A 72089-nucleotide genomic window follows, 5' to 3' on the forward strand; every position below is an offset into this window, starting at 1 on the left:
TACTATTATGTGTGTTTGATACTATACATACTATTATGTGCATTTGATACTATGCACACTATTATGTGTGTTTGATACTATACATACTATTATGTGTGTTTGATACAATACAATACTATTATGTGTGTTTGATACTATACATACTATTATGTGCGTTTGATACTATACATACTATTATGTGCGTTTGATACTATACATACTATTATGTGTGTTTGATACTATACATACTATTATGTGTGTTTGATACTATACATACTATTATGTGTGTTTGATACTATGCATACTATTATGTGTGTTTGATAATAAACACACTATTATTTTGGAAAATGCTATTTATAGACAGGCAGACAGACAGATAGATGGGTGGATTGATGGCTATGAAGGTAATCAGACCGAAGGACAATATATAAATAATCATTGTAAAATATCATGTGAAAGAAACAGAGACTGACAGATGCATCAACATGTGCAGTAAAAACAAGACAGAATGCACTGACAAAAAATAATAAAAATCCATTGTATCATATCTGCAAAGTAGCTGATATGACGAAGAACCACTTACATGATGAAACAATGTATATCATCTAAAAGAACATGCCATTTGCCTTTGTATCTGTACTTCCTCAACAGTAGTTGTCACAATTTGGGACATTGCAGTTGCAGGATCAACAATAAATGTCATAACAGCAGCAAAATGTCAAAAAAATTGTTCATTTGCTGGTTTGAAATTATTAGGCAGATTACACCTGGAACTTTAGCAGACTCCAGGCGGAATCTGCCTAAAATGTTAAAAATCTGGTTAATACAAAGGCGGACATGGAAAATTTGAGAAGTCAAAATGAATCCATTTAAGAGTCCGTCTAACTCTATGATGGGCTTTTGTCAAATTCCTGCTATAAATACATCTTTAGGCATAATTTTGGACTTGGTTGATTTTCCACCCACCATCTAGGCGGAATTAGGAACTTAGACACTGGCATCTATTATATGAAAGGAGGTATCTGGACTTAGTTTATTTTCTAACCAAGATCTAGGCAGAATGAAGAACTTAGTCATTTACATCAGTTAAATAAAGGCATAATTAGGACTTGGCTTTTGTGTGTCTGTAAAGTTAAATGACCGAAAATGCAGTAATGTAGGTACACAATATAAATTAAATATACATGACACTATATAATGTAAAATAATACAAAATATTAGAGATATCAAATATATAGGTATATTATAGAATGATTTAAAAATACAAACAGATGCAGACTATGTTTTATTGCAAATTTTGTGATTGTAATACATGTATCACTGACAGTTCAATAAAAATATCAATAAGATATAATAAAATTTATTTTTTCTGGTACAATTTGAATGATTTTCAGCAGCATTTATATTTCCTGTTTCTGATAGCTGTAAATTGTTATTGTTTCTTTTGGGCACAATTTATAACTTCTTTCCACAGCTTTCCTTGTTAAATTTCTTTTTCAAATTTGTTGTTGTTGTTGTTGTTGTAGTTTTGTTTAACTTCAATTGGATTTAACTGCCCTCAAACAAGTTTTTATCTTGTTTTCCGTTTTAAAACATAATTTCGCTTTTCTCCTGACCTGAATTTCCTCGATATGGACCCATTTTTTAATATCGTCTCCGAAACTTTTTTTAAATAATGCTCTATCCGGTCCCATTCCACAACGAGCTTTCAAATACGTATTTGTTCCGTTTAGTGTTTAACAGAGGATCATTGTATAAAGCTTTCTGATTGGTCAACATTTTGTAATTGCCCAATGAATCGTCGCGTAACAGAAACTGGTGGGAAAGAGCATGTTTACTAAACATGGCGATTCGAATTTTCGAGCGGGACGAGAGATTGAATAACCATTTGAAAAATGTGCGGCAATGAGAATACCCTGAACGCAAATTTGATGGGAACATAACTGGTCATTCTGTATGAAAACTGAACGCCAGGACAAGCATTTTGCTTTTTGTGCCATAAAGAACTTTACAGTAGCGGCTAACGTGCTAAATAGGACAAGGAACTGAATCAGGATGATTTCGAAGTAATATACAACTCCAAACTGATTAACTTCAGAATTTAAGGAGGGACAACATGCAGATCACTGGTGGGGATTGTTGCCAGATATCCATGTCTAACAAAGATAGCCATATCTTTGCAGAATTTTCTTGGCCGAAAAGTAGAATCTCGTGAGGCATTATTGTGTATATATTCAAAATATTCTTGGTGTGTTAGAATTCAGTGTAAAATAAGAGTTATTATATCATGATAAACGTTTGTCACGGCTGCTTTTGGAACAAGGACTAATTCGAGAGACCACAACAGCATCATAGTTTGTGCAATCAAAATTCCAGTCCACAGTACAAGTGACATAAGGCAGGCTCCTAGCTTTTCTTCTTCTCATAATCAAATTGTCTTAAATGGATGTTTTTTCTGTAATTTTGCATTATTTTCCCGGCTGTATTTTCCAATGCAGATTAATATTTTATATTTTATATATGTTAAATGTGTTCACAGATACCTATACATATGTTCCAGGCTTGATACTTTGATTTTTAAAACCACTTAATTATTTAGTGTCAGATACTTCATATCATGTTGTATATACTGTATATGTTGTACATCACATATAGAAGGCCTCAAGGTAGATTAGTTCTGTAACTAACTGAATTACCTTCTCTAAATAAAGTCGTTATTATTATTAGTATTAGTATTAACTCCCATTTCTTTTGCCTTGGATGTCATATAATTACAACATCTGTATAATTGTTTTCATGCACACTTAAATATCACCTTGGTTAATAAATTCCTGTTTAATTCATATCCGTTATTTCTCTAAAACCTGCTGAAATCTCTGAAACACTAAAAAAAACTTCAGTAAAATACTATATAATGATCAAAATTTCAGTGAAATCTTACAAAAGTTTTAGTCAATTTTTTTGTGAAACCTCACAAATATTTCAAAGAAATTTGAGTGAGACCTTAACATGATTTCAATGAAAGTTTTGGGCAAAATATGTGTGAAATCTCACCAAGCTTTAAAGTGAAATGAAAAATACTAAGTGATGCCATGTTGGATTAGATTTTGTATGCAAGAAATAAAATGGCACTGCCCCATACGACAAGTAAAACCTAAATCTTATTTGATAATGTCTGTCAAAATAAAATGTATGATCCATTTGAAATATTACTGTGAATATTTATAATTGATTCCCAATAATATCTAAAAATCATTAGGCAGTTTAATACATAATAGAAATCTGAAGTATATTTTTTATGGTTTAGGCAGAAAATGCTTAAAAAACCTGTCTGAAATCTGCCTTGACATTTTCATTATTGGATGGGGTTTCTGCAGGTATTTCCATGTAATTAGGCAGAAACAAAGATTTCACCTAGTAACAGTAATTTCAAGCAATATTCCATCCTGACTCTGCCTAAAAGTGATAATAAGGGGAATCTAGGCTAAATAAGCAGAATAAACAGATTCTACCTAGTAGACAGAAGAAACAAATTCCACCTAGTAGGTGGAATAAACTAATTCTGCCTAGTAGGCGGAATAAACAAATTCCACCTAGTAATAGATGGACTAATTTGCACATTTCGGGCTGTATTCCACCCTGAACCCACCTAAAATTTATAATAAGTGGAATCTAGGCTTTAAGGGAAATCCGCTTTAAAATTCCACCTGGAATCTGGTTACAGTCAGGGCAGAAGTTTTCGTACAGGTAATGCAGCTTTCACAATCACTTGTGACTTTTACAAACAGTGTTACATGCCATATCACTGTCAATGTCATGTGTGACATAATTGGCATTTGAGACATTTACATATCTCCCTATTCGCTCAAAAACTTCACCCAAGTTACTGCAAGCTGGATGTGAACCTACTCACTGCATTCTAACAACACATTAGACTATTTATGGAAACTTCCGTGTGCAGGAACTCCTGCTATATCAAACATATATACATAGGAATGTTGTTGGCATGGGTTGTAACTATTATTTATTAAGACGGTTATCAAATTACAGTATACATAAAACAATGCTATGCTTGCACATGGTAAAACTTTTACAATCGATGCAACAAAACGTTGCAGTAGACATAATGTGTAGAAATTTCCCTTACATTTTAAATTCAACATGAGGAAAAAACAAGCCATCAACAGCACCCTGATGTAAAATAAAATTCATACTTTTTGTTGTATAAATGTAAAAGTGGGCAAGGTATTGCAATTGTCAAATATTAACCATGTATGATTAAAGGAATAATTTGTTACATGTACAAACCAAGTGTTGTTGTAGACAACAAATGTTAACTGACACAAACTGTTTTACACTAAATAGGGCAAAGATTAATATAAATATTTAAAAATGACAAATTATTAAATATACACGTACAATTATTGTTATTCACAAATAAAAGTACAAAAAGGCACAGTTACTCTTATGTCTAATTGATGCAAATACTCTGTTACCTTTGGATTTGATGATGGTGATTTATCTCGAGTTTTAATATAAAAAATAACTTACATACAATGTTGCACATGAATTTTAATAGAATGTAAAATGACCATTGTGTAAATTCTTAAGATAATAATTGCAACTAAAACATAACACGATTGTACAATATATATATATATATATATATATATATATATATATATATATATATATATACATACATACACATATATATATATATTAAAATCAATACTGGATAAAACAACCTTTATGAGTTAGGCCATGGGGAATGAAGCAGGTTAAGTATTGAGTCCTCAAAGCCCTATGACTATCTTCTGGAATCATCATGCTCTGTCACTGAGAAAAGCCAGACACATTTGAAACAACAATAATATGAAATACATGCCTATGACAAAATAACTTGGAAAAGAAAATAATTTTTCCGTTATTCTCAAGATTTTAAAATGTTTATATATGTATTTACATGTGCTCCAAAAAGAAAAGTAATACAATAAATGCATTTATTAGAGATTTCTATCAAACAGTAGAGACAATATTTATTTGTACAGTTTGATTCTTGGTGATACTCAAATATGAACAAAAATCAAATTGATAAATGAATACTAAATTTATATCTCCAACATAAAACACAAATGTATATGAATACCATTATTAACATAACAATAACCACAAAACGACAAAATGTAACCATATGTAAATATCAACCAGTCTGACAAAACATCTATAAACTTCATCCTCAAATTAAGATTTTTTCATCATGCATTAAGATTAAAATACATTCATAAAATCTTGCATTTTACTTGAAGGAATCTTGTCTTGTATCTAAAACGTTAAGGATTTATAAAATTTAAAGAATTCTTCAACTCTTTTAAAAAAATATAAATAGGTTTCTGTTTGTTAAATTTCAAAATTTAACATTGATTTTGCATGCTTTCTGCTATCTTTGTGACAAAAATATGGTATTGTCTGAAATATTTTAAGCACGATAATGTAAAATATCAATCTGAAAAGAAATATTGAGAATTTTTAAAACCTGGATCAAGTTAATTAGCTAAAGAGGAGTGTCATTTCATAACTTTTATTCTGTGTCATTTACTATGCTGAAATGGTACGGTGGGGGGGGGGGAGTGTGTCAAAACTAGTCTGTTAACTAATTCTGAAACTGTAGCACAGGTTTAAAAAATTTGATGAAAATAGAAAAGACAAATGGGTGTGTGTGATGGTAAAGGCCATACTTCTATATTTATGTAGCACTTTAAAATCCATCACTCTTTAGTTTCCTGCTCCAATCTGATATTGAAAACAAAATCCTCAAAAGACACCCCCAACCCGCTGTATAAGCATTAATCTGTTCATTGTTTTCTGATCTTAATCTGTTTCTTATCTGTCTAAATATTATTCTATGCTGAGAAAATCCTTCCAGAATGTCTGCTGTTTGAATATGCAATACTGTCTTTGCCAGCTTCTTATATATGGATGTTCTGTGCAATTTTCCACAACTCATGGGCATTGTCTCCTGGATATCTCATCACCAGTTTCACTTTCTTGAATCAGTACTTGGCTGACTACTATAATGCCAGATTTCTTATGTTCCAAAATACTGTAATAGTGTTTTAAGTCCATCAATGCCGTAGTCTGCTCGGTCAGACTGATGTATTGTAATCAAATAAATACATTTATCCTTACTTTTTATTTTATTTTTTTATTATTTTTTTCAATTTGTCTTAATATCCAGGTGTTCTATAATTTTTTGTAGTACAAGATCCCTCATTGCTGAAATGTTTGAGAAAAGAAATGAAAATTACACTTTACTTTTAAATTGCCTGTATTTTAAATAAGCTTGGTATTCTCCATTTCTACGTTTAATTACAAAATACTGCTGTTGATTGACATGGCATCTTTTCTTGACCATCTGGCATCTATATCAGACTCTTATTTAACATTATTTTTAGGCTCAAAATCACTCAAAGATCTTTCCAGTAACACTTTAGCAGTGCCAATAATCAGATATATCTCAAAATTTTCAAAAGCACTGTCATCATTGCTATCATCAGCCAGTATTTGCTGATTGAAATTGTCATCTGAAGATGTACCATCTTAGGAGTCAGCCATTTAAAATTTTCTAGATAGTCCATGATTTAAACAATCATTTGTAAAATGTCTTTTATGAATTCAAGGCTAAAACTATGATGAAATGCTTATTCCAGGGCCTAATGAGCCAATCAAATTGAGTTTAACCACCATACATGTCAAGCAGAAGTAATGAGATGTATAAATTGTTACCTATTTGTGTTGCAACAAGAACTTTATAAGGTAATAGTTTAAAAAATTGTATACTGTAGAGTACATTTTATATGATCCAATCTGAACTAATTTGTACAAGTTCTCACACTGCTTTCAAAGTCTGTCAATTCATACAAATTTTGTGCAATTTGTACTCTCATGCACTCTGGCAGCACCTAGGCATACAAGGTCCTGAAACAACAATAGCATTGTTTGGCAATAATAAAGATTTTTTTTTCTTTTATCTGGCCCAGAAACGAACAGGGTTTGCATGTCATTTAAAAATAAAATAATTACCTTTATTAGGTAAAAAAATTGTGATTTTTTATTGATTGTTTCAATTATAGTGTTCATAAACCTTCCAATTTGTTTGTACCGCCCTACCATTTTTAAAAACAAAGAGCATCAAGGATATAAACAATGCACAAAACATAGTCATTGCCTTCATCAATTAATAATTTCTAACCTGGTTGTTGTCAAGTGGTTCCTAGCACTCTCAACTTGATGGCATTTTGAATCAAAAGGGAGTTTCTTTATTAGCACAGTTGCCATATTTGCGTATAACAGATGTGATGTCTTTCATTATCTTTGACAATCTCAATAAATTTAGTATCTGCATAACTTTGAAAACATGAATACAAGTGTTCCTCCTTTTTATTTGTTCAATTGTTTTCAGAAATTTTAAAACCAGATATTGCAAATATTGGACACAGATGACACAGTTTTTTAATGAAATGGACATTTCTCAAACCAGAAAATGACAGTGAGCAGTTTGTCTGCTTGTTTACTTTGTGCCAAGATGTTGATGGTGTTAAGGACCCTTTTTGAAAATCAGGTTAGAAACTATATCCTTGATGCTTCTGGTTTTTAAAATTGGTAGTGGCGTACAAACAAATGAGAGGGTATGCGAATACCACAATCAGACCTTGTATTTTTTTGAAGCTCAATGATGCTGTTATTTATTGTTTACTAGTTTACTTTAAATATTTGAAAATAAACCTGAAACATTGAGTGAGGAAGGTAAAGAGAAAGAAAACTGCTGGATTATGAAACAGCCATCGGTCTATTCATCACCAGGAAAGGTTGCTAAATGTTTCATGACCAGGAGAGGGTTATGAATAACAATATTTACCATATTGATAGTGTACAGCTCAAGAATTTCTTGGCCAACAAACTTTAACTTTTTGTGGTAAAAAGAAAACTTTTGTAATTGACATTAAAGTAATTCAGTTCAAATGACACATTAAACTGACACATGCATGTTAATGAATCGAGTACAAATATTTACAAGCTACCATAAAAAGTCTTACTTTACTATAGCTATGTACTTAACACTAACCAAAAATAATCTTTTTATCATGTGCAATCATCAGCATTAATATAAAACTTTAGTTTTACTGACTGCAAGAAAAAATCTAAAAGTTTTGAATTGTTGTTTTGCATGATTGTATTCATTTTCAATTTTTTTATTCAGAAAAGAGCATAAAATTAGGGAATGTTTGATGAATGGCATTGTTTGCGACGATGATGACCACGACGATGACGGCGGCGGCGAGCAAGAGAATTATAAATTGGTGAAATCAGCACAGGAGAGGCTGCCTGACTGTAAGTTGAAGATTTTCTTGAGGAGCTTTTTGGAGAAGGATTAGAATGTCTTTCACTACATGCATCCCCCCTCCTTATATCTGGAGATGGAACAAGACTTACAATTGAATCGTTACTTTCATGACAATCATTACTGTTGTAAATGTGGGAGTCTTGTGGCAGTTCTAATGTCTGAAGTGACACTCTTGCCTTTGGTCTGGAAAGGGTGTTATTACTTTCTCCATCACTGCAGGTGTTAATTATTTGTGGAGGCTGATATGAAAGACTTCGTCGTATTCTGCGTGGAGGTATTTTTTTGTAATGGTTGCTGCTGTAAGATGTTGGTTCTATGACTCCATCTGAAGTCCTTGTTGCTGCACACCTTTTATCTATTTCTGCCATGTTAGAGCCTGTTACCGTGTTGAAGACATTTTGTTCCGAGCGCAGAGGATTGTCACTGATATCAGCTGAAATATGTAGATTTGTTAACAATTGATTTATCATTTTAATTTTTGATGACATGATATTACCTTTGAGAACTCTAAACATGTATTCCTTCAAAGAGTCCTCAATTCATAAACTTAAAAATAAGTGAGCAAACAGTTATCCTCTACTCTATTAGAACTATCCAACACCTTTTTTAGTGTTTGAAATCAAATAGTCATGAAAAATAGATCTATCAAGCTTAACTTCTGTCAGAGCAAAATCCCATATCTCCTCTTAGACCTATCTAATGCAATCAATCACCTGCACATAAAACATGGAATTCATTTCTATACTGCATTGTGTCTTGTTGATTTTGTGGCATGGATGATGTGTGCATTATTGTTTCTTCTGAATTTCAAAGAAAAATGTCTGTGTTTCATCTTTAGTACGCAACATTTATACGTTTACGTGTCAATCTTAAGTTTGACTCATTATTTTATGGTACTGTCCATCAACATGTCCATTAAAAATTGTTTGTCCCACCCATAACTTTGTAATGGTTAGAGAGATTTCCATGAAACTTCACACATAAATTTAAGACTAAACGGTGTGTCACTGCCTAAAGGTCAAGGTCACAGAAAAGGGGAAAGCAAATTTTAAAATAAATTCTGTATCTCTGAGAATACTTACCCGATTACATTAATGTTAGGGACGTAAGCCTGTTAACTCTCAAATATAACTTTAAGTTTGCTAAAAAGATGAAAATTTATCCTTTATGTGTAAATCATGTACTCAAAGGGCACTAACTCTTGCACATTACTTTCCATTGCCACCACTGTGTGTAGCTAGTTTATTTTTAAGTTGAGCGATATGCAAATAAGGATATTCACATTGGTTGGTTGGGAGGGTTTTTAAATAAAGTGATCAGATAGGTCTTCTTGGAGCAACATAAATTAATTAGAAATTTGCTTATGCCTGAAATCACACTCAAGAATTACATTAATGTAAGGAAAATATGTAATAAGGAGGAGGGAATACTGAGCATCTGACACATTTCTCAGGTATCCTTCTAGAGAATAACATGTGAACAATGACCCATCCTCCTAATCGGATAAGCAACACAGCCTAGATTCACATGATCTGTAACCCCTCTATTTGGTTAAAACATTTATGAAATTGTTATTGACAGAATTTCACAGGTTGTGTCAACTTTTAATTAGGTCTGGTGGTCATCTGTGTTACTGCCACTGGATCTAAAAGATGCAAAGTTTGTCTCTGTAAAGCTAAATCTCTGAGATAAAAACTGGAGACTCTGCATGCCATCCAACAGCATCTATTATAATAATAATAATAATAATGAGGACTTTGTATAGCGCCTAATCTTTAGAAGCTCTAAGTGCTTTACAACATTAGACAACACCTATAAGATAAAAAAAAAAATATAATAATATTATTACAAAAACAAACACCATAAAATTATAAAAACATTAAGAAATAAAAAACATGCTGAGAATATTTCAGGTAAGAAACATTATTAGGTCTTTAAGTTTGTTCTTGCAGTCAAAATAAGTGAGTTTTGAGAGCCCTCTTGAATGTGATCACTTGTGTCTTTGTGTCTAAGTTCAGTGGGCAATTCATTCCACGTTGCTGGGCCTTGGTATGCAAAAAAACATTGTCCATATGACTTTGTTTTCATAGTGGGAATAATGAGTATACAATTGTCAGAAGAGGAGCATAAGTATCTTGCTGGTGTGTACACATGGGTGAGATTGGATAGGTATGCTGGACTAGAGTCCAATAGTGAAATGTAGCACAGAGAACAAATTTTGTGCTTGATTCTGGATCAAATAGATAGCAAGTGTAGGGTACAGAGCAGCGGGGAGGTGTGCTCTGATCGTGGTACTCTAAGTATGATCCGAGCAGCTGTGTTTTGAACTTTTTGAAGTTTCTGGAGTAGATATTGAGATGAACCAGACAGATTTGAGTTACAATAGTCAAGTCTTGAAAGTACTAATGAACACACAAGTGTTTTAGTGGCATCAACTGAAAGATATTTGCAAACTGAGCTGATGCGTCTCAGCTCAAGATAAGCAGCCTTGCATATGTTCATGACATGTTGGTGCAATGTGAGAGTACTGTCCAGAGTAACACCTAGGTTTTGTACTGATTGTGTGAATTTAATGTTGGTGTTGCTGATATTTATTGTTTGAGGTAAAGGATGTGAATGAGAAAGTCTTTGTGTTGTGATCAGAATGGCCTCAGTTTTATCATCATTCATCTGCAGCTTGTTACATGTCATCCATGATTTCAAATCAGTAATGCACCTCTCTACACCTTGGATGGTAGCATCAACTTCAGTTGGGTGGCTAGATTTGTATATTTGGGTGTCATCAGTGTACAATTGGTGAGACATTGGATGATGATCTATGACACTTGAGAGCGACTGAGTGTACAGAATGAAGACAATAGGTCCAAGAACAGACCCCTGTGGAACACCACAACATAGATCAACTGGGCTGGAGTGTATTCCATTTGCAGATACAATTTGTGTCCTGTTGACCAAGTAGGACTTGAACCACAGTAAGGCTGTATCATGAATGCCAAATAGATGCTGGAGTTGGTGAAGTAATATAGCATGGTCTATTGTGTAAATGCTGCAGACAAATCAAGGAGGGTGAGGACTGTAATCTTTCCGCTATTCAACGCAGAGAGAATGTCATTAACTACTTTTAGAAGAGTAGTTTCAGTACTGTGGAAAGGACGATATGCAGATTGTACATTGCTAAAAAGACTGTTTGAATTTAGATGAGATACAAGCTGGGATAGAACAACCTTTTCTAAGATTTTTTATATGAATGGGAGATTAGAAACTGGGTGGTAGTTCTTTAAATCATTATGGTCTAGTGTTGGTTTCTTCAGCAGAGGCTTTATAATGGCAGTTTTGAAAAATGATGGGAATACCCCGGATGAGAGAGAGGTATTAATAACATCAGTTAGTGAAGGCGATACTGGATATAAGCAATCAAGCAGCAGTGTTGTTGGAATTGGATCAAGTTCACATGACTCTGGTGCACTCTTCATCAGGATTGTAGGCACGAAATCCATAGATACAGGTTCAAATGCTGCTAATGGTTGCCGCTCAAATTCTGTATCCCAACTGTATATGATGAGTCAATTGAAATTGTGGTGTCAAGCTTATCTCTAATGGCTTGTACTTTGTCACGGAAGAAATTTGCAAACATGTCCGGAAGGTCGACTGGAGAGAAGGCAGTTGGAAGTGGTGTTGATTTGTTCCTTGACACTAGCTTGTTAGTAATCTCGAAGAGCTCTTTGCAGCTGAAACTTTCCATGATTTTAGTAGTGTAGTGGGCTGATTTTGCTGCAGGGACTATATTTGTGACATTCTTCTTAGCGGCTTCATAGATCTGCTTATGAATAGTGAGTCTGGTGGAAAGCCAGAGCCTCTCAGCTTTACGGCGGTCTCTTTTAGCAGTGCGAAGCTGGTCCCTAACACTGCTATACCATGGAGAACACTTTTCAATTGATTCTCTGCACTTGGCAGCTGGGGCATGTTTGTCAAGCAATGAACGCAGACAGTTATCGAGTTGTTCTGTGGTAGGAGGTAAGCAAGTTGTTAGGTTAGCTTGGATGTCATGCATTAGTTTGGTTCTATTTATCATACAGAGGTTTCTCTTAGTGGAGTGTTAGGGACTGATACGTCAAGATGGCATATAATGCAGAGGTGATGTGATGCAAGGTCATGGGATATATCAGATCAAAACATCATGTTCGAATGCAAGGCTCGATTGTTCTAATAACATGAACTGAAATCTTCATGAGGTGACTTTGATCTTCTGAGACCTCAAGAGTATGCCAAGCATATATCCCATTTCATCCATAAAAGCAGGACTTGACAGGTGATATCCTGCTTCAAGGCTTTCATTGGGAGAGTCACAACTTGCCTCTATGCACTTCAAGTAGTGCTTGAGGATGTGAACAGAGTCTTGCATGGCTGCTGCTCTTGACATGTCAATGAAAGAGAGGGCACAAATGATGCTTTTCTGATTGCCAGTACACAGTAACCTATTTTTGGCTATAAAGCTAGACTGCATCAAGAGGACCATCTGATCTAAACTGAATACAATTCATAGTTCAGATCAATAGGAAGGGTATGTAACTAATTAGCCCTGCATGCAGAAGCTAATGCTATCAGGAAACATTTTTTAGGACAGCAGGTTCAGTGAAGAGTGGGCAAAAGGCTTCAATTTGCCTGAATTCAGCCAGATTCAGGTCATCACTTCCCGGGTGTGTTCATTGCACAATCTTTCTGCAAGTTGGACAATCACCCATGAAGCCAAATATAGCATCAAAGATGTGATGTTTCAAACCAGCTTAGAAATGGCTTGGATTACATTCTTATCCACTCTATAAAACAGTGTGAAGGACATCAGAAACACTGCTAGATTTTCATCTAGGGTCAGGAGATCAGTATCAAAGGTGTCAGAATGGGTTCAGTACCAGCAAAATGAGAACCTGGGTACTTGGCTTTCTGAAAGGAAAGCTTTTGCATATCCCTTAGATCACCGATTCTTCCCGTCAGTCAGTCATTAATTTCCCTAATTTTGTCTAACTGGGTAAGCAGACATAAGGATGAAGTCTCTTCCTCCTCATTAAGATTTACTAATGCTTTGGCTTTGTTGTCATGTATGGCAGTAGAGGGTGGAGGGCATTCTGAAGCAAAAGACATTCTGTACATTTCTTTGACTACAATCTTGAAACTGAACTCTGTTTTATGGTTGGATCTGAGTAAGGCTATCTTGTAGGAATATCATCACACTCACTGTGTTTACTGTCCCCTTCTGTTTCTGTTTGCATACTGGATAAGCCATATCTGGTGACAGATGATGCATGCCATCATCTCTGTATAAGTCACATAATATTTCCTGCAGATAAGTCATGGAAAGATGGGAAGATGGGTCTGCTGGATGAATATGCCATGAGTATGGTTAGCATGGTTGTCAGCCACAGAGAAGGCAGTTCGGCCACTCTGAAGGCATGTCTGGATGGATCGATTTTTCACCAAAATCTGCATAATAATATGGTTATGTCACCTAAGGCAATTGTAATATGGATACATCTGTCTCTAAAATCCCTGCACTTGTATGGAGACGGAGCTGTAATCATGGCTGGATGGATCTATTAATAAAGTCCTGATAATGGGCTGGCCGGACATCATGGATACCTCTGGATGGCAAACTCACATTGAAAAATGGATCCAACTGATTGGTCAAACTTCCATGTGCCCTGACTTACAGGCCTGAAGGCATGTAAGGCCATGCTTAGATATGCAGATGGACTTATGCCCAATGAGCTGCCTATAATTGTGGGGACACTCCCCAAATGAGTCAGAAAAACATGCTGAAGCAAGAGAGGGAAAAAAGGGTAAAATATGGCTTGAATTTATTAACTACGTCATTGTTTCTGATCAAGGGCTGTAGGCTGCAAAACCTGAGCATTTTATTTGTTCTCCTATTCCCTCTGATGAAACTGTAGCTGACTGTTGTAAACATCACACTTGTGGGGGCAAAGCAGCAAAGTTCACAAGAGAAGCTGACTTATAATGTATGCTTAAGATTTAAAAGTTATCTTTGTGAGATTTGTTCCTTTCTGTAAAACTACAGTCCAGATTTCCTCTGACCACAAAGTGCAGTAAAGAGAAGAAGTACATTTGGTATATACTAAACAAGACTCTGTCTCTTCCCTTGCCTTAAATTTATTGCATTAGATACATTTGGTTGACAAGTTTTAATGAAATGATGCAAGAGAAAATTTTTTTAACAAGTCGGTGTCTACAGAAGTTACTAATATAACACCTGTTACTAACAGAGTAAGCAAAAATAAGCAGTGTCGTCCTAAACTGTGAATGACAACATGCATTAAATGATAGCATACTGTATACCTGGTTTAAATTGACAAAGTCCGACAATGTGACAAATTCACTCAAAAATTGGAAACAAATTAAAAATAATATATACAACTTTTTGAGGAGAGATTAATACACACATGAAGTCGAAATTCCTGGGTGGATGACTGATTCTGCACTGACATTAGTTTGGATTGTTGGAAGGTATCACATACAAAGTTGATAGTATGGAAGCAAAGCTAAAAACTAGTGAGACCAGGTGGCAGCAAGTGGAGGTAATGGGCAAGAGTACTGTATATATATGATCAGCAGAAAAGATGAATTTTCATCTTTTTAGTAGAGCTGGATTTGGGAGGTAGCAGGCTTATAAATTTAATTTTAATGTGATTGGGGAACATATTTTAAGGAGAAAATTGTAATTATGTGATTTGTGTCCTTGTTCAAAATATAATTGTTGAATTAACATTATCAGAATGTTATAGTTTCCAAAAAATATCCCATGCTGACAGACTCAGACAACACAGCCATGCCTCCTGTTTTGAGGGTACTGTTACAGCAAGGGAAATGCAGCTCTGACAATATCCTTGTCTGGAATCAAACTTTTTAAGCCAGTGAAAATATTTTCATGAACTTTTAAACAGTTACACACCATGACTAGACAGCGCATCCCATACCATATCCATGCCCTCTGTCTTCTAGTCAAGATAAAATAAATCCATGACATGTATCCATTTACATTGAAAACACCATCCCATACCATAGCCCTGCCCTCTGTCTTCTAGTCAAGAAAATGTTGTTGTTGTTGTGAGGTTTAACGCCATTTTTCAGCACACGATAGGCTATGCATGGCGGCCAGTATTAATGGTGGAGGAAGAACCCAGGAAAACCCCAGGAAGAACCACCGACCCACGAGAAGCTACTGACAAGCTTTCTCACATATCCACATTAGCCGAATCCTAGACTCGAACCCACGCAGAAAGAGGTGAGATGGCAGTGATCCGTAACGGAGAGCGCTTTAGACCACTCGGGGCCCCCTCTAGTCAAGAAAAAATAAATCCATAACATGTATCCATTTACACTGAAAACACCATCCCATACCATATCCATGCCCTCTGTTTTCTAGTCAAGATAAAATAAATCATGACATGTATCCAGTTACATTGAAAAACCATGAATCGGTGAAGACAGTTTCATAAAAATTCATATTTCTGTACATCTTGACTTGACAGTGTTTCACTTATTCACACTTATACTTCTGCCTCAAGGCCAAGTTCACAACAAGGATAATATAAGTCAATGGCATGTTGAGGCTGTCAGTTTTAGATCCCTACAGTTGTTTTGAAGAAATTTTACCCAAGTCACTAGCTCAAATGTTAATGAGGGTCCCTGGTTGGCCATGTGGTCTAAGCCTTGCCTTTATTGATCACTGCAATATCACCTCTGTCCATGTGGGTTCGAGTCTCAGGCTTTCCAATGTGGATATGTTAGAAAGCTTGCCAGTAGCTTCCCATGGGTTGGTGGTTCTTAGTGGGGTTTCCCTGGGTTTTTCCTTCAACAGTTATACTGGCCGCCATGTATAGCCTATATTGTGCTGAAATATGGCATTAAACCCACAGCATCAACTGTCAGTGTCATTAGGAATGAATTGATATGTATCATGGATCAGTACTCATTTGAATAGGCTTTACTAGTGGAGCTTGATGTCTCTGATGTGGATGAATAGTCTCCAAGATTCATTTCCCTATTAAATGAAACTCAGTATCTTGAGTAGGCTTTGTGTTCACTGGAAAGTTCTGAGCACAACATTAATACTGGTATAAAAGACTGATACAGGGACTAACCCTTTATATTACATCTGCAACTTCTAACTGAATTATCAATGAGAGCAAATATTTTCGAAACCAAGTCTCAACAGCAGGTGGAAAGTTTGTATTGAGGCTTTTGTTTTTATAGTGCCTATCACATAAAATATATTCTTGATTAAAATTATTTCAATAATATGCAAATTATATACTAGTATACTTTTAAAATGCATCACTAAGTGAACATATTATGTTTCATTTCTTCCTTCTGTCCATCACTCTATCTGAAAGGAGGACATATCTATTAATCATCACCACGTAGAGGGAACATCGTATCACACTCAGTTATGTAGTTCTTACCTTGAGATATGGTTTTGTTTGGTGATGTTTCTGCAGATGTTGAATAATTTCTCTTCCCACTCAGGGCAGGCTTTATTTTCTCAACTCCTGAAGACTGCATCCAGGTAATAACCTTTTGGTCACTACGAGACACGAGTTCACTTGGATTTTCATGCATGAAAGAAGCACCAATTGGGATAGATTCCGAGTCCCAGCATTCCAGGGGATATTCCAGAAGAGGATATCCACCTTCAGTACAGTTATTTTGAGATTCTTTACCTGAGATATAATTATAAATCTTTAGAGATTTCCTGTATAACTGAGAACATTTTGTGTTCCTAAATCAATATATTTGAATGGAAAATTATTTTAATCGAGAAGTTGTTTCTAATTTAATAATTATCTTTTCTTTGCATATCATGTACCCATAAATTACTCTTTTGCAGAATAATGCAGCTGGTAAAGACAAAAACATTTTACTTTCCAAACTGGTCTTGTCAGTTTTGTTTTTATTAAATGTATTATATTTCTTTAAAGTAGGAATATCTTACTGAACTGTGACTGTTATTAAAAATTTAACTGCAACTCAAATGCTATTTGACACAACTGTTACTAAAACACTAAATGTTACTTTTCAAAATTTGTGCCCTTTATAAAGACAAACTTGTGTGACAGTTTGATACTGGATATTAATAAAACATACCAATGATGATTTGTGCCTCCAACACTGCAGTCATCAGTGTACATTTGTTCATACCATCAATCTCTGGCAAATTCACTTCTTCCCCTTTGAAATAAAGAATGTGCTGCATCAACTGATATAATCTGAATCTTAGTCTAGCATAAATTACATAGCAATGGTGTTGTTTGTCGATGCCACTGAATAAATCAATGATTCTAACTCGCACAAATTTTTCCCTGGGCCCTGCAGGCAGATATGTTCCTGTGCTTCCTGTGTGAAGTCATTTGTGCCTGTGATATCCTGCATTTTCTCTGGGCTAGATAAATCTATCTATCTCTAGTGGTAAACAAGTTCACACATTTCCTTCATGACAACATTCAACCGACTTCATCACTGTATACATTCAACTCATACACACACTTGTAATATTCTGCAATGTTTTCATCAAAAAAGGTGGACAAGATGAATAATATGCACTAACATATGGACAGTATAAGAAAATGTATCCCTTGAGGAGAAGGACTTGTACCAGTGACTCAGCAAGCCTCATCCTTGACTCAAATCTTATGCCCTGGGGTTAGCTTTCCCTATCCTGCCTGTATACAGTGGGAGTGTTCTACAGATCTATACACAGGGATGCACATATATAACACTGGCACCAATTGGAAACAAAACAGCAAACATAATTCTCAAGCTTTGAAGTGTGGCATGACTTTTTGTTATCTCACTGCTTATTTTTACATTCTGCCAACAGTTTCAGTACCTCAAAAGACTGTTTCACGCAAATCTTAAAAAACAGTTGCCACCTAATAAAAATTAGCCCACAAACAGGGCATACCTGAAAATAGCTTACCTGAATAAAGATCATTTAATTAATCTTGGTGAATTGTGTATTATTAATTAGAGATCAGGATCTATGTTTCATGAATAATTGAAATAAAGCAGAATACACTTTCAGAACGTTTTGAAAGGGCACCACTTCCCTGTTACTTAGTTTAATATTCTGTCATCATAAGCATGCATATCAGATGTGTAAGACTATGACAGAACTCACCATCAAACATGTAAAAGTCATTTTCTAAACCATTTGCCAAGTCCTCATTTCCTGTTCTTTTTAGAACCCAAAGAAATGTTTTCAAGGCAAAAATGCTATTTCCATGAAGTAGTTGTTTCAAAAATGCTGCAGCTCGGTTTTCCCTTGGAGAAATTTTCACCAACTCTTGAAATTCCTGGTCCGTGAAGATTTTTCGCTCCACAAAGGCATCTCTGTATGCCTTAGGCTCTGTCTCTCCAATAACTTCATCGTACCTCTCGCATATAGCTGCCTTCATGGCCACCAGTGTTGATTGTGAGTCTACATATATAAAATATTATAATTATAGTAAATGGCAGAAGAGTTAAAAAGTTCTGGCTAAATATGAAAATCCACCTTGAAGGATAAACGTTTTTTCAAAAGAAAGTCACAACATTCTTTTTTCCTCAGCTAAGGATCAGACTATAATTCTCATCATGTTATTAAAGCTGTATATAATAAGATTTTTTATTACATACCGTGAAAATGCTTTGCTTATGCCTATCATTACTTTGAACTGAATGCATATTTTCATCTTACCTGCAGAAGGTTTGGATGCCTGCTTCGTTGCTATCAGGACATAGTAAACTGCCCGATGCTTGTACTCTAATTCTTGGAAAAAGAGAGTCCGGGCTTCATCTTTGCTTTCCAAGACAAAGTCAATAAAAACTTGTGTCCTCTCTCGGCGGTTTCGAGACCTTAAGATTTTGTCACATATTTCCTCATGAAAAAAGCCTTTTTCGGAAAATATTTTCAGAAATTCACGACCATCCAGCTCATCTAAGAGGTAGGAATAATTCATCTGGATTTCATCCTTTCCAAGCTCATCCCTTAACACTTTGTCTGAAAACAAATGTAAATATAAGTGAATTTTTTGTACATTAAAATCAGCTGAGACTGAACTAAACATGTCTTATACAACCTTTTTTAAAATTGCTATTTCAACTGAAGACGTAACTATTTAAATAATTTTCTTTAAATACAACAAGATGTAATTATGGTAGATGATAACCTTACATACTTTACAATTATTTTATACAATTCACAATAAAAACAATGTCATACATATATATAAACTTTATTAATTTTGTGGTTGCAAAGCACATATAGATAAGTGCAGCAACGAAGAGCTGCAGTAAAATATGTTATTTAGAGATCACATGCTAAATTCATTTAATCATGTCATCTATATATGCATATTTAATAAACACCCACCAAAATTCATTTTCATAAGACTAATGATTTCTGAGTTATGTCCAGAGGATTCAAAAATTTCCATTTCAGGATAAAATTATACAGCACATATATCAATTTGTCTTATACTCAGATGATCGATGGGATGTCATAACAAATGGGAGCAACCCATCAGAATTATCAAGCACACATGCACTCATTAACTTATAGAACATTCTATCAAACCTCTTCAATGTACCATCATTTTGGGGTGAAAGGGTGATATTATTATTTTCTTGATATTCATCAATGAACACATCCCTTGGTATGAGAGACTCAACTGTTTTCTTAATTGATCAGAGTAAGAAAGCTGACTTGCCAAATTAGCCAACCAACGATAAGAATTTTAGCAACCATAATTGCCTATCTGTCTAAAATAAAGATCTCACCCATTTCTCATAATAGTCGCTGCTGCATGCATGCTTATGGAAAAGGCCCATGACACTATATATATATATATATATATATATAATCATTGTATCAGACACAAGAATCTGGTACTTTGTGACTTCCTATTTTTTACCAAGTTCTAACTGCTCAGGTGGCCAAGTGGTCAGAGTGTCTGCCTCGGATGCAGGAGGTTGTGGGTTCAATCCCCAGCCAAGTCATACCAAATACTTATAAAAAAAATGATACTAACAGCTTCCTTGCTTGGTGCTCAGCATTAAGAGGTTAGTGTTAGGACTGGTTGGCCTGGTGTCAGGATAATGTGCCTGGGGGTGGGACATGATGCTACATGTCTGCAGCATGATGCCCCAGTGCTAGACATCACTATCAACTGCCACACTGCAGATATCATAGCAATATGACTGCAAAATTGTTAAAGCTATGTTAAAAATCCAAATCACACACACACACATACACAAAGTTCTAACCAACATGCCACCAGAGGAATTTCATCACAGTTCCATATCTGCACACATCCTCCCACTCTGGTTTCACTCCTTTCTCAATACACTTGTAACATACACATCTGGTGTCTATGCCATAACTAGATCTTCATCCACCAAAATGATCCTTTCCATTACAATGGAAATGCAGGAAACAAGATCAGGATCCATTTTAGACGTACAGCATTGTTGACAAGAATGGCAACTCAAGGCATCGACCCTCAAAAATACTGTCTTGTGACTGGCACAGTAGTAAGATAAATTATCAAGCAGAAAATTAGTACCTTTAAGCCTTTTGTCTTCAAAAGTCATTTGTGATCACTGTGATCCATCATCACAAGGATTTTCCTATCAAGAAGGTAATGCTTACAGTATTTCATAAATATACCAGTGCAAGTAATTCCTTTCGAGTGATGCAATCTTGCTTTAGGTTAAAATCTGACTGCTAAAATATGACAACACCTATGTTGGCTCCACAAGCCTCTATGACCAGTTTTGTCAAGTCAGGTAATGCAGAGACTGGAATCCTTTATTCTTGGCTTTTAGAATGACATTCATAAGGCAACCTGAAACTTTCAGCTTTTATTCTGTATGATAGCCTGGCAATCCTGGCATGATGAAAAAAATCTTGTAATTCACTGTACCTTAAATGCTTGTACCACGTTAATATTTTCAATTTCAGCATCATTTCCAGCATCAGACCTGACATACCACAGAAAGGATTTTCTTAAATGGTGGAATTGGAAGGTCCAGGTTTTAGTTTAGTTTCTTGGACACAATCGAATACACTTCTGGAGTCTGTCAGGGCTACTTTGTAAACTTTGTTATGGACATTTTATTTATAATGTGTGCTTGATGTCTGTACATGATTGATGCTGTTACTGTTATAGGGTTTAACGGCATTTTTCAGCACAAGATAGGCTATACATGGCGGCCAGTATTAATGGTGGAGGAAGAACCCGGGAAAACCCCAGAAAGAACCACCGACCCACGAGAAGCTACCGGCAAGCTTTCTCACATATCCACATTGGCCGAGCCCGAGACTCGAACACAAGCAGACAGAGGTGAGATGGCAGTGATCCATGACAGCGCTTTAGACCACTCGGCCACTCAGGGCCCCCTGTCCATGATTGAAGGTTGTGGATAGAGTTTTTTGCATACCTGACTTTGTAGTGACTGTAAGTTGTAAACAAAATATTTATTAGAATTTGAGTTCAAGTCCCAACCTTGTCAATGAGTTAGTGGAAGTTTCCATTAGAAACTTTAGTTTTCCCAAACATTCTGGTGTGTCTTAAGTCAAGTGAAATAAGTATAAATAGCAGTTTGGTAAACAAATTATTCATTCCTGTTTCATACAAGTCTTTGGGAATCTATGATGCGAGTCTGCAGATGTGTTCAGATATAATATCTGAGGAATTACGTATTTAAAATATTCATTTGAACTGCAAAGTTCTCGTTGACATTTGGGCTAGTACATTATTTTGGAATTACTGAGATTGCATTACTGAAAAGCATCAGGATATTCATGACTAGTGGTATATCATGACTTTTTCAAAACTAATGGAATTCATTTGGAACATTCTGTACTTCTGGACTTGTGATAGGATATTTTGGATTATTTCGGATTTAACTTACTGTAAGCACCTCTTAAATTTTTTCTCAGTAGCTTATAAATTATTGTTGATTTTGCTAAACATGTTGGGTTCACTATTGTTACATAGTTTAAGAATTAGAGTCATAACATGTCACACACAGTTCATGTAAATGAAATATATATCCCAACAAAGATCCACAAGAACATCTTCATTATTGCAGTAGGTGTACTATATTAATTGAAGAATAACATTAGGAACTAATATACTTCTCTTGTTATGAAAGCAGTTGTAAGCTGTTTAGCTCATAACATATCCAGAGCATAAATCAAACTTCTAAAACCTTGAAACAACCAATTAAGAGCCTTGTTGATTTTTGATGGATTATGCATCTTTTGCTGACATCATTTAAATTATATTAATCCATACAATACTGAAAGTTTCCATCCTTCAAGCCTACCCAGTTACCAAATGATAATTTGATATCCGTCAGCTCATTTAGGAAACTGATGCAGCAAATGCTTTAACTTTTATTTTATAGGCTTAGCATCTTTGGTGTATGCCTTAGTATGAACAAGGTCATGATTTGAATAGGAAAATATATTAACAAAATCAGTCACAAAAATTCAGACTGGCGCATGCCTCTAATTCTGTTGTGGTGAGTATTACTTTAAGAGAGTTTTAACTCCTTTGGCATTGGTTCCTTTTTTGTGGCTTTTCCAGTTCGTGATTTTATGTGGTAAAACACTTCATTTACCAGTTTCAACTGGCCAGTGAAAAGTATTGTTAAGAGTTTCATTTGTCGAACTCTGTATGCATATTGTCAAAGTTTCTACTGATTCAAATTAAAGTGTATCCCATAGATCTATTCCAGTCTCAAAGCAACATTTGGTTAACTCAGTTACTCTCTCTGATTTACTCATTTTCATTTTAATATTCCTTGTTGTTATCATTTCATAGTCTGGAGGAATCATTTTAGTGCAGGATGTTCACACCCTAACCCAAGATAATTTTCATCAATGGGTACACTGTACCCTTGTACCCACATCTTACCTGGTGGGAAGGCAAACCAATATTTAAAGTTTTTCAAAAAGGTCCATGACTTAGATACCTTCTGCATTAGGAAATTTCCATCTGCATTTTGTCATTTCACCTTTTATAGATATCACTACTGGGTGCTTTTTACAAAGAGCTGTAGCTCCTGAGCTAATAATCAAGCTCACTCTAGTACTATGTATGATTCCAAAATCAAAGATCCCATAATTATCATATTTGTTCCTATTTCAAAATTTGACACAGCTCACTGTGGAAATTGTTGTCATCTTCTTTTATGGCATTTCACTGTCTTGTACTGTGGCAATTTAATCCTTCAGCATAAAATAAAGAAGCAGATACCTTGTATAGAGATGTCAAAAAAGCTGTATCAGTTTCCTGAGCAAGATGACGGGTATCACATTATTATGGGCGTACAGAATTCTGCTGCTTAAAGGTATCTCCTTTACTTAAATCCTGTGTTTCTTGCTTAATAAGGTGATTTCATTAAGATCATTTTCCTTTGTTTCAGTCTCAGCTGTAGCACTTCTAACATATCTCTGTTGCTGGCACTTGCATTCAGCTTTATAAAATACATCTTCTAGCTAAATTCCAACTTTCACTGTTTGATTTCAAGCCTTTGGCATCCTTTGGCATAGATTGTGGTTGTGTCATTCTTGCTTCTGCATCAAAACAGCAGTTTTAAAAAAACCCACAACAAACAACACCACTGGTGAGTGTGTCTATTAAACCTTTCATCATAGATGGGTATGCCAAGGTTTTAAGCCATATCATTTTCAGACCACACTCAGGGATATGAAACCAATTGTTAACTTGGTGGCCCTTCATCTAGTAAGACACCTCTATCTGGCTCATTTTGTAACTGTTACAATCCTCAGTTGGTAGGTTCCCAAATACTTCTTGTTATTTGCTCTTGGAGAAACATTCCAACTGTTGAGTTCTGCACATGTATCAAAATGTGTATTATAATCAATCAATTAGGTGGAATCAATAAATGTACTGGGTATCATGTTGAGGGCTTTCTTTAATGTACATGGTTCAACAAAGCTCAGAGCTTGGTTTTCCTCCAGTGTTCCTTACTCTGTACCTTGTCAAGGTTATTACAGAGTGGCTATAACAGATATTGCATGACAAAGCAGTCATATTCTCACCCATGTGACAGAAATCTTGCTTTTTTGCTAACCTTACTTTTCCTATCTCAGTCAGGTCATATTAGGTTATCTTGGTCATGGTTTCCCTGCACCAGGAGCTACCATACTTTATCAAGCGACGCAACCATTATTGTCTTCTGTTTGACTCAATGGAGTTGTCTTCCAATCAAACAATGCCAACACTTTCAGAAATTTACCAAAATAGATTTTGGAGGAGAGAAACAAATAATTTAAAAAAAAAATTTACAGGCCCAGTTTAAAGGGCAAGAAAGCTTAACTCATTAATAAAAAAAATGCCTATGACAGCAAATTTGCCAGATTTGGCTTCTAAATGCATTAAAAGTTCAATCATGAGAAATATGTCAGAAACTAATAGAAAACAATGCTCCAGACATATAGGCTATACACAACACTGGTCACAAAAATACTAACTCTCTCAACAACTACCAAAACTTAGTAACAACCAGAAATGTTTTCTTCCGTTAAACATCCCCACTGTACCCCAGTTGAATCAAGATGTACATGCAATCAGAAATGACAAATCTTGCAATTATCAATCAGAAGGAATCAATTATCCAGCCACAAATTATTTCACAAGCAGATTTCCCTGTAGTATTTCCTTGCACTACTAATCACAACACTTGCTATATTTCAAAGACAGAAAATATCCATTTTCCAAGAGACTGTGAGCACATGGTTATCCACTAGGGACTGTAGAATGTCTTTCATACACAGAGGTAATTTTATAATCAATATCAATTAAAATACCTGTGTATCACAAACATTTTCACCTCCTCCAAAGCAAAGGAGTTATATATGATAGTGATACAAACTCTGATAACCCACAAATAATCCAACGTATGTTCATTCATACTAAAGTTTACTCTCTGTTATGTCTAGAGCTGTGTACCCACAAACATTATTTATGACAGATTTTTGTTAAATTAGAACTGATGAAAATTAAACATTTTCATTGTAATAAATATTAATTATTTATTGATAATTTCAATAACAGCCATCTATTAAATGTGATAATACCTCAATACTATGAAGAGTTTTATGCGGTTATTTTCTGACACATACAAATTGTGTACTTCGGATAGACACGTCATGCCATAACTCTCATTAACAGATTCATATTAAAGCACCTTATGTAAACAACATGTAGTTTTAGACCTTTTCACACAATACACACAATAATTATAACAGTTAGCTGTAGCTGTTTGTGAGTGAAGGAGTATAAGCAGTAAATACAGTTGGCTTCTATTAAAATGATTATTCAGATTTTCATAAAACATTATAAGACTGCATGACCTACAGATTAATGCGAAGAAATAAAAGCAAGTGATTAATACTGTATCTACTGAATGTGCTAATTAAAACTATATTGCAAAAACGAAGAGTTCATTCAACTTATATTGGATGAAAAAAATCTTTGTTGGGGTTTGCACCAAAGACAAGGAAATCCCAGTCACGGGGTTACATTATTTGTCTTACCACGAGGCTTTGCCCTCTGGGGAGACATATAATATAACCCCTTGATTGGTATTTCCTTTTTTTGGTGCAAATCTCACCACAGATAATATTATTCTTATAAGAATGGTGGGCTCTATTTCTAAAATCACTGTCAGAATTTTTATCATCCCCACTTAATACATTGCTTTGTTTGCCTATAAAGCATGCATGCATCTGTGTATCATCCATTGCTTAATCCTATCTCTCTTTGTTTGATTTTTCTCCAAAATCCTGTCTACATGGCATGGCACTATTACAGGTTAAATTTCTATGTGTCTTACTTCACTGTGTGCGATCTATCTCTGCTTACAAAATCCAAAGTACTGGTACACGAGTTGTGCAATCCTCAAGGCATTTGTACTGATTTTGATCTTGGCAAATATCACTAGTTGCAATCCTGAGATTTCACAACACTAATCTATTTTCTAAGGACAAGACTGGGACTAGACAATATTCTTTCCCCTCCTAATATCCTTATCTGTCCCTTCACAAACAAATAAATGACACAGCAATACCAAATTCTTGAGCTGATCAAGCACCATGCTTGTAACTGGGGACTCATATTTTTAAATTCTGAATGTCTCTTAGAAAGTTATATCAAGTCAAAACATATCTGCATTTCTCATTATAGTATACATTATATATTCAGGTCTTTACTGCAGCAAAAGCAAGTCAATGTCTTCTATTAGTCTGTTTTTATCCATCATGTCTGCAAGATGAATAATTTATCCCACTGCTGACACCAATATATTATAATGGCCCTACTTTCAATCTGAATTGTGACCACCATATTCTGGCAATACTTGCTGTAACTCAGTGTGGTAAAAATGATGGCAAAAGCTGATAATTTGGGGTACACATCTACTTTGCGAGTCATTCCTCAGTGTAAAAAGCACAAAAATAATGCTAATTAGAGATTAATATACTATAATTGTGATTAGTGTGATTGCTACAGCTAACCATCTACTCTGGAGATGTGTGCTGTTACAAGAACATCAAGTGCTTAGAAATTCTAAAATACAGCCTCATAAATGTCAGATATAATAGAAAATTAATTCTGCACTACCATATCTATATTAATCCTTTTAAGGAATAACAGCACCTGTTTCATTTTAGGCATATCTCTTACCTCCACCTTTCTGTGATCTGCTTTGTTTGAAAGCTGACATGCTCAGTTGTAATAGCAAGATTAGTGAAGTCAGTTGTTCACTAATTTTGCTATTACAAATTTACATGCTTGCAATTTGCATTGCCTAGGTCAAGTGATTTCTGTAAAATCATGTTGAAAGATTCTGTTAAAATAGCAAAACAAAACGCCAACTGAAAATGCATTTAATTTGTGCATGCCTTGTGGTTTTGCATAATCTTGCTCACAAGCTAGCCAGGTTATATGAACAGAAGTATATGATCTAATTAATATACCCATGCTTAAAATAAACATTATCTTCCATGTATTATATAACATTTCCAGAAAATTGCAAAATGCAATGAGACCTGTCTACTTTCTACATTTCTTAATATATAAATTATGGAAGACCAGTTTTAGATGTCCATCATATTGGTCACTATTATATGTTATATTACTAATAGATTATGAGAGTATCAACACAATGTTTGAAGATTAATAAAAATTTCATATTGAAATTTGATATAAAAAAATTTGGGGTTACTTACAGAAAGACTAATGTTATCAGTTAGAATTAAATAACAACATTTACAAAGAATTAAATTATACTCAACATCTAACCTGAATTATGATTTTATACGAAAAATAACATTGATTCAAAACCCTGAAATTGATGCTACTTGACTACCTTTATATCCATAGTAATTATTATTTTTACTATAATTCTTTTTGTTCTGCATTCTACATTTATCATGCCACAGGGGATAATTCCTGCACAGCTAACTTGACAAAGTAAATATTTCAGGAGATATCCAAAATGGTATGCTGGAGACTTAAAAGTTCAATTTCATTATTTCAAAGAATGTTGTAGACACTTTTGGTTTTGCCTTTCAACAAGAAAAGTTGAATATACAAAAGATACGTTGTTTAAGAAATCTTTTGCCAAAAATGCACCTGGACACAGGCAAGTTTGAACATTTTTTTCAGCATGATTTAGCATGAAAAAGAAAAAAGATGCCCATAAAATACAAACCTATCTCATTCCTATTGCCCAGTTTTTGCAAAACAGACATTTCTTTCATTTTTCTCAGCTGCCGCTTAAAGATGATTCGAGGTCTTCCAGATTCTTCTTGCAGGAGGAATCTTAAAAATGCTTCATTCCTGTCTTCCCCTTTCATACTGATAATCTGTTTTAGGAATGTTTTCGATTTGTCACTTATTTGATCATCCTGAAGAAATGCTGGTATGAACTCTTTAATATTTGGCACACAAGTAGAGAGGTAGGTGAAATGTTCAACAATGGCCTCTTTTGTGATGCCCTCCTCTTTCAGTGAAATTGGATCTGTAATTATAAATGTCCGAACATTAGAGTAAAATAAAAAAATATAACTTTACAGTTGTACTGAAATTTCTGTTTTGCTCAAATTCCAAACAAATAATGTACTGGGGTGTTACTCAAGTTGCTCTATTTATTCACAATGTCTAAAAGTACTTTCAATACAGAAAGGTATTTACCTTTGGTAAAAGATAAGACTGTATTATAGTGCTTTATATGATTCTGAATGGTTATCTTGTACATTTTCAGCATAAATCTTACTATTTCACAAACATAAATTCAAATGATGTGCACTGCACCTGACATGTTCTTACTAGGTAAGGTAGTATCTAAGGCTTCAATCTTTATCTCTATGGAGGTAAGCTTTGCTGCTTCAAGTTTCTTCAAATCTTCCTTAGTAAGAAGGCATTTCACGATGGCCATAACATCTTCTGGCTTTGAATCTTTCAGTTTCTTCAATGCTCTTACTGAAAGTGGTTGTAGACGAATAATAATGGACCCCGTGTCAACTTTGTCACATTTAAAGTGAACTTTCGACAATACTGTGTCTAGTCTGGGATTTGTGGAATCCCTCTGACGTCTGACAACATCATCATCCACATTCTGTATCTTTTCTGTTTTGAATTCTATACGGATGTTGAAATCTGGAATGCTCTCGAAAGATCCTGTGAAAATAAAAGTACATGACAATGTAAACATTTGACTACTGAAACAGATTAGGTTACTCATCACAGGTCAGCAGGATTATTATTTTTGATTCAATTTCCACTACATGTTATTGCAAACACACGTACACACGACAAATATTTACTATTAGATGATTGAAATCCAATCACTGTTTCAAAGAGTGCATACATTTTGTTCTTTTCTCTTTCTTTCTCTTCAATTTCAATATTACAATAAATCATCAAAATGATAATTACATCTGCAATATTCAAAGCTAATAATTATTATTTATGTTCATGCAAAATTAGTAGAAATTTTTATTAATATTTTATGAAATAAATGTTAAATCTGACCTGATGTATATATGAATATAGCATAAAATAAAATGCCTACCCTCTATATGACCAGTCCAGTTTCCTTTCTTGCAAGACAGCTCTAGTGCAGCTGAAAAAGAAAACCTGTCATAATGATCTAAAATGTACACACTAATTAGTCAAATATGGTTCCATTTTTTAGCTGACAGTACAGTAGATACACACAAAACTCAGACATTATTATCACAAATGGCAATGTTACTGTTCTGAAATTATATCATATGTCATTCTAGTAAGGAAATCTTGAAAGAAAACAATGGTGCTGTATAGTGTGAGAGCGTATCTGCACTGCAATAGATCAAGAAATGGGAGTAGCTATTTTTAGGAATGAATGTCTGCCAGCATACCAAGGATGACAAAAGCAACAATTAAAACAAATCTTATGAACATGAAAACATTATTGCAGTAAAATGGAATATGCAAAGAAGACCACTGCTTTCAATTTATGACTAAAATAACTGGTTTTATTTTCTTAAAATAAATACTTAATCTGTCCATTTCTATGTTTCTATGACTGTGCAAGCAGTAACGCTAAAGACATCAAGTAAATTCAATAAAAGTGTAAAATCTAGGCAAAGCATCTTAACTTATAACCAAAAATCAAAAGGTCCAACCACTAAACATGCTCCAAATAGAAGATCAGTATATTAATGTATATACCTTTGGCATGCAGTTTTGATTTTACCAGTCATGTGGTTGAATACAGTAATAGATGTATGATGGAAGTATCAGATTTTGGAGTAATAAAGAATTGAATTTGTTTAATGGTGAAGGCAAAGAAACTCCATTTCATTAATTGGTTGTTGTTGTTGTTGTTATAGGGTTTAACGCCATTTTTGAGCACACAATAGGCTACACATGGCGGCCATTATTAATGGTGGAGGAAGAACCCAGGAAATCACCCGGAAAGATCCACTGACCCTCGAGAAGCTACTGGCAAGCTTTCTCACATACCCACACTGGCCGAATCCGAGACTCGAACCCATGCAGACAGAGGTGAGATGGCAGTGATCCGTAATGGAGAGCGCTTTAGACCACATGGCCACTCGGGGCTTCATCATTAACTGGATAAAGAGCTAATTTATATGAAATGATCAAAGTTAAGTTTACAATTTTATTCTTCAATCTTGTATAAATCTTTTTAACTGTTCCTTCAACCACCAAATTGTCATCTTCAGTTTCATATCAAAAGTTTAGGCCATTTTTTAATATAATTTCAAACAATTTTCCAATTGCACTTTATTTTCGCTTGGAAATGTTATATTGTACAACACTGGAAAATTATCTGATTTTGAATGAGAAACGTAAATAACAAAACAATGTCTCTGTCATAATATTTAAATGTCTTTTTTGGTATGTAAATTCCTACAGTACAGCAGATCATGTTTTGGACTCTTCTAAAAGGTGGGAAGTAAGGCACTTTCCTCTGAAAATGACAGTTACGAAAAACCCAGATAATTCCAGTTTTCTCAGGATGAAAACATATGATTGTCCATATGAAGGTATGTCAAGATATATTCAAATTAGGAGGGAGGTGCTACAAAATAAGATCTATGATTGACAGCTGAAGAGAATTGATGTTTTGAGTTTAATGCCATTTTTCAGCACAGGATAAGCTAGATGGCAGTAAGTATATCTGGTGGAGGAAGAACCTGGAAAAATTCCAGAAGAACCCTTGACTCATTGAAAGCAATTAGCAAGCCTTCTCACATATCCACACCTGCTAAATCATCCTGAGACTGGAACCCATGCAGAGAGACTGAGGTTGAAGTGAGTCAGACATGCACACAAGGCTGAAGTAAGACAGACATGCACACAAGGCTGAAGTGAGTCAGACATGCACACAAGGCTGAAGTGAGTCAGACATGCACACAAGGCTAAAGTGAGCCAGACATGCACACACACAAGAATAATTTCTTAAAAATTTGGAAGGAAATTTTCTTGAAATAAAGTTCCTCCAAAAATACTGACCATATAACATTAACATTAGAAATTACAGTTCTTTGTCATAAACTGACTTAATATTATTCATTTGTTTTATTTATGCATTTAATAAATTTAGATTTGCAATATAATAAATACCTTAAAATGTATTATCTGATGTCAACTGTTGTAAAAACATATTATCTGAAGTTGACTGTAGAATACAAACTCATGTAAGCAATATGATCGTGATTGTGGCATAATAGTTCTCACCAGGAGAGATGCAAGTGCACTTCACGATGCCTGTAAAGGGTCTGTATAAAGTGACCAAATGCAATGTAAAACTTGGATAATCACATATACAAGTACTATGGACAGGAGCTAAAACCTGGACATTTAGAGTGGCCAGATTAAAGTATGAAATTTCTTTATTTCTTTTATTGTTTTGAATGATATCAGGAAACATGTTGTAACTTCATACTTTTGGGAGATAAAGATTTTTTTTCTTTTATTTTTTATTTATATTTTAATGAGTGCTGTTTTGAGGATTCTATTTTATTCATTACAACTCTTTCTAGTTGATTGTTTTTTACTACTTACATATTTATTATTATTAGTCATTATTTATACCCTACAGACTATTATGTTTATCAAATATATTGACTGTAATTCATACTCAGGTATGTAACACTAGTACCTTTAACATATTAGGCTATTATGTCATAATATACTTGTATAGATCAGCTGCAACATAATTAGTTCATATTTTACATTGTCTTGCATTCAACATATTAGCTTTGCATTCAGTTAGTGTACAGAGATTTGTTGTTGTTGTTTTTGTGGGGTTTAATGCCATTTTTCAGCACACGATAGACTATACATGGCAGCCAGTATTAATGGTGGAGGAAGAACCCGAGAAAATCCTGGAAAGAACCACCGACCCACCAGAAGCTACTGGCAAGCTTTCTCACATACCCACATTGGCCGAATCCAAGACTCGAACCCATGCAGATAGAGGTGAGATGGCAGTGATCCGTAATGGAGAGCGCTTTAGACCACTCGGCCACTCGAGGCCCCAGTGTACTGAGATAAGAAAGTAATTGTAGATGTGACATAATGAGATAACTTGAATACAACAGAGCACAAAGGCTCTATATGTAAGTCACTCTGTGACTTGTTGATGAAGGGAAGAAGGAGGCATTAAGTACTGTGAGTGACAGAAATCCAATAGTTCCTACTAAGGAGGGAATTGTAAATGGTCATTATAGGTTGTAGCTGTGAGGGACACTGGTTGTACTTGTGTCATTGTTAGGTCAAGCTGAGTGAAACCCCACCAGTACTTGGATAAAACACGAGTCTGTAGCTATGTAGGTTGAAGTGAGCAAGGATAGAAAGTGGCTTATGTAGACATTGATTGTCCATATTTTGTGGGAAGTACAAAGGCTCTTTGCCTAGATAACCCAACATGTTTTGTTATTATTAAGAATGTGGAAGGTGATGTTGATTTGCAGTTTGGTAGTTTAGCTCAGGCGGTCCAAACTAGAGCTCAGGCTAAGGCAAAACCTGACATGAAATTGAAAATTCTATAACAAGTCCAAGATATTTCTAAGGATGATTTCTTGGTGAAACTGAAGGCATATAGTTCTATGGAGTTGTATAGAAAGTGAGCTAAGGAGGGAGTGGTTATACAGAGTAAACAAAGTTGTCAAGCTAGCTTTGTATTCAAGAAAGGGTTGGTCTACAGAGAATTTACCGCAAGCAATGATGAAAGATCAGTTGCTAGTTCCGAAAGATTTGGGTGTTTGAAGAACCATTGAGAGTGCTTTCAGAGTTTTACTGGCTAGGAGTTTCTGCTGATATTACCAGATACTGTAAGTCATGTAACATCTGTCAACAAACTATTGACAAGAGGCTAGTTACTAAAGTGCCTTTGGGTCAGACGCCTCTCATCCATATGCCTTTTAAAAGTGTAGCAGTAGATATCATAGGTCCAACTGATCCCATGACTGATCAGAAAAATCATTATATCTTAACGATGGCTGACTATGTTACTAGATATCCCAAGGCCATAGCACTACCTAGTATAGACAGAAAGAGTAGCTGAGGCATTAGTTGATATGTTCAGTAGAATGTTGGCAGACTGTGGGAGACAGTTTACTTTGATATCTGAAATTAGCAGATTGTTGTCTCTAAAGCAAATGACCACAATGCCATGCCATCATATTTGTAATGGACTGTCTCAGGAATTTAGTGGTAGTTTTAAGAAAATGTTGAAATGGGTATATTCTGAGTGACCCAGAGTCTGGGACAAATACTTGATTGTGATTGTTGTTTGCATATAAGGAGGTTCCACAAGAAAGTTTGGGGTTTGCATCTTCTGAGTTATTGTATGGCAAAACAGTTAGGTGTCCCAAGAAGATTCTCTCAGAGTTATGGGCAGGAAAAGTAGATGATAGTGAGGTAAAGAGTACATGTCAGTATGGGTTAAATGTGCAGGAAAGGTTTGAAGATACCTGTAAACTTGCGCAGCATGAGTGGGCAAAGTCAAGCATAATGTACAAAAGGTACTATGATAGAAAAGCAATGTATACACAGTCAAAGAAGGAAGCAAGGTGCTAGTTCTTCTTCCAGTGAAGAATAACAAGCTGTTGTTGCAATGGCGAGGACCATATGTTGTGAAAGAAGTTAGACTACTGAGTGTGTAGGTTTGGGAAACAAGCTGAAGATATCCCATGCAAATATGCTGAAGCAGTACTGTGAGAGCAGAAGTAGCCAGTTTACAGTGAGGGGTAATTGTCAATGTTTGCAGTAGTGTTATTGAAAAGTGAGATGAAGTGAATGAGGATGTCTGTAAACCTGAGACTATACTTACAGATTTGATGATATATCCGCTACCAGAAACCAACTAAACTTACCGAGATGTAGATGTGAGCTCAGAGTTATCAGTAGAACAGAGACAAGATGTTGAGAATTTGTTGCAAGATATCTCAGATGTATTCATGGACAAGTCAGGCAACACTACCCTGATAGCACAAGACGTTTAGTTGGATACTACTGAAGCAATTCAAGTTATTATCAGAATCTAGTTAAGGAGGAGGATGTAGAGATGATGTCACAGCTAGGTGTCACTGAACCTTCACATAAATGCTCCATTTACTTCGTCAGCCATACATGTATAATGAAAAGACAACACAGGTTATGTATTGACTTCAGACAATTGAAAAAAGTGTCTTTGATGTGTAGCCATTGGCAAATATTGAAGTAATATTTTCACAAAATACAATTACTTCAGCAAAATTGATTTGAGTAAAAGGTACTCCCAAGTGCCATTGTCAAAGAAGGCATAACCAATGAGAGCATTTGCAGCTTCTCAAGGATTGTTTAAGTTTAAAATGATGCCGTTTGGGTTAGTTAATGCGCCTCTGACATTCTGTAGATTAATAAGAGAGGTTCAGTGTGGTTTGAAGCATTCAGATAGTTCATAGCCAATATAATGGTGTTTACTGTAACATGGCAGAGTCACACTGTATGGGAATTGTTAACTAGATTGCGAGCATCTAGATTAATGGGCAATGTCTTCTGTTCCACGATGTATGAACTTGTTAGGGATCATGGAAAAATAGCCCTTGATTGTGATAGGGTTTCACTTTTCTTTGAAGAGAAAAAGAAGTTAGCCAATTTAGAAATGGAGACCAAGAGTGGTGTGATGAAACTAACCAGACAGCAGTCAGTGAAAATGAACCACTTCTCCTAGTATGCCTCCAGAGTGTCGGGTTGTCTTTCTGCTGCGATCCTCTCCATGATACAAGGGCAGAACTCCTTTTTGTGCAAAATTAGGTCTTCCTGACAAGAAAAAGGTGTAAACCAGTTTCTCCTGGCTTGGATAAAACAGAAGCAACCAGTTACATATGAAGCATGGAGTTCTCTACTAATACATCTGTGGTCAGAATAAGGAGTTTCTTGATTCACAATCTGTCCTACTATAATGGGGTGATTAGAACTATATTGCAGCTATTACCCCTCATTTTCTGAAATAATTTTGGTTTTAGAACAGCTAGTGGAAAGACATTCCATCCCTGCTGACTGAAAGGGCATGGACGTCACATTCTCATGGATCTGGAGTGTTGATGTATAGAGACTTCATATTGTGTCCATTTGCCACAGACTGTCACAAAGTTTGGTAGCAAGCGTTCCCTCTCCCCATACAACAAAATGGCATCTATTCAGATGTGATTTCCAGTTGTGGGACTTCCAATGGCATTCCTGTCACAAACCATTCCTGTATTAACATTGAAGCAGAAAGTATTGTCTACTGGTAAAACCAAGCACAGGTACAGGTGCTGACTTAGTTCAGTTAGAGTAGCATTTGTACATTAGATAGCTTTCTTTATTTTTGTTTCCTAAGTACTGCCAGTCATCATCAGTATCTGGTAATTTAATCATGTCAACCCATTCTGGTAATTTAATCATGTCAACCCATTCTGGTAATTTAATCATTTCAACCCATTCTAAGAGTAATTGTCTGGGCATATTGCAGCAATGTTTCATCAGGTTTCTCACCTCCATTAAATTTTAGGCACATCTAGTATGTCAGAGTCAAAGGTGGACACCAGGGTACACACTAGGCAAATAAAATGTGCCCAGGCTGATAAACATAGCCACAGGCAAGATTAGATATTCTGATACAATGGAAGATAAATATCAATCAATAGCCTATGATGCATATTTACTGAACAAAGTTGTCATGAAATATACAGATATGTTTTTATTTCCTTCCATTGTGTGTATAGCAAGTATAATGACTTGTACAGAGTATCTGGTGGCTCTTATATTGATTGTTGATGGAAGATGGAAAACTTCAAGAAATCAATTACCTTGGATGTGTAGCAAGGATTTGAATCAAGGGTTACAGAAGTACATAGTGCGTTCACTTCTTATATGTCTGACTGACATAATATGCCTTGTGTATTCTGTATATATTGTGATATTACCTTTTCTGCTTGCATTTGTAAGCATGGATGTACATGCACCATACTTCATAATCCTTCAAACATTTTCAGAAATTACAATATCATCTGTTCGGGATGATTTCAAAATGTATTACTGGCATTGTTTTAGAATACTAGTGTTCATGAAACCCACCAGTGGCAGTACTTGACATAAAATTATTGCTGTTTGGGACAGAATTGTTTGCAACCTGGGAATTGAAGCACTGCTGTAGAAATACAAACTTTATGTTGTGATCTTCTAGTTATCTATTTAGAAATAAAATTAAGATGTACGATGGCATGCTAATATCGTCTATGGACTTTTCCACCAGTATATTACCATCAGCATCTGAATCTCCAGAAGACTCCTGATCACTTGAGAGGAGATCAATTTTTTCAGCTAACCATTCAGAATGTTTTCGCAGGATGCAACAGAATGGACCCAGATTAATTTCAATATTTTTCTTCACACATTTCAAAACACAGTCAATGCGTTGCTCATTGAATTGAGTAGTCCAGATATCTTCATGATCAATAAAGCTGATCACTTCCATTTCTAAGAGCTCATCAATAACATATTTTGGATCAAAATCCTTTAGAAGCAATTCTTTGAGTTTGCCCAATTTCCTTTGTAAGGACTTGAAGTTACTGAATTGTGGCAGATCTGAAAGAATAACATTATTTGTTGAGAATTATTATAAATATACAAGTTACTGTTCTGACATTTTTAATTTTGTTGACATCGCTCACCCCAAAACACTTTGACTTTTGACAAGTTTGCTGATTTTGATCAATATGATTCAACATTAAAAAAGAAATGACACAACGAAGAAACAGATACACATTCTGATTGAGCTTTAAAAGAAATTCAGTTGTTATATCTCAACATATATATGCAAAAATGTTATGCCTGCTGTAACAGTTCAACAGACCATAAAACATTGAAATTTCTTAAAAACATTGAAATTTCCTAAAGTGAAACCTCCTAGTCACTTTAGAGTGTAGAAAACTAAACATATTTTTTAAATAAATTAATGCATGAAGTCTTAATAAGCATGTTTATAATGAACATGATCCTTTATTTGACTTCATGCATAGTCAGAGCACTTTTACAATAACTGCATTCATCACATTTGGAAATGCTTTATTTTCTCCCATGGTTGCTTGCTACAAACACAAAACTGCAATGGTTATTTATACCAACGAGGCTTGAGAAAGTATATATGGTAATATGTTATGATAAATGAAAACACTGTTAAAAATGGCCTACCTGAATATCTATTTAAATTATGGTTTGGGTTGTTCTGCAGTAGATCTGCAATGTAGTCATAATTACATTTTCTGAGAAAATAAATGAACTTCTTTAACTTTAAGGGAGTAATATTGTAGGCTATTGCTTTTAATAGCAAGTCTGCACTCCTCTTTGCCATGTCTCGGGCTGATCTGATTTTTTCATAGTCCTGTTCCATTATGATTTCTGCCTGGAATAGCTCATCTGCAAGACCAGATGATGGGTCTATTTCCCTTTTGATTTTTATATAATTTCTCTGTAATATTCTGACAAGATCAACTTTTGTCTGCTCTTCTATTATATTCCTTAAATCCCTGAAAATAAATAAGGACAAATGACAAATTTAAAAATTAATTTGAGCGAACTTGCAACTATGCATGTAAAAATCAAATGTCCCTAATAAAATGTTTTTTTCAATAATACTTACCAAATTGTAATACCTTATGAGAATTACTACTCCCAGGCTAAACCTTTTAGCTAAAGGAACCTATTTTGCTACAAGAAATAGATTTCTTCTTCAAATATGTTACATGAGCATATGCTGTCATGAATGACACATAACCATCATGTCAGAACTGAACTGCCAGTTTGGGTCAACTAAGAAACTAAATGTTAACTGTCAAAATAGGTGGCAGTTAGAGTGATCTCCTCTTGATACAGGGATTGGTGCCAAATCACGTGAATACTTGTTGCTACTGGAGCCAAGTGCATGCTCTCCAAATGGATGTAATGCGTGGAGGCTGAGAGGGTGGATGTGTATTATGATCGGGTAAGTATTACTGAAGAAACCTATTTTGCTACAAAAAATGGATTTCTTCTTCAAATATGTAACTTGAGCATATCCTGTCATGAATGACACATGACCATCATGTCAGAACTAAAAGTAGTTTGAGTCAATGGATAAGGCATGTATCTCACAGATTCTGTCTGCCATTAAAGTGTGAACAGAAAGAAAGTCTTATATGAACCAATAAAGCCCATGAGAGATATACATGGTTTCTTATTCAGCCAGGTTTGCACCCATGATAGATTCCACTTGGAACACAGGGAAAACAACTTTGGGAGCTGGAAATATCAAAATTAATAATTCATCGCTCAGTTTTCTCTCGCATATGTGTCTGATATCCTCTCTTCCATGATGACAAAGCATGTTGGAAAGCATGGAATGGTAGCCTTTTATTGTGATTGGTGCTAACTGATTCTAATTCGAGAGCCAAAGTAGCAAGTTAGCTATCTGAGGTACTGATGTGTTCATTGGTAGAATGAGACCGCTCTCACTCACTCCATTTGCATCACATACTAAATTCAAAGTAGAGGGCTATATTGATAGTGCAATTATCTCCACCACTTGATGAGAGAACAGTTTGTTATTGATGGCTTATAAAAATGATCCAGATGATCCAGATGTGCCTATTCAACAAATCTGTATTGGGATAGAATGCATACCATCATGGTTGCTTGAGCAGATGAGGAAAAATTTCCTGGAGATTTGCACCACAAGATAAATGAGGTAATTCATGTATAATTTTCCCACTTGTCTGGAGCAATCTGGATGAGGCAACACACTGGAGCCTCTTGCTTTCTGTATCATGTTCAGAATCAGGGTATGTTGAAGGGTAAGTGTATGTGACTAAGCTGTCCCAATCTGTGGAAATAGCATCGACCACCCAGACCTTCGAATCTGGGGCTGGTGAGAAGGCTGAAGTTTTGCATTCCCCATGTCACCAATAGAGCTGACAGTGAGCAAGCACATATGTGAGCAAACACTGAGGGATAAAGTGACCATTCTACTCATATTAGTGGATTCTATGGGACAATATTATATGTAGTTGGCTTGAAATACGACAAACTTGTCCATGGATTTGCTGTTTAAAATACCAGCTTAGAAATTCCCAAAGAAGAATGGCATGGTCTGGGGACTTCTTTCTCCCTTACCTTTTGAGATAATTCACCACCGTGGAGTTGCTGGGCAGAAATAAAACGCCCTCCCCATTTAGATTCTTATGACACCAATGGAAAGCTTTCTATATGACTTTCATCTCCAGGATACTGAGACGCAGTAGATGATCCTATGTGAGCCACTATCAATTGGCTTTATGGAATGAAGGAAAGAGATGTGTTGCCCAGCCCATTGTGCTTGTGTCCATACAAACCGTCATTCCAAGGTGTGGCGAAGACCAGAGATAGGTTAGTGAGGCAGTTCTACTGGCCAGGTGTGTATGGGGATGTTCAGAGGTTTTGTTTTTCATGTGACAAGTGTCAGCGGGTGGCACCTAAGACCTCCCATCGCCCAGTGCCACTAGGAACCACCCCACTGATTGACGAACCTTTCTCGAGAGTGGCAATGGACCTAGCAGGTCCGATAAAGCTGGCGGCAGAAAGCAGTAATCGTTATATTACTAACAATAGTAGATTACACCACCTGGTACCCGGAGGCAGTGGCCTTGAATAATATTGACTCAGTCATGGTGGCTGAGGCCGTGTTAGGAGTTTGGTTGAGAGTTGGTGTCCCTGGGGAGATACTGAGAGGCCCCAAAGTCGTGGTCAACTTGACCTTGTAGTTTGAGTAACAGTGCTCTGCGATATTTCAATCCTGAAATTTACACTATGGAATCAAAGTTAGCTTTTGTCTCGACCAGTCTTCTGTTGGCGAAATAAACAAATGCTTAATTAAGAATGAAATTCTCCCCTTGAAATGACATTACCGATCATGGCAGTATGGCGATTTGATATGCATCTGTCCCCATAAATCTAATTAATTGTTCTCTGGTCTCAACTAATGTGTTCTTCATAGATCACCAGAAATTTGTCCTTCACACAGGCCCCTCCTTCAAGAGTAAAATCAGAGATTTTGCTCTCCAAATTTTTGGAGATCTAATCTGATTCAGTTACACTCGCTATAACCCAATAATTGGGGTTAAAAAACTTGGATTGTGTTAATAGCGGGGTTGCGTTAATGTGGGGTTTTACAGTATTTTACTTTTTTTTTGGCACATACACATGTATACATGTCTGATGTTATGATGAATTGGGTATCTACACCATTTACTACTGTGCCATTGTGACATGCAGTTCATCCATAATGCATGTAATTGCATTGAAAAATTGCAAACAGAAATATTATTCAATAATTTTGTGCCAGATCATTGTGTCTGATTTCAAGTTCTAATATATATCATGAACAGAGTATTAACACCATTTACTTGCCGTCTGATATCGTACCATTGGGGCTTGCAATTAACTCCACTGCAAAAAACTGCATACATATTTAAACTATTCAATAATTTTGTCACAGATCATTATGTGTCTGAATTCAAAGAGAAAAATAAACGTACATGTATTTAAAATTTCACGAACCATGCCACGATCATATTACATTTGAATTCATCAGCGATCTCTTCCCCAAAATGATAATACATTTTTTATACATTATTTCACGTAATTTGAACCAAAAATATTTTTTTATGTGCGAATGAATACATGAAATTTCAGGAACCACACCACGACTGCGTTATATCTGAATTATCGCAGGGCACATTATGGCAGGGTCGCACTGTGTGTGTGTATATATATATATATATATATATATATATATATATATATATATATATATATATATATATACACACATTTGTTCAGACACATTAAAACTTACGTTTCTTCGACATCAGTGGCATTTCCTCTTTTAGTTGCTGTTGGAGTTCTTCCATGTTCTACAAAATGAAAATATTAAATTTGAATAAATGTGCACTTCAACATTAATTGCTAAAACTTTCTTTTAATTTGAAGACACTTCTATAATTCCTCAAAGGATATCATGACATATTTTAGTTGCACTAGGTGTAATGATTGAAGCATAAGAAATGACCTTCAAAAATACATTGGGCCTTGCAGAATTAAACTGTGATAAGACAGGTCAGCAAAATGATACTACTTTAAACAAAACACACAAATACGTGGACACAAACATAAAACAAAATACTGCCACCGGGTCAAACAGAAGTATCTGTCTGTAATAAAACTGTATCATTTATCATGATGCATTCCCTCAAATTTCATGCATAAGTTTATGCAAACAGGGTGTAAAACCTATGTGGTCATAAACTAAATGCAAAACCCTTACATAGGTGAATCAAATGTATACTGAAGGTCACAGTGATCTTCTTTAATTGCATGGTGTGGCTCTTATAGAGATGCTGCCAGAATATTATCGACAGGGGGAGCTCCCACCTTCTTACAAATATTGGGGTGGGGAGGAGTAGAAAAAAAGGAAGGGGAGGTATAAACAGCCAGAGTTCAATATTCATCTCTCCTTCTTCCAGCTGCACTCTGTTAGACCTCTATTAAAATCGAAATCTTTTAAAGATGTCACTATTAGTTGCATAAACATTAATCTTTTGATTGTTTCTAAGCTTAATCTGTCCCTTATCTGGATATGAATATTGCTATGTGCTTAGATCCCCTTTTTACAGTCTGCTGTCTGATGACGCATAATGGCTAAGTTAGCCAGCTTAAACAAGTTTGGAAACTTAATATTTTTCCACAGCTCACAAGTATTGTCTTCTGGATACTTCTGCTCCAAAATAAGATATTTACTAACATAAGGTCTGCCAAAATTTCACTGCTAAACTGAATCGTCATTTAAAGATGAACTACACTGGGAATCAGCCATTTTGGTGTTCTATGTAGCCCATATTTTAAAAGCACATTTGTTACACTATCATGATGCAAGGTTCAAAGTATGAGAAAATGCTTGTTCCAGCACCCGACATGCCAATCAAATTTAGTTTAACAACCATGCATGTTAAGCCAAACACAATTGTGTAAACAGACTGATATTCGCCTACCTGAAAAGAGACAAGTCACAACAAGTGGTACGATACCTCCACTGGCAGCATGAATTATGTCACGACAAGCACATTAAGGGTTAACAGTTAAATAAAAATTACATACACCTCTCCCTCGATAACTCACACACAATGGAGTCCACAAACATAGACTGCACTAGGAGCGAGGTGCGAGTTACAGAGGGACCTCCAAAAATTGAAAAAAATCACTTTGACATTTAAAAAAATGTGGGTATGAGCAGCGTTAGGGAACTGGGCTGTTTATTGACTGAATCCTCATTTTACAATCACATCGATAATAATTTTTAATAAAGCGCTTTTTTTAATGAAGTTGTTTGTTCTTCTGTTTAAGTAACATTTATTTTCAAAATGTCCAACATACGAAGGATCATTCCAACTGGTTTCAACAACCATCACGTGTACACGAAAAAATCAGTGTATTATATCACTGCTTTTTGTTTTCTTGATGAGTCTGGTTCCTGTAGTGGTGTTTAATATTATCCTACCAAATCGGGAGTCCCTAGAACAGGGAACTAGACTAACTGTTGATACACCACTAAACAAGATTCCTTTTTCTTCAAAAACAGGCGACATTTATTTCGTGTATGTCAAAACTAACATTTTTTATTGTTCAATTAGTACAATATTGATGTTGTGATTCATTTGGAAGTAATAATGAAACTTATCATCCTTGAGGATATCTCTAAGTACCAGTTCAAGAATTTCCTGAAACTCGCTTGCCCACAACGGTCTGTATCTGTGAAATCATGCTCTTTATTTTACGAAGTATTCATTTTACTTGGCTGCCTTATTATCTTTGATCACAGTTATGAAAAAGTCGGTTAATTTAAGGTAGTTTATGTTACCTACACAATATTTTTTTCATATTAAGTGTTCGATTGATCAAATGAAGTGAGTTTAACTGACATATGACCAGGGCCGCTAGATTTTAAGTTTTTAGGATTTTCATGTCTTTTATCTTTCCTTTTATTCCACCTCCTTTATTTAATTCAAAAGACATACTTAACATGGTAATACAAAGGAGGCCAGCTTTTAATTCAGTGCAACAATACAACAAATACTTCCGGAAGTCAGTTATCAAAACATGGTCGGCACTTAATTAGTTTCTCAGAGAAACGCTCGCAGACATAGCTGTTATGGTAGATTCACGCACTTTACATTTAATTACTCAAGGACACATTGCATTTGTGGCGATTACATTTAAAAGGAACTAAAAAACAGAACTAGAACACAAATTTCAATTGATAAAAAATTATTTAATTTGTATTTATTTATTAAAGTACTGACTTCACTCGACGTAAGTGAAATTTTCATTGATCAAAATTTCCTTATATAGCGTTAAATGCAGTGTACTAGGAATGTCGTTTGGAAAGAAAATGTAAATAAATTGTATGACCTATTTTTAAATTTGATATTTCAAAGTGTTGATTAAAATTTCCAGGTCCTATCTAGCGTTTTTGACGATAAAAAGAGCGATACATCAAGGTTTCCATTACCAATTTTGATCGCAATTTTCTTCGAGTTCAACAAATAGGGATCAATTATTGGGGTATTTTCTGGTTTAAAAAAATGGGAGCCAGGCCTGACCCCGTGTTATAAGCAGGTTTGCGAGTTATTGGGTGTGAGTTATCGAGGGAGTGGTGTACTCTGCAGACTACATTTTTATATGCACAACTTTAAACTAAATTGTGGGAGTTCTCACATATAATTGCCTTCCATGTGCGCAAATTTGTAAAACGATATGAGTTATTCCTGCACTAGCACACCTTGGCAGAATCTCTGGAGATGCACACTCATCGAGTTTGATGGTTCAAGAATTTAAAGTGCCTGAGTAATAACTTAAAACACAAACTTTAAGCAAAGTCAATAAGGTGTGAAATATGGGTCACAGTGACTAACTTTTGTGATGAAGGTGTAGTCCTCGTTGAAATGAGTAATTAAACCAAATTTCATTATTCCCAATTTAATAGTATGCAGTGCTAAGTAAACCACTTGAAACTGAGACAAAGAACCTTGAAAGGTAGAATGGTTTGAGATGCAGTGGGACTGTACATATGCATGTGCTCTTGTATTTTTGCAAGCCAACATCAATTTTGATGTCAATGTAATTGTAAGTACAAAAGCACTCCTCTACATTAGAGACATGAGCTTAATATGACCTTGTCATAAACAACAAAGTGAGATTCCAGACAAAAGTGTCAAATTATTGTCATCAATATTGTTTTCAATGACCTACAGTGCTTGAATGATAAAAACACAATAACTGATGACTATCAGTTAGGCTTTCCCCACATAATGTGTATCCTTGAAATAAATGTTTTGGACTGCCGTATATACTCATGTATAAGGCTTTCCCCAAAAAGTGTGTATCCTTGAAATAAACAGTTTGGACTACCATATATACTCGTATATAAGCTCATTCTCGTATAAGCTCACCCTCCAAAATGAATAGGGATAAACATTCAAAAGTGCACGACCCACGCATAAGCTGATTCACAAGTCTCCGATGACATCACAAGATGCATGTGGTAAGTTCTAAATGCATTTATTTAGGCTAACTTATATCAACAAAAATTATGTGTATACCTCTTTCTGGGTTGACATGTATGATTATTTCATGGAAATTTTATAAGTTAATATAATTTCTTTTAAAAGTCAATAAATTTATTTAATTATCTGTTTTATTATTGTTTCTGCCTAATTCAGATTTATGTATACTTTAATCAGATGATGATGAAAACTGATCATTCCTGGATTGCTATAAGAGTACCTCTCCTTTCTGTTTATTCTTGTTTGACTTTATGCGTTATTGCTATAAGAGTACCTCTCCCTTCTGACTCTAGTTTATTCTTGTTTGACTTTATGCATTATTGTTATAAGAGTACCTCTCCCTTCTGACTCTAGTTTATTCTTGTTTGACTTTATGCATTATTGCTGTAAGAGTACCTCTCCCTTCTGACTCTAGTTTATTCCTGTTTGACTTCATGTGTTATTGCTCTAAGAGTACCTCTCCCTTCTGACTCTAGTTTATTCTTGTTTGACTTTATGCATTATTGCAATAAGAGTACCTCTCCCTTCTGACTCTAGTTTATTCTTGTTTGACTTTATGTGTTATTGTTATAAGAGAACCTCTCCCTTCTGACTCCAGTTTATTCTTGTTTGACTTTATGCATTATTGCTGTAAGAGTACCTCTCCCTTCTGACCCTAGTTTATTCTTGTTTGACTTTATGCGTTAATGCATTAAAATTTTCTATCATGCACCGGTAATTACTTTTTTATTTTGCCTTGTGATTGTAAATATCTAACTTATTCAAATATGATCGCTTCTTGACAATAACGAACAACAATAGTGTTTGATTAGGCTAGTGAACATATTTACATAATGGCGCCACCGCATGCACAATGAAGACTGAAGCTTGAGCTGATTGAAGTTTATACTGCTGAAATTATGTACATCCCTTAGATTTGAATCATAGGCACCACTGCACTAAACATTACTATCTCCAAAATATAATAATGAAGTTTCAGAAATAATGCTTTGAAAATTATTGTAGTACCATAAAATATGAGTTGTAGTTTGCTTTGATGTAAGCAACTTTACATCCTGTTTATGCAGCTATGGTAATCTTTGCTAATATTATGGAGGAGAAGGCATTTACACATCAAAGTGCTGGTATAGTCGCTGGTCAAAATTTCCTCTTAACCAAAGCCAGTTTCAGGGTTTTAACAAATAACTGGCCTGGATTGCTTTTGCAACAAAAAAGACAAATCTGCCAATAATAAACAAAAGAGATGCTGAAACAAGCAGCTTTCCAAAGTGAAAAAATTATGATTTTGTTCATCCAAAACACAAAGCTAAAATGATTGATGATGATCTTAGTGGATCTACATTAAGAATTTTAGCCTTTATTATTACCATTCTTTCATGAACATAACAGTTATGTGAATAACTGCAGGCTATGTGCCTCGCACAATCAAACATGTGTACCGTTTCATAAAGATTACTTCAATTTTTAGGATTGCTTATTGCACTAAAAAATGTAACTCATGAGCGCATGGTTCAAAATAAATGAAACAGCTATGTACATCTAGCTGAAATGTGATCTGAAAGAACGCAATTTGGTAGAAACAATGAATAATGCAAAATCTGCATCTTATATTTTTGGGAATAAACAGGGATTTAAGTGCCCCTAAGCATGATTTGCACTGTGTAAGTACTATTCATTATAGTAGAGCCTGATGTCCTAGGTAAACTCAAACCAGCCCATGAATTATTAAGTCTTAAGGTTACCTTTATTTACAATCATGTTGGAGAAATCAGAAAATGTGCACATGCAAAGTGTTTGGACACCAAAAATGTATTTCTTTTACATGCACATACGTCACAGGACACAAAAAAATAATTTTCTAGTGTCACAAGAATTACAGCCATTATGGTAGTGAAAAAACAAACATACAAATTTTTAAGTTTAGACCTTGGCCCGGGAATAAACTGAGCCCAATTATTCCAGCCTTTAGTTTTTCCTAAATTGTTTGGCTTATATGCAAGTATATATGGTAAATAAATTATTATCTTCAGATTCTGTATATAAAACTACATGTCACTGACTTGTACCATTCTCAAACAAATAAGTAGTACCTGTACAACTCTCAAATCCAGATGATGGAGTTATCTCTAACGAGTTTGACCATGGAAATGACAATGCAAGTCCAGAATCAGGAGATATGAATTCTTCAATGTCTGCAAAAAATAATATAAAGCTCCAGACCAGATTTTTATACAAATACACCAATATACAGTTTTATTCACAAGACAATGTTTGAAAACATATTAATTATGCCCAGCAATGAAAAATGCCAGAATATTATACATAGAAAACTACAAAGCCTATTGCCATGCATTAGATTTGAAAATATTCAAAATGCTGAAGTAAAGATGGCTACTGCACTGACTATTTACAGACCTTTAAGAAAGGTTAACTTTCGTTTCTCAAGATTAATAGGCTATAAGGTAAGCTGTTGGTGATTCTCCATTATATATTTGGCAAATGGTCTTGAAATCTGTAAAATATCAAATACCCTGAACATTTGGATTAATTTCTTCATGAAACTATAATATATTTGGTATTTTCTATCTGTTAAATTCAGTTTTAGACCCTAAGTAAAAAGGTTTTCTGATTTCTTTACTGACCCAACATTTTATGTGGGAAATTCTATTAACCTTCCCCTGACAACTTTGACCTGAAAAGATACTTGCAAAAATTCTTTCTGCAGAATATCTGCCTCTAGTATATTATATATGTAATAAAACCCATTTAAATACATTGTGCCCTGGAAACACAAATGCACACATTACATGCATTAACACTAAACACGTGGCCATTAGGCTCACTTGAATAACATTTCACTCAACCACACTGCTTTTGATAGCCCACACCTTCAGACTGACACATTTTACTATATACTGCAGGTGACACATTTTGCTATATACTGCAGGTGGTACTCCGCTTCCAAAGTAGGCATCAAAATATCTCTTCCTCAATATGGAGACTCTCTTAAATACAGAAGACTATACTTTCATTTGGAATGAAATATACCCTTTTTCAACTGAAAACTTTACACACTTTAAACAAATTTCAGACAGTTTAGGTATAACTTTCTGACAATTAAATTCTTAGATGTTTGAACATGTGCTTGTTACATTTTTCGATCATTTCACTACTGGATGCTGTCCTGAGAGAAACATTATATATATATATATATATATATATATATATATATATATATATATATATATATATATATATATATATATATAAAGGCAGTGTAAAATAATGATATAGCCTATTTACAAAGTGATGAATACATTGTAGCATACCTTTCTGTACTGTCTCAGGCGTCATGGTTAGAATGCAAGAAACAGGACTGCTTTTTTGCACAATTTCAAAGGGATATTTCATTGGCAAAGATGACCCAAGTGGTTTAAGCATCATGGTACCTAGCAATAAATAAATCAAAGCTGCATACCAACATTTGCAAATGCAAACAAAACATAGCCTGCATCCTTTGACACACTTGTGAAGAGCATTAAAAGGCAACCAAACGTGACGTTTGGCTTCAATGATTTTTTTTTCTTCTCCATTTGATGGCAAACTATAAAAATCAGAGGCAAAAAATCATGAACATCTTTTGTCTTGAAATTCTAAGTATTGTACATATAATTTAAAGTTTACTATTTTGTATCTGAATTTAAGCCTTGTATATCAAGATAAATCCTTATTTTATTCTGGCCCTAAATCAAGAAGATGGTGAGAGCTCTAACGTAAACATGAATGAGTTGCCAATCACATCCCCACATAATTATTAGGAATGCTGACACAATGATCTCTGTAACATATAACTTTTGAGCCCAAAAACACAAAGGTTACTTCCAGGATTTGCTTTGGAACACACATGAATCTTTTCTAGGTTCCATACATGAAGATATACCTTCCAATACTATCTTATCCTACCATATGGTTCTCCAGGCACATGGTTACATGTGTTTGCTCCTTTTCTTCCTGAACCTAAGAGGAAACAATGCTTTTAATCATAACATGCCCATTTTATAGAATGAGCTGGGTACAGCCTAAAAATGAAAATATTTTAAAACATGCTACTGTTATTGACATTTCCATTTTTATTCAGTTTGTTACCTATCTTTGTTTAAATTATCAATGCAACTGTAGTAACATAATATACAACCTGAAATTGTGCTGCTTAATTATTGTCATGATATAGTACTTTTTAACCTCATTAATGAAATTACACCTCAAAATAGAATTAGATACTCATCATTATTGGTATGTTATGTAATGCTGCATGCATCTTACATTTAACAATATTCACATCTTACTTATTAAATATTGTTAAATAATGATCAATATATATATATATATATATATATATATATATATATATATATATATATATATATATATATAATTTGTTATTGTCCACTATTTATAATGGGTCCACAGAAAACCTTTACAAATTGATCAAACATGATTTCAAAATAGGTTTATATGGATGTATTCAAATATAAACAAAAGATAAAAAGATCATTAGGATAAGTTACAGAGTAATGATAGCTGCATTTACATTCATCAAGTTCCGTCTTCTTGCTCGTATTGGCAGACTTTGTTCTCTTGCCTCCATAACGTGCAACACGACATTTCCTCCTGCATAGATACACAATTATAATCCACATGTTATCAAATAAGCTATCACTGGGATAGGAATAAAACAAAAATGTTAAAGCTTTCAGTTTAATAGATATTTTAAGTACATCAACTGTACCTATTACAACCTTTACAGTTTTATCTGGTAATTTCTGCATTAGGCGCAAGGGCATGTTCAGTGGGCTGTTCTTAAAGTCCTTTTTCTTCATTTCTAAACAGTTTGCTTATTTTGTTTAGAAGCACATGTCCACCACCCAAACATTTTAAATCTCAATTATAGTGTTTTTATTTATCCTGTTACTGACATATGGTTTTCTTTTACAGGTGAGTTAAATTGCTATTTCTATTTGAAATCTGTAACTAGAATCAATAATATCGGCAGTCACGGATTTATGCCATGCATGCTATTATTATTTGATGATAATGACAGTCATATCATATTTTGATGACAGGTTATGTATCACTAAGAGTGGACAGCATTATTTAAGCTACTAGGATACATGAACTGAGATTAAAACATGTTTTGTATCATAAACATCTGATACTGAATGCAAGAAAATTAATTAAAAAACCAAACAGGACAAAACACGTTAATAATATCTGTATTATGTTATAGAAAGAATTGCTATCTTACATCTAACAAGCATTGAATTGATTATATAAGAAAATCCTTTAAATATCGGATGAGACATGAAACTAAATGTTTGGAGAGAACTTCATGGAGTCTGGCATACCTTTTCACTTCTTCTAAAAAAATGTATATAGCACACTGAACAATTTGCCATTATAAATAGCAATTATTATCATTCCTGATAACCATGATGATACAATTACTGAAAAACCTTAAAAAATGTACAGCCTCAATCAATCATCAACTCAGTCATTTACATCTGTTTGATACTGTACAGCAATTTCATTAAATTATATGTGTGTGTTTAAAATGTAAATGGTAAAATTGTTTAAGGTTGAAAGAAAAGCACATGCCTTTTTCTTGGTCCATCTGCTTTTTCACTATTGGATAAGTAATCATTCACAAAGCTGTCACCCTGTCCCTTGTAAAACGTTCCTTGGAATGATGCACTTGGCATACCTCCATTGCCCTTGTTTAATGAGTGCAGAATTCCTTTATCCAAAGTTACATCATGTTCTTCAATGTTATTAGTGTTGCCTTTAATGCAAGTGCAATCTTTCTCTGCATAAACATCAAGCTGAGTCTTAGAAATACCGGAGTTATTGTCCTCCAGTTCCATCCTGCCTGAAGTAGAGATATCAGATTATTCTTACTTTTCTCTGAAATTGATAGCTTTTATACATAAAGCAGGCACATCAATTTCCTGAAAGAAGCTGGATTTTCTGGCATTTTAGCCCTGTCTTAGGCTCTGCAGATTTGCATAAGAAAATCTCAGGATTTTGGGTTCAGGTGTCAGCATGGGTTTATGATAATAAATTTGATTGGAATATCATATTTTCAACAACCCAATAAACACCCTAGATTGATGTTTGGAGGTGATCTTGGATTTCCTGTGCAAACAAATGGATATTTTGTTATTACTAATATTCAAACAACAAGTAGTCATGATTGATTATTGGCTTACCATGTGGCCACAGGTCTTTTTTATCTACCAAGGTAGCCAAAGGTTGAGTTACAAAAAGACAGCTACAGGAATGGGGTAAATGTCTTTGAAATTCATTTACTGTGTGATTTATTTTCAGGACTACAAAAATCTCTGGATAAAAGTGGATAATAAATAAAAATCTCACGATTTCTTACCAGAGTTTTGGCAGGCCTGATAAAGCAGTGAATGATTCTAAAGAGTGATAAAGCAAATTTCTATTACTCACACTATTTGTGATTATTGTTAATTAATGACCACCCTTAATAAAAGTTAAACAAATGGGAGGGGGTTCATGCTTTCAATGGATAAGAACTATTATGGCAAATATGGTAATTCAATCTGAATACATGTATTCTGGATTTGGGTCATATTTATTTTCCTTATAGAACTCATACATTCGTTTGTCAGTATTGAAATTTCCAGTGTCAAAATCCAGATAAGTCATGTCACTCTAAAGTATCTATAAAGATGAAGTAACAGTAATGTTTTTGTAATGTTTTTGCAATACATTATCTAGCATTGTTAAGAGAACCTGAAATATAAACAAACCAATGTGCATTGGGTCAAAGACTTCACTTCTGGGCCAGCATCATTTTTGCCTGGGTTGTATTAAATGACAGAAAAATTAGTATGGCCATCTGTCAAAAATGAAAACTATTGAAAGAATGATATCTCAGGCCAAAACATGTAAAATTTTAAAAATAAAGAGCTCAGTAAAGATCTATGATTAATATATTGATTTTTATTTGACTGTGAGTGTAATGTGTACATCTGTATAAAAAAAAAAAAAATAGATAGGAGCGTGATAGGGAAATAAATTCACATACATGTAAAATATTCACCTGGCATAATCTTGAAGTCTGACTGAAGTAAACATGACACATGCATGTTTGAAGAGTAAAAATGTGTTAAATCTTTAATACTTCACTTCATGGAGATAAAATTACAAATTAGTCCCTTGGCCGTGGTATCATGCTTAGTGTAGTGAACTGTCGAACAAAATTAGGATCGTAAAATAACCTAACATGTGACCAATTTCTGAAGAATTTCTACTTCTTCTTTAATTAACAACACCATGTAACATGTGCAAAGTGACGCACTTTAACATGCAAACGTTTCAACTAGCTAATTCTTTCGTCCTGAAATCTAGGATCTTTTCCTTGGTTCTCTCAACTGAGGAATAATTACTAAACCAAATTTTGATTCCATGATCAATACCTACACATATTTTGGGGTGTACATTTATATCTGTGTTTATATCAGCTTCTGGACTGGTAGCAGTGGCGCTGTCTATAAATTTTCAAGGACAGATAACTGACCACAAGTCCTCATTTAAAAAGGGCCTGTCAATAATAGGTAACACCTGACATCTGGTAGCATATGAATAAGCTATTTAGGGGTTGCAATGAAGGTAGTGATGTCATTTTCACCCATGAAGGGCAGGAGCTCTTAGATGTTAGGCTTCTTATTGCATTGATGAGTTGGTAGACTTTTTAATACCAGAGTAGCATAGGTTTTGCTAGATACAGAAGGGAGAGAGATGGTAATTATTGTACTTTTACATGCTGTTATTTCAACTGTAACCTTCTTGAAAAGGTAATACAGGAAGACAAGCTTTTTAACCAAGACATAAAACAAATGAGCAAGATTTGTGACTGTACCAAGTTCCAATGCCTTGTCTGCTCAAGTGACCAAAAGAATGGATGCAGATAAGTTGTCTCTCATGGTAGTAACGATGTTTGTAATGGCGTTTCTGGGTCTGATAGAATTCTACAGCCAGCACCAAAAGCAAGAATGACCCATAATGAGAAAAAGTGAATCAACATGATGGGACTCGTATGATCTAACACTGCTGAAATGTGGAATGATATAACCCATCATCATGACTAAGCAAGCTAAAAGAGATCAGAGACCCAATTTAGTGTTTCCCTTTACCCTCATTTGCACTTCAGAGACCCCCAAATTTTTAATTTGACCCCCAGTTTTAATACCAAAGTTTGTTTTTTACAGTGTGACCCCCAGTTTTGACACCAAGGAGATTTTTGACTCTTAGTCTTGCACCCCTAGGGGATAAATGCCCAAGTTACAAATTGCTATTGAAAGAAAATGGAGACATGCTTAGAAAAATATACTGTTGTGTAAAACCATGTCGTTTTTTGAACATTCAGAAGGAAAGATCCATAAATTTTACCAAAAAAAAGAGATAAATAACATAAAAAATGAAATATCATTATTCAAATTTTAATTACTTACAGACTTTTGTAAGTTATAATTTGAAACATTCAATTTTGGCACATAAATCTAGTAAACAAACTTCTCAAATAATAAGCAGAATAACTTATTTGGAATTTTTATTTAGGATAATTTGATGTAGAATGCAATCAATTATTTCAAATTATAAAATTTGCCCACATTACTAAACGTTTACAACAGAGTCAATCTATATGAACAATAAAATTATGAAGCAAATTTTGAGATGTATGGAAAACCTGTATATTTTAGGAATTTATATTTCAATGTGATTTTGTAAATTGCAAAGATAGTATTTCTGTTTATCTTCATTTTCCTAATCCTCCTGACAAAAGGCATGACTGTTACATAATAATAGGTACTGAATATTTTTATTTCTGTTGTTCTAATACTGTTTTCATTTATATGTCCCAGAGTCAGTTACACCTATTTATATCTTCTAGAACTGGAAACGTGACAAAAAGTACCAATTTTCCAGACCAGTGATATTCCAAGAAGGAAACCAAGTTAATTAAACTTCTGGTTTTGCATTAAGTTATGAACTACAGATAGAGACATTAAAAATATGAAAATATGCAGCATGGAGATACATTTATGAGTCAGAAACACTACAGATTCACACTTAATAACTTCTGAAAGCCATATTTCTGACAGATATACAGTATTTTGGGTAACTTAAAGTTTAATTATAAAGTGTAGCATGTTGGACATCACAGAAAGCAGTCAATTTAGCCAGGTCACTTTTCCCATGTTGTACATGTTTGTGCAAATAGTTTAGTAAGTCCCACACTGTAACCTGAAACAACATGAAATTAGTACATCAGTATGTTGCAAAAACATTGAAAGTAAAAAAGAAAATGAAGATGAGGTCATTTGTTTGCAAAATGTGAGGTATGACAAAACCCTGACAATATAATAAACTTTTGGCTAACAGAAAGGATCTTAAATTTGCAATGATCGGCAGCACAAATATTTTGCACATAGCAACAAAAAAAAACAGAAAGAGAGAAATGAATATATACCGGAGGAAAAAATTCTACCAAAGTGTTCACTCTCATATTTGACAATGGTCATTTGAAAGGTTCCAAATATGCTATGATAAGAAGAACAAACATTTTGCAACACTCAATAAAGAAAATAAACAAGATAGGTAAATGTATAGTAAAAGTGCTCCACATGTATTAATGCCTTCACTTTTGTATTTACATAGTCATATATCCTTTTTGTATCTGATGCTAGTTTCGAAAGCATTCAGCCAGCATTATTGGCACAAGATCAATATGCTGTAGTAATAAAACCCCTCCACCATATAAGTTTATATAATTTCTATATACATTATAATTACATTCCTCCAAAAAATATAACTCTGAGGTACAAACATCTAAAGCTAGCATCACTGATTTTAAAAACCACTGGGATAAAATGTTGGTTTACTTTCTTTTATAGATGCCGAAAAAACACGTATTGTTACTATCCAGGAAACTAAAATTGATAACTTAGGTTATGTCATTCACAATGACAAGCACACTATCTTTCGTTCAATGATAATTTTTTAAGAAAACTGAATATGAAGGCAAAACTATTTTAAAATTTACTTGAATTTCAGCCTTTGATCAAACGGAATTCAAACCATTTTTATAAGCTCAATGATAACTAATTTTAGCAGTATCAACTGGTCACAGAAACATTCTGGTTGATTAAATTCAATATTTAAAAAATTAATTATTACATTTTTGTTATTGGCACGTGATGGTTTTGCTATAATTATTATCTGGTAAAAGATTAATAAAAAGGGATTAATAAATATAGCAATATATGCCCTTTTCCTATCAACTTTGGCAAGCACTGATCCTGAAATTTTGAAACTTGGGTGCACCTTACTGTTTGCTACAAAAATATTAAAAGCACAAACATCTTTGCTAACATTCTATGGTGATTCAGAAATTTGTATAAAGTTTAGAATGGGAATTTAATTCATTTTGTATTCTCATGATTTCAGCATATTGCTCGATGTCATTTATTGTTTATAATTAAAGTTTATGATGAAAACATACTCATAAAGTCAAAACCTTACCATACCAAACTTTAACCAATTTTTCAGTTATTTATTACAATAAATTATAATATGTTCTGCAGTTCACTCACCAAAGTAAAAAAAGAAAAAAGTTTGGGCCAATTCGGGCTTGATCCAGTGATTTCTGCAGCTGATCAGCTGGAATCACATGTGAAAATATTCTTCTGCATCTTTTTTTTTAAAATACTGAGGATTTTGAAGAGCAATATAAAATATTTAGCAGCATTAAAATCCAATTCAACTTTTACATTAAAGAGATCTGTGCTTAGCGAGAAAATGAGGTTGAAAACTATAAGAATATGGCCAAAAAAAATGTGTTCCCTACTAGAGGGGTTTTAAAACTAGGATAGGTAGGTAATTTTTTTTTTATATAACATCATATATATACATATTATAATGATCAATATGTACTAAGCGCTTCAAGTACTGGGCAAAACCAGCTCAATTTGATGCACAAATCATTTTTGGGATTTTTTAAAAACAACTCTATTTTGTTTTTAAAATATTGGGAGGGAAAAAATGTGCTAGGGTTGGCAACAAAAATGAGTGCTTAGCCAACCAGAAATGCCCATATTTTTCTTGCCTTACACTCCTGCAATAACCCATCGAAATCCAACTAGGCTTTTGGCAACTTTTGAAAATGAGCAATGATTGCATGTTGTCAATATCATCACTTTCACCACATTCATTTCTGTGATCTTTGCGGTAATTCTAATTATCTTTAAATAAATCTCACTGGCTTACAATTATCTTGCAGGAGGTGCTCTTGCAGCTGTTTGCAGGGTAGCACTATAAAATGAAATGCTTTCATTAATCCAGTTTAGAGTTTACCGACATGTGAACTGTAAATATATGCTGACACACCTGCAAAATTCCACCTAAATTCAATTTTATTTGTGGCACTTTCTCTGTTCTCAGTCAAATCAGCATTTCTAGATCATAAGCAGTTACTGTCACAGTAATTGAGTCATGTGTACATAATTCACATATAATATTTCCAAACTTATCTCATTTTCCATATCTATATATCTATTATCCAATTTGGCTTGTTTATTTTTCATCCTGACACACAGATTTGATTTACAAATTACACATCTTAAAGTACAGTGCAGAGTTCTTCCAAATTAAATTATTTAAAGGGCTCTCAGTATCAAAGTAAATTTTAAAGACCAAGATCATGTTGTTACATTATACAAGTTATCCTAATACCATAATTAAAGAAAATCAATCTAAAACTAGTCATACTTATTCACAACAATCAGTAGTAGTATGTACTGAGATATGGAACATTCAACAATTTGTAAAACTAAACAGTAAAGTTCCAATCCTCTACATGCTTGGACTTGCTTTAATTAGTTTTTTAGACATGGGTGTGTTTTGACTTGAGTATGTTTTGAGTGGGGTATGTTTTGACTTTAGATTGTTTGACTTGAGCATGTTTTTACTTGAGTATGCTTTGAGAGAAAGTTTTCACAAGTATGTTTTGACTTGAGAAGGTTTTGAATTAAGAATGTTTTACCCAAAGTACTATGGTATTGCCGGTCTTAAAATTAGTGATTGATGAACAAGTAAATAAAAACACTTCAACATATATGTCTTTTTGTTGTTCTTTGCTCCTTATTAAAATGTAAATAATTTCTAGTTTCAATTAGATGATTGCGGGAAATGATAGATCAACAAATGCCATGTATAATCCAGGCTATTGCAAGGGGAGCTACTCTGATATGGTAATAACAGAAAAAATATCTAACAGTGGCATATACCTATCCTAATGTTAGGAACTTCATGTATATGTTGCACAAAGTGTACCTCCACTTGAAACACACCTGTAAAAAAGAATGGTAAATAAAACAAACCAGCAGCAAACTGATATATTTTTAGCATAGTGTTTAAGACTTATTTACTTCTCTTTTTAAACAATAAAAATGCCTGAAAACATTGCTTGTCTTTAAAACTATAAAATTCAAACAACCGTTATGATTAGCATTTGTAATATTTCTCCTAAAACAAGGACTGGACTTCAAAGTTGCTGTCACAAATTTGCTCTTGATTACTTGTGGCCCGGCTGCTTTCACAGATGGTGTCACCTCATACACTTTTACTACTGTATTAAAGAAAAAGTTCAAATTAATTGTTGATGATAAAAGAGAGAGAGAGAGAGAGCTTATTTAAAAATGTACATATTATTTCAAACCATTCTTAAAGTCATAATGCACAAAAGCACAAATGATAATAAAATTTAAATGCACATTTAATGCCCTAAGAGATAAGGGCAAAGAAAGTCAACGTCTCTATTGCAAAATCCATGAGCACTTATGGAAAATAAAAACATGTATTTCACTCTTATATGCTTTCAAAGATTTGATCTCTTGCTTCTTGACAAATATGTTAATCAGTGATCTGATTCTTGATGACATCACTGGATGTTATCAGACAAACTGGTTAGGCCTCCCCTCCACCAATGTGTTTCTGGTCAGCCAACAGTCTCTGTTTCTCGTTGCTGACCCTAGCACTATCTTCCACCCCATGGTTAAAAATGAAAAATCACAAAAAACACATTACACAGTGACATTATATATATATATATATATATATATATATATATATATATATATATATATATATATATATGTATGTATATGCGACCTGCCTACCCTAGTTTTAAAACTAGTTTTATAGGAAACCCATATTTGTTTCATTTTGGCCATAACAGACCGTGTACAGTTATATAGATTTTAAGATGATATAGACATTGTCTGAGAACATGGGGGAGGGGTGTTTACTGTGATAGCCTTGCATTTGTAAAATTGTATTCTCGTCAGCAAACTAGACATTTACCAGAATCAAATCGTGGTGCCGAACTTTAGTATGGTCATTCAGTGTATACAAAAATAAGTACACGACAAGGATGCACTATGCAGAAAAATACCGAAAACATCAAATATTGTGATACCCTAGCAAACCCGATATCGAGAAAGCAAGGATGCATTTTAACCTGGGGTATATTTTTATGTGCTTCCCTATGGGCCAAAGCACTAGTGCGGAAAACAATATAACAAATTGGCGGGTAAACTGTAAAAATTAATTTAGTTAACTGGTAAGATTTGCCGAGAAATAAAACCCATAAACTATATAAAAATTATAAGGTGATCTTAAATTTAAAATTACATTGGAAAGTCATTATGAGTAAACTTCATAACTTAAAATTCAGGGGCCCTGAGTGGCCGAGCGGTCTAAAGCGCCCTCCGTTATGGATCACTGCCATCTCACCTCTGTCTGCGTTCGTTCGAGTCTAGGATAAGGCCTATGTGAGAAAGCTTGCCAGTAGCTTCTCGTGGGTCGGTGATTCTTCCCGGGTTCTTCCTCCACCATTAATACTGGCCGCCACGCATAGCCTATCGTGTGCTGAAAAATGGCGTTAAATCCCACAACAACTTAAATTTCATGATAAATGGTTAAAAACACCAAGTTAATGCACACATGTACGATACAAGTCTTAAGAAATGTAGTTATTATACAGAACATGTATGACAGGTCAACTGTAAGCAGTGGTACGAGTACGAGCCCTTGTCGGTTAATGCCGAAAGGCAAGTCCTTCCTGGTTATATATTTTCCGTGTTTGTAGGCGCAACTGTTTCCACCTTAGAGATCACCAGCAATTTAGCGCTTGTTCCACAACAACAGAAAAGCTATTATTATCCAGTTGGACACATTTACTTACCAAGATAGTGCCAGTTTCATGAGATATTTCCACAATGAACCAAGATGGTACTTGAAAAAAACGATATAGCCTTGTTGTCCTTGCTGACCTAGTTAACAAATATGGGGGAAGTTCGGGAAATCCCCCACTTGGCCTGTAAGTGAGGAACGCCTAGGGGGTAAGTTCAAAACGTATTGTTTACATAAACAGATTAACATTGAACAAACGATGTATTGTGGCAGATACATTTCGGACAATTTACCTCGGACTCTCCAAGTAATGTCAATTTATTGTAAATCCCTGGTCAGAGTCCGCATCCATGGAGTGTGTGCGAGGTATGCAGTCGGGGTCTCACTAAACATCCCAAGACACCCCCAATACACCCCAGGACACCCCAAGACTCTAAAAAAAACCACATCAAGACTCAATCATTTACCTACTTTAAATTTCAACAACAACACAAACAAACATAGAAACAAAAAGTGTGAATATTTAGCGATTGTTTATTGAACAGAAAAAGTAGCAAAAATCAAAGATTTGCCAAGGGAAACAACTCTCATTTCGACGAAGAGTGTTCGGGTGCAGTAATGTGAATATTTATCAACATTTATAAATAAGTAGCAATACCACATGGAAGCAAGACATTTCGACCCCAAGAAAATTACCTAGACATTTCGACCCCAAGACACTTACACTCCAGTCAAGGGATAGTTCGCCTCCAATTCATGCATATTGAAAATAATAATTAGCACTAATATTAATTTCCACTAATCACGCCATTATTCATTGACGTCTACAATTAAAGAAGATACCAACACATCTCTAAGTCGCCGAAAAAGATGTCAACAGTCAATTAAAATTAAAGTCACATTTATTAAGTTAATGAATGCGCACTAATCTGAATGAAAAGAAATTACATTTACTGCACACTAGAAATTTGCATATTTTCTTTATGGAAACATTGGAAAGTTATTTTGGTAAAAATAAATGTAAATTCGATAGCTCATATATATTCTTTCTGATTTCAGCTAGAAACTTGCTATATTAAATAAATTTTAAACGATGAAAATCTACCTTGTATATTCTAATACTATGCTTGCGAAAACATTAATAACTTCTAAATAAACCAGTTATGTGTGTTTCATCGTTTTTCTTCTTTTAATCAGTCTGTAATTTGGGTGATATATTTGGCATGTCCTCTGGATTTGCTATTGAGACAGAGTAATTCTTACTGAGAATTAAACGACTTGGTAGTTTGTGAGTTATTGTTGATAATTAATTGTCTATGTGACTGTACCAATCATTAAATGGCCTGTATAATCAGTCAGTTTAGATAAATTACATCTGATATATCAAGCACGACATAGATGTAAAATCGAAAGGAATTACAGAGCGACAAGGGAAATCACTCGCGTGGAGCTTGTAACATTCTTTGGTCATGTATTCTAAACGTCTGTGTCAAACATGTTGATGCACGATTTAAAATTAAAATTTGTATATAAAACAGTTTATAACAAAATAAATGAGAGAAGTATGGTGCATAGCCATTAAATAAGGAAATTGTTTAATAATATTATAAAATTAAAGAGATCTGATGCATAAGAGTAAGTTTCCGTAGATTATTGGAAATAGGGACATCAACCAATACTATTAATCATTGATGGTAACAATGTCCGTATGTGTTTTTGCTTTGTTTTCGCTTTTTAGTACGTTTTTGAGAGCTTTGGTGCCAATATATGTAATATTGGGGTGTTCTTGGAGAGTCCTGGGGTGTCTTGGGGTGTTTAGAGAGACCGATGCAGTGGCGTACTAAGGGTAGGCACAAATAGCGCCCGGGGCCAGTAGCGCGAATGGCGTTCAGGGCGACAATGATGTCCCAGTGGGCCAGAATACGAGGCCTGAAGGGATTAAACCGGAGGAAGGTTCTTGGGATGAGGCTAGTGCCCAGTCTCACCAGCTAGGGGGTTTGGGGGTGCACTCTGGGCTCCCCCAGTGGAGCCTGGGCTAGAACAGTGGCCGCCAACAATTATCCATTTGGTGGCTTTTCCTGGCATCTAACTTCAATCATTTACACAAGACAATCAAGCATTATTGTATGCATGTCTGTCATTTCCACAGTAGGCCCATTAATTTCACCTTCAACGTATTACTGTTAAGCATGTACAGAAACCATACATTTTTATCAAACTCGGTTTATTTAAGTGCGGTTTGCTTACAAAAATATAATTCCCCCACGTTTTCTCATACATCTAATTCCTGTTCGAAGATAGACGACTATTTTAACTGATTTGTGCCCAGGCAATAGTACTGATCGATGTCTGGATCCCTCTCACTTGATGTAATGCGAAAGATGATAGCGGGGTGGATGGGGCGCCATTGGATAGAGTAGCAGTTTGTTCATGAAGCACACGCTGGCAGTAGAAACGAGTTTGCAAATTTTTGTTATACACGTGTGTTATGTAATTTGCTGAAAAGTCGAGATTCAAGAGAAACAAATTTACAAACGCACACTTTGTGTCATTTTCGAAAAAAAATATATTTGCTGTTTTTGCGCCCCAAGACCATTGCAGCCCGGAGCACCCGTCGTCTAATCCCACCTCCACCCCATCCCCTCCCCTCTTTAGTATGCTACTGTATGTATCAGGTATGAACAGGGCCGGCGCTACCATATATGCAAACTAGGCAGCCGCCTAGGGCGCTGATTTCGTTGGGCGCATTTTTAAAAAAAAATTATTGTTTATAAATATTGAAATTGATATTTTCCGGGGGGGGGGGGGTAGCAGAATCTAACCTTGCCTAGGGCGCCAGATAGTCTAGCCTGGTCTGGCGCCGGCCCTGGGTATGAAGTATTTTCAAAATTACAACAGAGTGACGTTTTATACTACTGGTCTCGTTTAAACAGAAATGCGTTCCTCTCACTAGCCCTGTAGAAACTTTGAAAAGAAATGACGTAAACGGAGCATCAACATCGAACCCCAATACTTAAGAAGCATTCAGCAGCAGAGGAGGCGAACAGACCACTTGCTGGAAGGTCCATTTTTGAAAACTAAGGCTTCCTACGAAAAATGACAAAAGGGTGAAGATTTTTCTGTTCGAAGGTTTATTTTTGAAAACTAAGGCTTCCTACGAAAACGAAAATCAATAACGTCAAACTGTCGTTTACCCGTCGGGACATTTATTTGAGGTCGCGCCTCCTCTGCTGCTATAATTAGATCATTATTATATATCAATAATGGCACCTGGTGCCGAATCTTACACAGCCAAATTAGCCAGATAAAGATTGGAAGCAATCAAAAAGTTTTTGCCTGTTCGTGATTCTCGTAGACAAAACTTCAAGAGCGTCAAGAAGTACAAGTTGAATTTGCTGAAGATACAGAAAAATTATTCAAACCTGTTACAAAAATTACTGAAAGAGTTGTAGAAGCTACTGAAGGTCTTCGTCCAATGTTAAAACAGACTGCTAAAGATACTAAGAAAACAAAGAAACTTTTACAAACACTTCCAGCTGACATAGCTGCTGCTCAGCCTCCCCCCGCAGATGAAGAAATACTTGAAGGTATTAGTGAAATAAAAGAAGATTTTGCGCCTAAACCTAAAGTAAGGAAAGAAAATGTTGAATTAACCCAAAAATTTAGAGAAGGTGTTATTGAAAACTCAGAAATATTGAAGAGAAAGATTTACCTCGTGTGATATTGGTAGCTATTTTTAAAAAGTCTAAATATTTAAAACCTGATCATGATAGTGTAAGTGATGATAATTTCATCAGGCGGGTATATCGCATATATTATAACAAAAAGCAATCTACATATAATGATCTAAAATATAAAAGTTTTGTTAATGAAATAAAAAAAATCTTTATGATAAGACACTGGAACAATTTTCTCGACAAAAACCTTCCCCGCCGCTACCTCCTCAGCAAAAACCTTCTTAACAGCTTCCTCCACCGCTGCAACAAATAGAACGACAACAAAAACAACGGCTAAAATCACCGACAAAAAATCATCGAGATTTATAAATGTATTTACTCCTGAAAGTATCAAAACGATTAGAAGTGATCCGAACAAAGCAATAGATAATGCCGCATATGGTTATGATAAAAAAGAAAAGTATATGAAACCTAAGTTTGTTAAAAATCAAAAAGCTGAAAATTGGATTAAAGAGATATATCTCGTTGCTGAAAATAGATTCTATCAGCACGATTTTATTAAATTTCAACGAGAAGTAAAGGATAAAAAACAATCAGATCTTCTTAAATCATTATTAGAACCATCTGCTGATGAAGAAGAAGAATTTTGTGATCCAGAAGATCCTCCCGGCGCTACAGGAAGTGGTTTTTCTGCCTTGACTAAGTCAAGAGGAAGCAATCTTATTGCTTGTCCTGACAGTGTTCTTTCTGATGTAGATAGATTAGAAGTTCTGATCGGAGGAAAACGTGCAGGAAATAATTCGCCGGAAATTATTAACGAAATATCTGATATTTGTCGAAGATTATGGATCGCAACATTTATCGTTCCCATATTGATGAAATTGCTGATGATTATCACAGCGACTAAACAATTAATTAATCAGTATATAAAAAGGATTATACACAATGCTCAACGTGGACCTGTAATGGTCAGGCTAGTAAATTCACGACTGCCAACTTACAAAACTGTTATGGTTTTTTTCAGAAGGATGGCTACAAAAGCAGTACCGATTGCAAAACAATTGGGGATGAAGGCTATTGAGGCTGTTCGTGATAAAGGCATCGGCGCTATTGGTAATCTTGCTGATAAAGCGTTCTCGGCAATCAAGGATAGACTTACACAGTTAATTAGACGAAAACAGCAGCAAGTAAAATTACTCAGCACTGAAGTTATGCCTGCAAATGTCAGTAAAATAATAAATCAAGCCGCAAATCAAAAACTATCAGAACTGGCTGGTGAAACAGAAGAAAAAAAAACATACCTTCAAGTTTAATAGCAGGAAGTGGTCTTCCTGTTAGACGACCATGATTTAGATCATGACAATTATAATAAAATGTTCAAACGTGTATCCGATCCGGCGTTTCATATAGACGCACCAATTCTCAAAGATGAATCGATACGCGATTATCAATTTTATTCTTGTGACGCAAGACAACCAAATCAGCGTGGTCGAATCGAATTACAAGTTCAGGATGCAAGTAGATATTTCTTACCTGCTGAAGCATTTATTGAAGTAGAAGGTGAAATTGTAAAAACAGATGAGACTGCATATGGAGCTGATGTTAAAGTTGGTTTTGTCAATAATGGTATTATGGCGTTATTTGACAGCGCTACTTACACGGTTGATGGAAGAAACATTGAATCAATTCAGAAAGACGTTGATGTTGTTACAACTATAGTAGGTTTAGCAAGATATTGTGATATATTTTACAAGATCAGCTGGTCCAACAATGATGTTTTCCAAAGATAACTCCGATTATCCTGAACCCATACCATATAATATAAGGGGACCCCAAAAAAAAAACAAAAAAAAAAAGCACTGCCGCTGCCCATGACGCTGATGTGGTGGCGTTGGTTCATGGTTCTAATCAAAATTAAAACTTAGGATTTTTATTACGAAAATCAATGTTAAATGGAGTTTACAGAAGATTTTCATGCGCAATTCCATTATCTCATATATTTGGATTTTGCAGAAATGTTAGAAAAGTATTATTTGGCGCTAAGCTTACAGTTGCACTTTTGAGAAAAGCTACTGACGATGATGCACTCTGGAGACCTGCTTGTGATGCTGATAAAGTAGTATTAACAAAACTTTCATTGTGGATGCTAATAATTACTCCATCTATTGCTGAAGAACAAAAATTACTTTCTTTTATGGATTCAGGCGGTAAATCATTACAATCATGGTTGACAGTAACCACAGACAACGTTCAGAGTTCTGTTATTGGTTTATTTACATGGCATATTGCATCACAGCAGGCTGTTTCTGCACCATGACATATATTTGTTGCTTTCCAGGAATTTGCAAGATTAAATACACAAAAACACAGTCATATGATATTTGACAATTGGAGTAAATGAAGTTTCTTTACGGATAAATGGATATCAAGAACCAGCTGAAGATATATTATTAAATTTTGATCAAAATCACGTAGCACGTGCATATCTTCATTTAATGTCATTCATTGGACGTGATCAAAATATAGATACTGGTCTACAAATATCACAACTAGATTTCACAACATTGTATCCAATCTATTAGTTTTCGTTGGAACATCTTGATTTATCTAGACAATCTGTCGTTGATATTCACTTCCGAGCTCAAGCAACACATCTCCTGTTGCCGTGGCCTAGGTCCACCAGTCGTTCATGGTAACTACAGAGCAATTGCAGTTATTCTTTCAGATAAATCCATGTTACTTGAAGGTGCTGGTGAGAGAATCAGGGTTATTGACGCTCCAGTAGAAAACATTAATTAAATCACTTATCATATTATAAAAATGTCGTATAGTCACGTTAAAGTTACTCTGACTTCTGGTCAGGTAAAAAAATTACAATCAAAACTCACGAGTAAAAATGCGGAATAAAAGTAACACTAAAATAAGATCAAATTTCTAATGGCTGTCCAAGCAAATTATCATTAACAAAGACTCAACTTAAACATTTTAATAAAGCCTTGGAATCAAGAACGGGAGTTCAACTTCAGTTTTCTCCGAGCGCTATTAAAGATATGATTAAAATTGGTTGTATATTTCCACTTCTTGCAGCTATACCAGCATTAATGGCCGCTGCAGCCCCAGTTATTGCAAAAACAGCTGCACTTGGTGCTTTAACTGGTGCTGCCGGAGGTCTTGGTAAAATGGCTATTGATAAAATAACAGGAAAGTGATATAAAAAAACGGAAGGGGTCTAAGATTACAGGGAACCCCTTATCGATACGGGAAAGGTCTGAGACTTCCAGGAACACTTCGATGATTATTGCAATGTCAAATTTTGATTTACTTGATGCTGCTAAAAAAACTAAATAACTTTTTTTTTTAAAGTTGTTTTATGTGTGACCAATTGCCAAAATTACCAAACAATTTTGAAACAGAAATCATAAATCTTGATGATAATTCAGGGCATGGTACTCATTGGGTGGCATACGCAATTGATTCACGTAGAATCGTTTATTTCGATTCGCATGGGCTTCCTCCACCAGTTGATTTTTTAAAAAAAATAAATAAACACAATAAAAACTCTAGTCTCGTATTCAACATTGCAAACCCAAGTACTGAATGATCCACCGATATGTGGTCGTGAAATAATTAATGTACTTGACGCTATATCAAAGTCTTCCAATGCACCTCATAAAGTCGTGCATGATTATACAAGTAATCACGTCGTTTTAAACAGATCTTAAAGTATACTGGTTGATATTTACGGAAGATCTTCTTCTATCAAGGGCAAGACAAAAACAAGATGATATTGATTCGTCAAATTATGAGACTAAAGATGAACTTGCTGATATTATGACCCTTACTGGAGTTGACCGAGATGAACTTGTTATTTTTCAGGATAAGAACGGTGTTTTAAAAACGAGCAACATCAAATGGAATGATATAATTCGTAGAGTTCTTGGTGCTACTACGGATAACATTTCAGTATTTACTGACGGTGGTAGAATCAGAGATTCAAATATATCATTCGCAACTATTAGAAATGAAATTGCAAGAAGCATTGCTAATCGTTTGCGGAACACCGGTGATACAATGGCGGGCGTACTCAGCATGAACGGAAATAAAATAGTTGTTTAAGGGATCCAACATCTGATAAAGATGCCGCGACAAAAAGAAATATGTGGATGTTAACTACAATACCGTAGATGGTAAATTATCCACTTTGCGGGCCGAGTATGACGTTCACGTAGGTGCGTTTACAAATCTCCGTAGAAACTTTAGAAAACTTAATGAAATCGCAGATGATTTCTTTGGCACACCGTTGACTGCTGACGTGAAACTCTCTGATATCAAGACGAATATTGATACAATTAGGAAAACACTAGAAGATGTCATAAGTGGAATTCCTGAGATTGTTAAAAAAATTAATGTAATTAAAATCCCACACGGGCAAATTACCAACATAGTATACACAGTGTCATCAGGATTCTCAACATGGTCACAGTCAAAAAACACCATCAACCACACTGCAGAAGTCACTGGTGTGTACAGGCTGTCTGTGTTCAGCGCTGCAAAATTTAAGATATTTACTACGTATCCCTGGCGGCATTCAACCGATAATTTTTCTGGAGTTGTGTCTATCATATTGAATAAAGGAGATGAAGAAACATTTATACTGGAAGCAGCTGATAAGAAATTAACCGCAACATCTTACTGGTGGTGTCTGGAATTCGTGACTGAAACACCTCATTTGGTTACTAAGTAAAATATAATGAGCACTTAAATCGACGTTCAAAAATTTAGGTATAATCAAGCACGTGAATGGCAAACAAAATTAAAAGATACCACCGAACAATACACTTTAAAAATAAAGAACTATCGCAGACATGTAGTTGTTGCTGATATAATTGTTTATTCGGTGTCTGCTGTTGTTGCTGTAACCGGTGTGTTATTATCAACAATAATAATGATGGCACCAGTAGTTGTAACAATTTGTATTTCAACTAGAACAACAATTGCCGGTATTCTCAATATCATTGCAAAAAAAAATATGTACTTGCATAAATGCAAAATTGCATGATATATAATAAAATTACACACAGCGACATCAGCATATTCTAAATTATTCTCGTTATTATCAACGAGCCTTAGTGATGCAAAATTATCAGATTTTGAGTTCTTAGAGATGATTAAAATCTACAATGAAGCAATGACAGTAATTGATTTAGAAAATCAGGATTTAAATAATAATGACATCGCAAGAGCTACTACAACAAATTGTAACAAATACAGCTCCAATAAAAACAACGATGATATCAGTAAATTCAAATAAGCCAGAATTCGGTGTTAACTTTAACTGCAATTCCAGTAAAAGAAATCGCTCTGGAGCAATTACGAGTATATCACAGCTGGCCAAGTATCAGATCTAAATCATTTGTTGGATTAAATGCGAATAATTCACTTGTATTTGCTAATAAAAATATAGATGATCCCGATTGTAATGTTGTTTCTATTCCTACAGGAAGTTATCAAATTGAACAAATAAATGATGGATTTCAACGCAGAATAAAAGCTATAACAGGAAGAGAATCGAAAATAGCTATTTCAGTTCACGAACCAACATTATCGGCTACGATATAGATAAATTCTCCAGATGACATTGTAGATATTTATCAATCATCAATCAGAAATGTTTTAGGATAGCCTGAAATAATACCAGAATATAAAGAAATACCAGAACCAAAACTTTTTGATTTTAATACAAACAAGAAAATATTTCTTAAATTTCCAGGATATCGAAGAAGATATCCGTGGGGTTCTGAATATAATTCTTCTTGTTCTTGCGGTAGATCTCGTAGTGTGTTTTCAACATCGATACAAGCTGATAGAAGGATAAAACCAATCGTCGACCAAGATTTTGATGGTATACATTTTTTCAAAATATTAAGTCTGAATACTCTAAATCATTTACAGATCTACAAAATTTATTTTCCAGTATCACACAGTATTATAATATTGACGTAAAAGAAGAGATTATTGAAAATATACAACATTTAAACCAGATTTTATCGGATCTTGAATATATTAATCAAGATATAATTTAAAAAATGTTAGTAAGTAATGTTACAGTAAGAATGGAAGAAGAAGATGGTACGATGAAATCATATAAAATAAAACAATTATTTATTGATTATTACAAAGTAACTGAAGCAGAATTACCAGCGTTTGTAATACCAGAATATAAAACCGACGAGCTAAAAAAATCACTCAACGAACTTATCAACGAAAACTTTCCTAAGATAATTGAGTCATGGAGAAAGATAATCCCACCCCCACCTATTCTAAGATATAATAATAATCCGTACGGTGAAGGTCGTTATATTTCAACGGGAATTGTTAATATAACTTCAACGATTGCAGTCAATCTTGTTTGTGATATAATCGATGGCAGCTTTCAAATAGATCTTGAAAAATCAAATCAAGCTCAACAAGGATATATTTTATATAGATTCACTCGGCAAGTACCTCCTGGATATTAAATCGTACAAGAACCGATAAATCCTGCTTATCTTCGATGTCATAATCCGTTATTATCAAGAACATATTTCAAACTTACTGACCAATGCCAACATTTGATTGTCCTACGTGGAGAATTTCTTAATATAAATTTATATTTCAAATCTTAACAATTTTCAAACACAGCGTGAAATCATATTTTTTTAAATTCTGATGACAATTTTTTTCTGTGTGTAAAATTCTCAAGGAAAATATGTCAGGTTTCTCATTTTTGAAGGGTGAAAACCCATCACCCTTTCCTCTAATTGATTTTAGGATTTTAGTTTGAAATATAATACAAAATTATGTTTTTTTAAGTCATTATTTTATGCGTCATGCAAGAATTTATGGAAAAAAGCCCAAATCAATTAGAGAATCAATTAGAGTCAATAGGGCAAAATACCTTCCAAAAATTACAAAATTTGATAGATTTTTCTTGACAAAAACGACCAAAATAGCCGAAAAAACGATGGATTTTGACTAATTTTCATGAAAAACTACGAAATAATGACGAAAATTCAGAAAAATTTAAATATTTCAGAAAAAATAAAATATTTCAGAAAAAATATTGTCTGCTTCTGAATAATTTATTTTAAGAAATAAAAATAAATATATAACAGAATATTTTGTCAGAAAGAAATTTTGTTATTTTAGTGAATAATAGTTAATTTAATCATTTCTTTAAAGTCTAGTTTGGTCAATATTATCCAAATAAAATGTCAGATTTCTCATTTTTGAATGGTGAAAACCCCAGCACCCTTTTCTCTAATTGACTTTAGGATTTTTAGCTGAAATATATTCTAAAATGATGTGGCGTATTTTTATAGCGATTTTTCAACAAAATTAAGACCAAACAAAATTTTAAAAAATCTAAAATCAATTAGAGAAACTCTGGGGGTTTTACCCTCAAGATTTTGGAAATTTGGCGATTTTTCTTGTTAAAAAACTACTAAAATAAGTTTTATAAAACCCGGATAAATTTTGACTAATTTTCATGAAAAAAAAAAACAATTTTCAGAATATTTCATAAAAAATAAAAGTCATTAATAATAAAATGTTTTGTAATTTTATTTTTGTAAAATAGTTTACAATTAATCAAGAGGTAATTAGATTCTGTTCCAACATATGAGGGTTTCATACACGACAGAGAAGCACTTGAAAATGCCATCAAAACAACAAAGTCACAGTCTCCAGTAAACACTGAACAATTTAGTATATTTTAAAAAGTAATAAATATTCTGTTTGTATATTTATTTTACTGATACGCATTAGTCGCTCTCACTAGTGACGTTGTTACTAGAATCATTTTCATAAACGAGAGTGTTTTCACTTTCAATATCTGATATAATTTGTTTCAGTTGTCTCACGCGTGTATTTATAATCTTTTTTGTCTCGTATTCGTCAGATAATTTTAATCTAATATTATCAATCGCGATAGAAAGAGGTACAATTTTTTTACTTCTAATATATTTCACTGTTGATAAAGATTGTAGCATGATTTCATTTCTATTTTTCATTAATCAACCCTGGGGTGGATATACACTATCATCTAAATATTGATTAATTTAAAATTGAATTACAAGTTCAGGATACAAATAGATATGTTTTACCCTCTGAGGGGTTTATCGAAGTTGAAGGTAGGCTCACAAAAGCAGATGATGCAGCATACAGAATTGGTGATCGAGTTGGTTTTGTTAACAATGGCATAATGGCGTTATTTAACAGAGCTACATACTCTATTGATGGAAAGAATGTTGAATCATGTCTTGAAAATGTCGATGTTGTCACGACGATACTTGGTCTTGCAAGATACTCCGATGACTACAAAAGATCGGCTGGTCCAACAATGATGTTTGCAAAAGACAAATCTGATCACCCAGAAAACAGAAACGTAAGAATGAATGCAGCTGTAACCGAAGTTGCATCAATGAATGAAGATTACTAAATGGGGTTAGCTGCACGCTGAGGAACGTTAAACGACAATGAAGAGTTTTCATGGTCGATTCCACTGCCCCATATTTTTGGATTATGCAAAGATGCTAGAAAGGTTATATTCGGCGCTAAACACACAGTAGTACTTGTTAGAAAACCCACTGACAATGATGCAGTATGGCATCCTGCTGGAGTTGATGATGGTAAGTAACACTATCAATACTGTCACTGTGGATGCCAGTAATGACTCCATCGCTTACTGAAGAACAGCGATTACTTTCTTTTATGAACATAGGTGGTAAATCGATGCTATCATGGCTTACAATGTCAACAGATAGTTCTCCCGCTAACGCCGCTGGTTTGTTCAGGTGGCAAATATTATCATAACAGGGAGTGTCAGCACCACGACATATATTTGTTGCGCTTCATGCAAACCACAGAGTAAACAGACAAGAAGGAAATCAAATGGTATTTGACCCATTTGGAGTTTCTGAAGTTGCTTTGAGGATAAATGGAC

General features: G+C 34.6%; 1 protein-coding gene across 1 annotated transcript; it reads right to left on the reverse strand.

Moving 5' to 3' along the window:
• Positions 1-1251: 1251 nt before the first annotated feature.
• On the reverse strand, positions 1252-59613 carry LOC149775604 (uncharacterized). Its single transcript, XM_089944473.1, has 17 exons — positions 59482-59613; positions 50805-51075; positions 49741-49820; positions 49113-49166; positions 48479-48598; positions 47240-47341; positions 41387-41444; positions 37711-38045; positions 36781-37104; positions 29549-29599; positions 28804-29154; positions 28187-28495; positions 19134-19436; positions 18576-18875; positions 17543-17626; positions 16861-17118; positions 1252-8816 (listed from the first exon to the last, which is right to left on the reverse strand). The coding sequence occupies exons 2-17, from the start codon at positions 51068-51070 to the stop codon at positions 8254-8256; spliced, it is 3558 nt and encodes a 1185-aa protein (XP_089800599.1). The 5' UTR covers positions 51071-51075; positions 59482-59613; the 3' UTR covers positions 1252-8253.
• Between the last annotated feature and the right edge of the window lie 12476 nt (positions 59614-72089).

The sequence above is a fragment of the Sinohyriopsis cumingii genome, chromosome 19 (genome assembly GCF_028554795.1).
Source record: "Sinohyriopsis cumingii isolate HCF-2022 chromosome 19, ASM2855479v2, whole genome shotgun sequence".
NCBI classification, from domain to species: Eukaryota; Metazoa; Mollusca; class Bivalvia; order Unionida; family Unionidae; genus Sinohyriopsis; species Sinohyriopsis cumingii.

Coding starts and splice junctions, on each gene's coding strand:
- LOC149775604 (XM_089944473.1), bottom strand. CDS start 51,070: ATGGAACTGGAGGACAATAACTCCGGTATTTCTAAGACTCAGCTTGAT. Junction 37,105..37,710: donor TAATTTAAATAGATATTCAG/GTAGGCCATTTT, acceptor TTATTCTTTCAG/ATCTGCCACAATTCAGTAAC. Junction 8,817..16,860: donor AAACAAAACCATATCTCAAG/GTAAGAACTACA, acceptor TACATATTTCAG/CTGATATCAGTGACAATCCT.